General features: G+C 50.4%; 1 protein-coding gene across 4 annotated transcripts; it reads left to right on the top strand.

Annotated features, from left to right (window-relative positions):
* The first annotated feature begins 27,333 nt into the window (after nt 1–27,333).
* On the top strand, nt 27,334–63,759 carry LOC138447789 (nuclear factor interleukin-3-regulated protein-like). 4 transcript variants are annotated; one of them, XM_069604140.1, is made up of 2 exons: nt 27,334–27,447; nt 58,927–63,759. In XM_069604140.1, the coding sequence occupies exon 2, from the start codon at nt 58,976–58,978 to the stop codon at nt 60,248–60,250; it is 1,275 nt and encodes a 424-aa protein (XP_069460241.1). In that variant the 5' UTR covers nt 27,334–27,447; nt 58,927–58,975; the 3' UTR covers nt 60,251–63,759. The 4 variants fall into 4 exon arrangements, with proteins under 4 accessions (XP_069460241.1, XP_069460240.1, XP_069460239.1 ...); XM_069604139.1 differs by lacking the exon at nt 27,334–27,447 and adding an exon at nt 27,495–27,838; XM_069604138.1 differs by lacking the exon at nt 27,334–27,447 and adding an exon at nt 27,495–28,076.
* Nucleotides 63,760–71,607: the final 7,848 nt, after the last annotated feature.

Raw genomic sequence — 71,607 nt, 5'->3', positions numbered from 1 at the left:
GTTCATGGTTCTTCCTGTTGAACTCCCAAAATGTATGTTTTTTTGCCTTGTGTTTGCTTTCCTCCTTGTTTGTAATTCTTTTTAGCAAAAGGGAGGGTGGGGGTTAGGGATCAGAGATGGTGTGGCCGTCTGATTGTGATACATGCGTTTTTTGCTTTGTTTCTGCATTGGAACTCAATAAAAACAGGTGTTTTTTAAAAAATAACAGAGAGGAGAGGAGGACAGGAAGAAATTGCATCCCTTCTTTGACAGTTGGGACAGATCGGTCGCTAATGGTGGCGTGCAAGGGGACATTCTGCCCAAATGTACTTGGACGAACGCCCTCAACTTCTCCTGTATTGACTATCTAGTGTTGTCTGAGTGTTTGATAAGTGTGTAGAGAAGGAGTTAAGTACCACCAGCTCAACCACCCTGCCTATATGTTGGGTAGCAGAGTGTGAAACTCAAGCAGTACCAGGGGAAGTGCCTATACCCAAGAGAATCATGGAAGCAAGGTTCCCGTTGAGAAAACCATACCTGCATCCAAGACAGTATGATGGCTATTTGAATGAAAACCCATAAGGAAAAGGACAATGCACAAAAAATCAGATTGGTGATGTCATGCGAGAGTCGAGCTGGCGTACATAGAAGAGATGCAGTGACGAGGGAATGCGGGTATTCTATAAGGCATCAAGAACGTATCAAAGATAAGCAGCATCTTGGGTTCACGATGAAGAGGCTTATGTTGAAGAAACTATGAAATTATTAAAGTCAATTCACACGTGTACAGATGCAAAGTTACGCAAGCAGACGAAGTTTCCATTTCCATGAGGCTAGCTTTATAGTAAAATAGATTGCAGCAAGCGCCAATATATATATATATATATATATATATATATATATATATATGTATAAAGTATGTGTAAGGAATGGAGTCTTTCACCACGCATTATAGCAGAGCCGGACCAAAAGAAGGAAGAACGTTCTTTTCCAAGTGTGCCGCAGTAAGAAAATAAGTGAATTACAGGCGAATTTCAGAAAGGCGAGGTTGAACGAGCCAAGAAGCCAAGGTCGTTTTCGGCTGGAAGGAACAGAAATGAGTTGCAATCTGTGAAGGAATGAACCACCTGTTCTGAAGGCCTGGATAAGAACAAAGAAGACGTCAGAGGCTCATTGGAAAGTAGTGTTTTAAAATACGCCTTAGCTCGATTTTGTGGTCTTCAGTCACGTGGAGGGAGAAAGTTGGACGAGCATGATGGTCACACCTACGCACGAGAAATTAGTGTATCTCTACTTCCCTGTATTATGCAGGAACAGAGAACATTTTCAAGGGCAAGTTCAAAAGGCCTCATTGACAGCAGACCACTGAGGTGATGATGGAACATGTTCTAATTGGTGAGAAGCTATGGTTATGACCAGCTCGCCAAGCACCTGGCAGTCTGGCCTGCGTGCTGCTAGCGTGGGGGTGGAAGAAGGATGACAGAGGTTAGAAATCAGCCAATGCTAGAGGGCTGCATGATTAGGAGCCCTATAGTTAAGTAGCCAATGGGACGTTGTGTATTTAGTGACGTTCATAGTGACCTGTTTTGAGGGAAGGGCTTAGCTGCCCCACCTGGTGTTAAGAAACCTATCACCTCTTTTATGCCCATTAGACTAGTATGGAACATATACTAAGATATTCCCTTAGATCCAATCATACTTGCTAGTAGGTTTTGTAGTTTGCCACGTAGGATGATGTTAGTAATCCGCAGGTTGTACGTCACCTATGACGAGATTTTAGTATAAATGAGTGCTTTTTTGTGAAGTTCATTGATACCTTGCTAAGATACGTCCGATGACGTTCGTTGTACTCCCTGATTTAGATAGTTGACATTAAAACATTTATCTTTTTGCCTACTTTCTGAGTCGGTTTGATGATTTATGTTTTAAGTAATCTCTGCATCCCCATTCATCTCAGAGTATTGCTAGCTCGTCTTAAAGGGCTGGAAGTTCTCCAGTTCAAGTGCGTGCATAGAATTACAAATCCCTACAACTTCCTTAAGCGACCATAATCCCTTAAGAGCCACATTTGATGTCAGGGACAAGCACAATGTACAGTCTAATTTTTCAAATCTGATCCTGGAAAATAGGTGCAATCGGATAGGGAATAAGATTGTGACGGGGCAGAAATGTATCAAAATACCTGAAACTCTTGACAAACACGACCACAATCGCCGAGAAATCAGAAGTCTTAAATGTGGGGTTTGAGGTCTTCATTGGATAAATTGGCGTAGGCTTCAAAATTAAGGCTAAAAGGGAAGATGGTTGGTACTCATCCGTTCGATAAAACAGTGCAAGATAGGAAAAAAGTACAGCGCAAAGAAATTTGTAAAGTTTTTCAAGAATCCTTGAATGTGGAAGCCTGCAGTGAACAGGTCCAGAAGCTGAAACAATTCTCTAAAAATGTGCACAGAGCCCATAGATATCAGCGGCAGTGGGAGGGGGAAAGTGTAAGGACTCTCGTAATCTCTGGGTACTTATTAATAACCTCGTGCACCACCTGGATGATGAGCACGATATCCCTGGGGCAAGCATGTTAACCATCTATATAGAGGCCCAGTCATACCTGTGTTAGTGTCAAGTACTAACTGTCTGTAGGTTTTTCATTTTAGAACCGAGCATCGGGAAGGTCGCAAGTTCACGGGCGGTGGGCCTATTGGTATATCAAAGGTACTCCTCAAGACCGGTCCTACTGTATGGGCCATTGTCCTGGTTTTTTATATTTACATCTTCTTTGGCAACTAAGTCCACTAATTGCTCCTGGAAACGTTTGGTGGTGATCCCAATCCTTAAGAAATGGGATTGGAGCAAATCCCCTTAATTATCACCTTACGTCCCTTCTGGATCGTGAAAGCAAAATATTTGCTGCCTTGGTTTTCCTGGAGCTTGAAGGTTGGCCTGACCAAGTTTCAAACAGGTTTCAGAAAGGGTCTGTCTACAAATGTAAAGGGTCTTATTGTGTCATGTATCCAGGAGCAGGCTGGGGTAAGGGGAATCAGGGCCGATCTTTGTAATGGCGATAGGTTTCTCTCAGGCTTTCGATTCTGCAAAGCACTCGCGCCTCTGGGCTAAGCTTCGGGGTTGGGATATCCCCAAGTCATTATTGGCAATCTTGATCGAAACACACCGAGATACGGTATTGCAGGTTAGACTGAACAGGCTGGAGACCTTGTCACAAGAGTTTAGCACACACAGGGAGTGTAGGCAAGGTTGTGTGCTGGCCCGCTGACTGTTCAATCTGTATTTGTCTGATCTGGGTGAATGCTTGAGAGCCGTGAGCTTTGTCCCTCCAAGGGTAGTAGACCTGCTGGTTTGGTATTTGACTTACGCGGATGATGTAGTCCCACCAGATAGGTCACAGGTGGGGTTGCAGAGGCTGGCTAGTGCTTTTGAGGGCTATGCTGACTCAAATGGGTTGCCAGACATTTGGTCGAAAAAAATTGGTCGACCAGACAAATGGTCGAACCAATTTGGTCGAAAACCAAATGGTCGAAATTTTTTTTTTTTTTATTTTAACCCTTTTTTTTTATTTTTTTGGGGGGTCCCCCCCAACCCCCTTTTTTTCTCTAAAAACCCCTTTTTTAACTAAACGAAAACCCGAAAAATAAATATATAAATAAAAAAAAATTGCGTCGACCAAATTGCAGTCGACCAGTTTTTTTTCGACGAATTGACTGGACACCCTCAAATGAAGTCATTCTTAACTCTACAAAAACAAATGTGATAAGATTTTTTACAAATGTTAGAAAGTCAATGGGCTTAACATGGTCACTCTGCAACCAACCCTCAGTTGCAACCCTGAGTTTCGCGTATTTGGGATTCGTTATGGATTCATGGCCAATTCGAGGGAATGTGACAACCAGGTTAAAAAGGAAGGCAGTGCAATTAGCAGTTCAGATGGAGAGGATATATTGCCGATTCTCACTTGTACCGGTTCCACTAATGAATGGAAAATGGTAATCCAGTGTAGATTGCTCCCAAGCCCACCTCAGGGTGCCCTATATAGTCATCTGGGAATGATGATCCCCCTCTGATTCATTTTAAGAAAGCAATAGATCTTATTCTGAGTGAGTGTAGGCTGCGGAATGACCGTCTGGAAGGTAATCTTGTGTGGGTCAAGGTTCCGGGAGTGGGACTACAGACTGTATAAGAGCTTGTCGCTTATGGACAAACCTTTGGGTTACTTACCACTATGTCGGAGGAAATTCCCAATGTCCTTTGGGCAGGGTCAATTCCTCAGACTAAGATTGAATGTGCTATCGACTGGGGAGATCCGTCAAGGCAATGCAAAGAGAGAAACAGCTGTTTTGGGTAGCTCTCCAGATGTGGTGCAAACTCTGGACCATGTTGTGATTGAACGTAGCCCATTGCAGGTAGCTCGGTTGGCACTGCTTCATAGATGTGCATACAATTCAAATTCTATATGGTTAAATGTCTTTGTACCAAAGTAATTTATAATGTATGCACATATATCGAATATTTTATATTGAAAAATCTTATAGTGAATGCACTTATTCATTATTATTTTTTGGGGAGGGTTCCTCTCACCCAAACCCCCGTTTCCCACCCCTAAAAATCCATCCCGACTGTTTCCAAAAATGATTTAACCCTTTACCCCACCCTAAATGCATTCACTATAAAATTTTTCAATATAAAATATTTGATATATGTCAGTCTATATAAAAGATTCAATATAAACACTGTATACCATTCCATACATTCTATGGCCATGTTCAGTAGGTTGACTACCGGAGCAGTGGAGTAACTTTACTGAAAATGTTGGGGGGACATGACAACTGAAGGAAAGGGGCGGGCTGGAGGAAGGGTGGATGGTGGCTCTGAGGGATAACGTTAAACTACGACACCACAAGAGTCCCTTGCCGATTCGATGCTCTGTCATAACTTGCATAAGACTGGTGGCGTATCTAATTCTAAAGACACGCCAGTCTTCTGACAGTTATAACATCACATTGTGTCTTTAGAATTCACTGCACTGACAACAGTAAAAAATGCCAGTCTAGCCAATTAATAACACATACCATGCTTGCTTTATCAAGATGCCCAGAATAAAGTCAAGTCACAGTAAGAAAGGGCTAGACTGGCTGCCCCAAAATGCCAGTCTGAGTCTAGCCATGTAATATTTCATATTTGCCTTCTCGATGCCCATAAACAAATGCTGCACTTGCCAAGTGCCTCGCGTGCACACATATGCCTACATGCGTACACACACACACACACTCAAAATTCATACCCGTTCAATATGGACGGCATCAGGGCCTTTCAACCTTTTCAAATAGACGAGGCCTCGAACCTCAGGGGTGGCCCCTAGCACCTGCCCCCATGTTGCCAGTCAGCACTCAGAAGTTTTGTAACACAGCAATATATTAATTTCTCTCTATTTTAGTTCTGGGGTTTAAAATGTGCACTTTGCATCGATCGCATTACAAAGTGCATTTTCTCTTCCCACAGGATATACCAAAGTGTTATCACCTCATTGCCTTCTAACACTGGTTCCTCCACATCAGCCACTTGTTGACAAAGAAGGGTTTGGAGCTCTTCAGTGGGAATTTAGTGTTTAAGCTCCCTGCTGGCTGGCCGCCTTGAGATAATTGCCGGCTATTAACCTTATCTCTGTCACCGTTGTAATTATTATTTATTTATTTTCTTATTGATTTATAGGGTGCCGAAGCCCAGAGGCATCAGGGCGCACAAACAAAAACACAATGGACAAACATAAAGACACAGTGCAAAAGCACAGGAAGAACCAGCGCTCCAGGGAAACAACATTAGTTCAAGGTAGAAATACGGATGCCTCAGACTGTTTTCGCTCTAGGCAGGGGGCCCCCCAACCATCATGTTGAAAATGGGCCCACACACATATTAATTTCTGCCTGTCAGCCATCTACCCAGTGACACAACAACACTGGGTGGGGGGTGGAGAGCACTTTTAACGAGGGCCTGGCAATTAGTAATAATTTGATGCATTTCATAGTAGGCACCTGAGTTTATATGCATACATTTGTAGGCAATTGAAATCATGATGGGTGATTTTGTGCTTGCATGCCAGGGGAGTGAGCAGGGCATGGGAGACAGAAGGCAGCTCATTCTCACAGTTCTTAATTTATTTTATTTTTAAATGTTTTTATTGGCATTTAAAACTTACAGCAAGCATGGTCAAATTGTAAATGCTTATTGAGGTTGTGGAATGGGAAGGGGTAATGGGGGGAGAGGGGATGGGAAAGGAAGGAAGGGAAAAATGCCAACAAACCATGGAACTTATACACAAACAACTGAGGTCGTAGGAGTCCGGGTTTGCCTCTGGAGCTTCTCTGGCAGCAGAGCGGAGTAGGTACATAGTCTGTCTCTCGGGGTGGGCTGCGTTTACTGGGTGAGGTAGATCTGGTAATCTTATGTATTATTTCCATTTATATGTCCAGTTGTTCTGGCCAGCATGGTATTATTCATGGGGGTTTGTGATCCGACGGATGGAACATGTCCCATAGCAGTGATTTCCAGGTTTTATATGTCATGACTGGAACTTCTCCGGTTTTGATTATTCCTTCTCCCCATAGCCTGGTTTCCGCTTCGGACCAGTGTTCTAGTCCCTTGTGCCACTTAGTGTAACGAGGGCCTGTTGGGGATGTCCATGTCATGGCAATTGCCCTTTTAGCTAGTATGCAAGCCATGTCTATGAGTTTAACGATGTGTCTAATGTTGCTTAACCGGCGGTAGGTTCCTAGCAAACATTCCTTAGGTGTCCACTCGTATCGGGTCAGACCCGCTTTCCTGCACGCCTGTTCAACTTTGGTCCAGAAATTCTGTATCTTTGTGCAGCTCCAGAACATAAGCACCATTCCCGCATCTTCTAAATTGCATCTGGGGCATAGTGGAGCCGGGGGTTTGCTAAATTTCGCGATTCTGCTGGGAGTCATGTAAGTTCTGTGAAGCATGTTCAGCTGGATTAATCTGAATCTCGCATTCATTGACACTTCCCTGGGAAACTATAGGGTTCTTTCCCATTCCTGTTCAGTGATGCTTGTTCCCAGGTCTGCTTCCCATAAGTTCTTTAGAGTTTCGCTCTTGGGATTAGGGCTGTCAGTGAGCTGTGCATATATCCTGGAGGTTGTTTTCCAGCCATCACCTAGGTTGTGCATTAGGGTGAGGGTCGGGTCCGGTTCTGGTTCCTCTGGCCATTCATTCCATTTTTGTTTAGCCACCTCCCTGATTCTCCGGTAACGAAGGTGCTGGCCCTTGGGGAGTCTGTCCTCAGTTTCTAGGGAGTCAAGTTCTCAAAAGGAGTTTCCTTTGTGCATGTCTCCCCAGGTGTAGACGCCATGTCTTTCCCATAGTCTCACCAGTGGCAGTTCATCTCTGTTGGAGCAGATGTCGGCAATGAGTAGTGTCTCTGGGGAGTATGGGTTTTTTATCCTCTGCAGTTTCAGAACTCTGTCCCATACTTTGCAGCCTAGCTGGACGAGCAAGGGAACATTCGCTGTGTATTTCCAGTGGACCTAGAGGATTTCCTTCAGTCGCACCGGTGCAATCAGGTGGCTCAGGAGAGCCGTCTCCGAGGTGGGGTCATCAGCAAGCCACTTGGCCACGAAGGTGTGTTGGGCAGCCAGTAAGTATCTTTCTAGATCCGGGAGTTGAATTCCGCCTGCTTTATATGGAAGTGTTAATGTGCCAAAGGAGAGCATGTGTCTGGAGCTCCCCCACATCAAGTCCTTCAGCAGCGTGTCTAGCTGCCGAAAAAAGGTGGCCGTATGTAATAGTGGATGTTTTGGAAAAAGTACAAGAAATGTGGTAGTACTATCATTTTTGCGATGGCCACTCGTCCCATCATTGATAGTGAAAGCCTGGTCCAGAATCTATTGATTTTTTGAGCCTCTGTATTGCCGCCAGGGTATTGCCCCCATGTGTCTGTTCGGGGGTATGCCAAATATTGATGCCCAGGTACCTAAATGTATGCCGTTCCCAACTTATCCCAACTTCTGGGAGTGCCGAAGCGTGAATCCCTGCCAGACCTGCCAGTGGGAATATGTGGGATTTTTCTGGGTTGAATGCTATCCCTGATACTCTAGCAAATGGCCTCATTACAACCTTGGTGCTAAGTGCACCAACTTTACCACCATGGTGTAAACTCCGTTTACACCATGGTGGATGGCGGATTTACCGCCCCATTCCAAGGTGAGTGGGGCGGTAAATCCCCATTTCCCATTTTCCCTTCCCCATTCCCATTTTTGCCCCATAGGGCATAATGGGAGTGGGGAAGGCGCTAATTACGCCGCCGTAAATTACGGCGGCGTAATTAGCACCATGGCAGGTTAGCGCCATGGATTTTAACGCCTGCTAAAAGCAGGCGTTAAAATCAGAATCAGGCGTTAAGGGTTAACGGTGGCGTTAACCCTTAACGCCTGAGTTGTAATGAGGCCCAAAATGTCTTAGTACCTCCAGGATTGTGGGCAGATTGAGTTGTGGGTTCTTTAAGTAAAGTAAGACGTCATCGGCGTACAGTGAGAACACGTGGTATCGGCCCTCGATGTTTATGCCAGTGTCAAAAAATTGCTTCCTACGAAATATTGCCAACGGTTTCCAACCCAAGTGTATATAACATTGGGGAGAGGGGACATCCCTGCCTGGTGCCTCTCAGCAAATCCCATGGTGCAGACCCCGTACTTCCGTTTTTTACCCTCGCCCTCAGTGTTTTGTATAAAATCTCGACCCAGTGGATGAAGTAGCCACCCAAGCCGAATTGTTTCAGGGTGGCTCGGAGCCACTGCCAGTATATGGAGTTGAACGCATTAATGGCGTCTAGGGAGATTACTGCGTAGGTTCCTTGCGTGCTTGTTGTGTGTGCTATGATATGTTGTAGCCTGCATAAGTTTGCTGTTGTGCTACGGCCCGGGACAAACCCATTTTGATCTTCATGTACTAGGGCCCCAATAACCTTGAACAATCTGTTGGCGAGTATGGTATTGAGGATTTTTACGTCGTAATTAAGGATGGCTATAGGCCTATACGAGCCACACTCGGTGGTTGGTTTCCCGGGTTTGGGTATGGGAATCACTAGGGTCTCGTTCATACTATCTGGTAACACCCCAAATTCGAAGGCTACCTTGTAGACTTTGTGTAAAATTGGGGTTAGCTCAGCTGCAAACATTTTGTAGAACTCCGGGGGTAACCCGTCGCTCCCAGGGGTTTTACAGCGGATAGCATTGTAATTGCCTCCTGTATGTCTTCGATTGCAAGCTCCTGATTCAGTGTTTCCCTTTGGGTATCCTCTAGTGTGGGAAGACCTATTTTGTCCAGCGTGTCGTAGATGACGCCATGGGGAATAATGGTATTGTGGCTGTATAGGTGTGAGTAGAAGCCTTTGAATGCCCCGTTAATCCCCGTCTGTGTAGTGTGTGAAGTACCTATCTGGTCTTGGATTTCGAGGATTGGGGTTTTCGGATTCTCTTTTTGCACAGCCACGAGAGTAGCCTGCCTGCTTTGTCTCCTTCCAAGTGGGTCTGAGCAGTTTTTGTGGCATAGTCAAATTTAGCTAGTCTGGCCGAGGCTTCTTGGCAGTTTTTCCTTATCGTGGCCATTTCTCTTTCAAGTTCTGTGGATTTAACAGGCGAGGGTCCCAGTCATTTGATCTTCTCCTCCCCGCCTTCTGGTTCTTCCTCGAACGTCCTCCTGATCCCGCTGGCACTGGCTATGACTTCCCCCACTTACTCCATCTGTTCACGCTTCCTAAGTTGTTGTCCATGTATTCCTCTATTATGTCGCGGAGCTCCTCTTTAAACGCCCCATCCGTTAAGGCGTCCATTGGCATCCGCCACATCGGTATGGGGGGTCTAGGGCCTTTCGGTTTCCATACCATAAGAAGCGGGGAGTGGTCGGATATGGTTCTGCCTAAGTAGGAGGCAGATTCTATTTGAGGGAGGTGTGCTCTATCTATCAGCAGGTAGTCTATACAAGTGTAGACCTTGTGCGGGGACCAGGGCTGGACTGGGCACTCAAAGAGGCCCTGGAATTTTTTTTTCCAAAGTGGCCCCATATTTCGCTGAAGAAGTGCGCACAGCGCGCAAGCCCAACCCTTCTATGAGGGGATTGAGATTATCCCCAAGAAGATGTGGAATCAAATTAGTCCATTTAAACCATGTTTTAATCATATATGGATTTTACAGTGGCTCACAGCGGAGTGTGCCTCATTGTACCCATAGAACATACAGTGCCAAACTCCACAGAAAGGGCCCCTTAGCAGCTGCCTCAGCAGACAGAGACCTTTCAGTAAAGTGGGTGAGTGACCCTGTGATCCAAAGAACAATGAGGAAGGATTACACAAATAATAACAAAATGCTCTTTTATATTGTGCGTCACTGCCCCATCTCATATACAGTACATATTCAGACTACTCAGCATTACGGAGGACTCGTCTCCCGTAAGAGAGCTGATCAGCACAGCACACATGCAGGGCCTCTTAGCACACGCATGACACCTCCACACATACCAGGTACTTTACAGTGGCTCACAGCAGAGTGTGCCCCTTTGTACCCCTACCCCATAGCTTAGAGGGGAACTTCTTCACACACTCATGTTCGAGTTTTGGGGTTTCAACTGGGGGTTTAATGTGTAGACAAACTCCCCCCACCACCCCCCATCACATTTCTGTAACTATTTCAGAGTCTTGGTTTTCCAAATTGGCGATTCATTGTTTTTTAGTTTTTAAACTGATGACTGGGATAATTTTCTTCTGTCATTGCGGTGTCCTGTCTAGCAAGGAGTCCGTGTGAAAGGGCAGACTGAGCCCAGCTGGGGGATGAAGGGATTCCCAAATGCTGCTGCCTCTGAGAAGCCAGTTGGTTTGGGGTCAGGGCCAGATACATTGTAGGGTTCTGATATGTCAGACCTACCCCACGGGCCTTAAAGTATTTGACTGTCAGAAAACCAGAGGCAACAACTGGCCGTTAAAAATGTTGCATCCGGTCCTCAAATTTGTGTCCACACTATTTAGCCTACCCACTTTTGCTTAGTTGACAAATAGGCAACACCCTACTTTCATGAAGTTTTTGGACTACCACCCGCTCAGAGAGCCGTCCAAGGGGAAATTGATCTCACAGCAGCAAAATGTGACCAGTATGTTGTATGTTCGGGAGTAACATAACGAAACCATCACAGAGTATCACATGACCGATTTTCACTCAATCACAAGCATTATGTGTGTGGCATCAATCGTAAATGCATCATAAAAAATGAAGTAAGGAAACGAGGGAAAACACATGAACTAGAGTAGAGCGCTGGAGGACACGAGCTGAGTATATTTCCTTCACAGAAGGTGTCTGTGTGTCAGGGTAGGATGGCAAGAGAAAAGCATTACCAGTGGCGCAGTGCTTGCCCTTTGCTGCCTGACGGGCTGGAGTCTGGACACAAACTTACCTTGCAATGTCAAACTAATTATCTCCCCAAGCAAGGCCGTAGTGTTAAAAATCACACTTTGCTTTACTTTAGTTTCGATTTGCGACAATTGACCGAATTTAAACGGTCAATTAGGATATATATGCGGGGGGGAAACACCCCGCAGCCCCCCACCCAATCCAACCCCCACCCCAACATCCCTCCCAATCCCCTTATATTATTATTACACCAACCCAACACATAATATATATTAAAATGACCATACGGTCAATTGTGCAGAAGGTCAATTAAGACCCCTATTATTCGAAAAATTGTGTCATTCGAACAACTGTAAACGAACAATTCGGGTAATACCTAACTAAAGTAGGCTCCTCATCTGACCAGCACTATGATGAGACCACCACCAACCACCAAAAAAACACCAGTTGCTTCCAAGGAAGCTAAGGTGAGGGTTGTTTCGTTTGTGCAAACAATGTAAACTCTCTGCTGGAAGCTAGCCCTGTGCTGTCACATTTCAGTGATTGAAGTCCCGAGTCATCTACTCAGTCAGCACTGAGAAACAAAGTGCGTTTCATACTTATCAACGCTGGCAAATTCCCTCGCTATGGTGAGTGAGGACTTACACACGAAGGCGAGTATTATCGTTAGTCTTCTTTATCTACTCAGCAGCATCAAAGGAAAAATACACTTAACAAGAAAATGTAAGCACATTTAAACAGATTTCAGAGAGCATGAAATACAGTGACTCAATGACCCGTAATGTCTGTACTCCTTATCCATTGCCCCACAACATGACCCATGACCTTGGCAGTCCCCCTACTTTCAGAGAGTGCGTGACTATGGGAATTTAACGGAGGGGCAGGCCAGCCGGGGGAGTTATTTCCGGAGCATGGCACGGTGGCCTGTGCACCCCCAGCTATGAGGCACGCAGGCACAGCATGCCCCTGGGAGGCTTGACATGATAGAGATTTTGCAATTCACCCTCCTGCGGCTTTCAGAGCACGGGTCTAATGGGTTTCACTGGCAGCTGAGAGGGGAGTACAATTGCCAAGCTGTCAGCCCGCAGACACCACATCACACACTCAGATCCTTAGACCAGAGGCCACTGACCCTCCCGTCCTGTAGAGATTACACAGAAAACAATGGTTTTATCTCAGTTTATAGTCAGCAGCAGAGCGTCAAAGTAATGCTAATAAATAAATAAATAAATAAAAAAACTTGCATCATGGCTAGGCCTGTCTGACACACACAGGCACAGGGGTGTATCCCATTTTGTGCACTTGCAGCACTTGACTTTTCTATAGTATTAATGCACAGAGCTTGTAGGCTCTGCACACTTGGGGCGCAAACAGCGCAGTGTAGGATCGTGTCTCTGCACATAGAGACGGTCACTCATTTATGGGGTCCCGCTCTGATGGGCACACGCAAGTGCAGAGAGGAGCCCTCTGCCAGGGGTGGCCTTGGCCTGGCTTCCCCACAGCAGAGCTTCAGCCAGTGGCCAGGTGTGCAGTGCAGCTCGGCCTTAGCACACAAACAATAAAGGGGCGCTACTGCCCTGTGCCCACCCCACCATCCGCTTCCCTTCCTAGAGGGGGCTCCCTCTCATCCCTGCTGGCAGGTGGCCTGCAAAGCCCAGCTCTACTCCCACGGTCTCTGGACAGCCCCCCTGTCTAAGAGCGTGGAAGGAGCTGAACTGCCTGGCACAGTCTGTGTTGCAACTGTGCCAGCAGGTCGCAGTGTTCCACCTCGGATGTGCCCCGAGGGCAGGCCTCCGTCAACCAGCCAGCAAGACTATGCACCGAACTAGCGGAATGCCACCCGCACCCACCTTAGCAAAGCAAAGGAAAGGACTACACAGCAGGGGCATTGCATGTGTGGGTCAATGGCACAGGGATTGGTGTAAATGTGAAAACAGCACACAGACACAGGTCTCACCCCCCAAACAGCTGTGCAGTTCATACATCCAAAAAACAAACGTGTATCAACGCTTTCCAAGCACTTCACAAAGCCATCTATCCCCTTCCATGAGGACTCGAACATTACATGTGGTGTAGCGCTGCACATTGCATGTGCTTCCAGGGATAGATTCGAGAAAGGCAAAAGCAAGAAAGAACATTAGACATGTGCTATAAAAACACAAAGCCACTCATATTTACTCAAGGAACAAGATCCTCGAGCAAAAGATCACACGATCTCCAGATAAGCATTTTGCAGCTTACCTTATCGGCATCGATGATCAATCTTCCTGACTTGCGGCTTGCAAGTTGCCATTAGGCCTCATGAAGCCCGGGCCAGCTCCCTGCAGCCTGACCTGCTGACTGCCTGCACTGCCAGCGCAAATGGATGCCCAGGAGGCCCTCATGCGCAGGCGTGGGGCAGGCCCAGCCCAGCTGTTGGTAGGAAAAGAAATTGCAGCGCCTGCCTCGGTCACACTGGCGGCAGCCAATTCACGGCAAACCACCCAGGCGGAGCCAAGGCAAAATCGATGCGATCTGTGCTTAATGAGGTGTATCCTTCCGCTCAAAAAGAGGCCCGACAGGCGTGAGGCCTACCGGGGGATGTCCCGGTGTCCCGGTGGGGCAGTCCAGCCCTGGCCGGGACGAGTACTATGAGAATTCCCTACCTTCAGGATGCAGGTCCCTCCACACCTCTGACAGGTCCAGTTCTTGTATGGTTTTCCATAGGGTGGAGGAGTGTTGGTTGGATGGTAGCGTCAGAGGAGCAGATCTGTCGAGAGCGGGGTCCCTGACGCAGTTGAAGTCGCCTCCCCATATGAAGAAGCAGTCTCTGTAGGGGGCTACTTTGATTGAAGTTTGGTGAGGTACGCTGCAGTTCCACAGTTGGGTAGGTATGTGTTGACCAAGTACACTTCTTTCTGTTCGATACATCCATGGAGTATGAGGTACCTGCCCTCAGGGTCCGCCTCTTTCGACCAGAGTTTGAAAGGCACCTTGCCGCTTATCCATGTGTGGACTCCTCTGGCGTGTGTGAGTACGTCGTTCCAAAGCCCTGGCCACCCCACCAGTCCGGGATACGAGAGTCGACCTCCGCAGTGAGGTGTGTTTCCTGAAGCATTGCGATGGACACATACTTCCTTCTCAAAAAGGATTTTATTCTGTTTCTGCGCATGTAGGACCCTATTCCCCTGACGTTCCATGTCAATATCTTGATGTCGGCAGGTATTTGACAGGTATTTCTCCGGGTGAAACAGTGGAAGTGAAGACTCGGGGTCAAGGGAGGCTCGTCCATCGCTCCTGCAGAGACATAGGTGAGTGTGACAGCCGGTATATGGTGTGTTGATGGGCGCGGGCAGCAGTGTGGAGCGAGAGAAAGTGCTGGTGGCACTGGAGCAGCGGAAGAACAGCTGTTACAAGGGCACACGGGCCAAGTATCGGGTGAATGAGGCAGTAACCAAGATATGCTTGTGGGGGCTAGGTTTATTGTGGACTGCCCATGGTCCCAGAAGCGAGGGGCCTCATCGTTGGGCTGTTTGGTGAGTGGGTCAGTGTGCGTGGGGAGGGGAGGCGGCCGGCGATGCCGTCGGGGCGTTCCGGTGGATGTGGAGCATGACCCCGACAGTGTGTATGGGTCTTCTAGGGGTGCCAATGCGCTACCCCGCTTGATGCATACAGCCGATGCCAAGAGCCAACGTCGGGCCGGGGCTCCAGCCCCTCCTCCTCCAACACGCTGGGCGCCGGCGGCAAGCTCTGGGTGAATTATGCCCGTGGGGGCCCTGCAGGGCAAGGAAGTGCCGGTACTGAGATTCCAGGGTCGAGACGCGGACCCCGCCGGGGGCCTCCTGTTCTGGGTCGCAGGGTACTGCTGCTCTCCCCTTGCGGCCCCTCCTCCCTCCGGGGCTCAAAGCTGGATCGCTGCGGCCATCTTTGGACTCGGAGAGGCCGCACTTCAGAAGCCGCGTTCTTGCGAAGCCGGCTCCGGTTTTCTCCCAGAGTTGCAGTCGGGAGTGCAGGATCAGTTGCTCCGGGTGGGCATATAAGTATAACTGCTGTAGAATTGAGTTAGCCGTATTTGTGAGGATCACTGTCAGGATCTAGGCAGGAGCTCAGAAAGGACTCGTCCTTAATCCATGGACCCAAGCCTCTCACAGTTCTTAAGTGTGTGTTTCCGACACAGAGAGTCAACAGCTTTTAACATTGAAGCTGTACTAGAATAGTCTCATTAGAATATGCAGATGCACCCCCAAAGTTTGCCGCTCTCCCGGAGACCCCTGCAGTCTCTAAATGTTAGCCCCTAACTACAGTGTTAGCCCGCAGTCAGGTCCGGCCCTAGGATTTGTGGGGCCCCGGGCGGCAAAAGATGTGTGGGGCTCGTCGCAGAAAATAATGTCTAAAAATGTTTCATTAATATCTGTAGGGATCAAATAAACTGACCTTCAATATCTGAATTTTAACTGTTAATATTACGGTTGTAGCAATATCAGGAGTGAGGCTTATTTTGGAGTAGCCGACCGAGTGAGCTGCGTCATTTGTAGAGATGGGGGCCTCAATAGATAATACTGTGATGAGGAAGAGCAGGGCAAAGGGAAATGAAGCTCGCCGGTAAGTAATCCAAACAACGTGACTGCACGTTCCAAGGATGTAAGGGCAGGGATTGGCCCGGGGCCAGACAGGGCAAAGTGCTTGTGCTGAAGGATAGTACAATCGTGACAAAGCCTATTTACCCGGAAAGGCACTGAGGCAGTCAGAGTAAGCAATTCTGCAGGTCTTCAAATGTCATCAATAGGGTTCAGGTCCAGAAAAAAGTGTGGGGATCATTAACATACGCACAGGGGCTGACCGTATCCTAAAGTGGAATGCACGCGTTTAATTCAAATGGCCTTTCCTAATAGAAGAAAATTCAAAACCGAAATGAGCCTTACCTTTCACAAAATGAATCATCAATACCCGGAGAGAAAAAGAGCTGGAGGAGATTCTCCTAGAACACTGCTCGCAAAGTATAAAAGGTGTGCACCTTTTAACCCAAAGATCTATATTCAAATGTTCTATGGAAAGCAACAACACAAGACGTGTGCTTTGAAGACACTTTCATGTGGTTTTGTGGGTTCAAATCCTGGTGGGCGAAAACTTGAGCAAACAATTTTTTTTTGCATGCTGGCCTCAAAAACACCCAAGGGGGATGGAGTGGGCATGTGAAAAAAGCCAACCCACACGTAATCTCAACTTGCACCCTGAAAATCACACAGGACCAGGGAGATCTTCAAACATGCATGGATCTGATAAATCATCACAACAAATGTGCCCTCTGATTCTTTCCCCGCCTCACCACTACGTTTGGCTTTCAACAATACTCTGTTTTATAAATCGGACCTGAAAAGTACACACATCATACATAATTAAAGTACTCCAGCAATATAGGAATCCTTTTTGCAATATGTCAAACAATAAGAGTACAAATGTTACATTATTTTCACTGCATCTCGAAGACTACAAATACCAGAATGCAATTCCACAAAATTACAAAGAATGGCTCGTAGGCTGTCTTTGAATCATAACAAAAGGTAAGGCGATATGGTAATCTTTTGCATCGTTTGACAAAGGCATGCTTTATATGATGTGAGTGAAATGTGACATTCTCCCCCCCCCCCAAAATTATTTTTTTATTAAACACACTAAATGTGAACATGGATGAATACTATGAATACCACCGAGTCCAGCACCCTGGCGCTGGCTGCTGACTTTGAGTCAGGCCACCAGCCAGGGTGAAGGACTCAGGGCAGTTTCTAGTCCATTTGGTGCCCAGGGCGAAACACTAAATTGCGCCCGTCCCCCCCGCACGCTCGGCATGCGCGCCGCTCCTAAACTATACCCTGCGGTTAAGTAACTCCTACCCAACGTCAATAAATCACTGTTATACACATGAAACAGGTTTTATTACATTGTGATTCAAGAACTTTTTATTAAAATAGCATTTTATTTTTCCAACAATTAGTATCTATTTTAATTTCTTGTATGTGTGACTTATAAAAGCACATCATTTGCTTTTTGGACCCTTGGCTTCTCTGGTCCATCGTGCAACTGGTCCTTGATTCGTCACTCTCCTCCGGTCCTTGGCTCCCTTGCATGCCTGCCAGGTATTTCCATGTCCTTCGTGACACTGAGCCAGCCCAGGCATTTCCTGTTAATTGCTAGGACTGGTATTTGTGTTCTTCCAATTATAAGTATGGGCCTAGAAGGACCTCCATGCAAAGTGAAAATTCAGGACAGACTCATGGCGTCACGCATGGCATGGGCCCCCCACTTGGCAGCAAGGCCCTTGTGAGTTGCTCTGCTTTTCTGTCACCCCTCTGGTCCTTGACTCCCTTGTGAGTCACTCTTTTCTGCTCAGTCGCCCTTCTGGTCTTGGGGAACCTGGTTGATCGCTCTCCTCTGGTCCTTGGTTCCCTCATGAGTGGCTCTTCTGGTCCATCACTCCTCGGGTCCCTGGTTCATATGGCCCATCAGCCCTCTGGTCATTGGTTCCCTCATGAGTTGCTCTTCTGGTCCATCACTCCTCTGGTCCTTGGTTCATATGCCCATCACCCCTCTGGTTATTGGCTCCCTCATGAGTTGCACCTCTAGTTAATCACTACTCACATTTTGATGTAATCAAAATACCTGGGTGGTTACCGAGGATAATTTTTGGCAAAATAAGGGAAGAATAGTGGATTTACAATGCATCCGCTTGTACTCCCCCAAGTGAACAAGCCAAGTACCAGATGCTATGGCAGTATTGGAGAAAGGACTCAGTCATCTGGTTCATGCTAGAGTTGTCCTGTCAATGTACTGAGCATGAAGGAAACTCTATCAGCTCTCATTAATCAAGCCTTAACATCAAACGTTGCATTCAAAGTGCATGCCAGTGTTTTTTCAAAGCAGTCTTCTGAGAGTTAATGACTTAATTTGAGCTGGAACCACTACTGGTGTAGTAAAAATGTCTTAACCAGGTCTGCTTTCAGCCAATCGATGTATAAGCACTGTGAGTGTCCATCAGCGAAGTCCTGTTAAGAAAAACATTACCAAAGTCAACAGTTTTTGGCTTGTGTATACGTTTTAGGCATTGGGTGTTCAAGCTTTCTTTGCACACTTTACTAGGGGATTATCAATTCTATGACAAGACAGGAGGCTCATATTATGCATTCTAATCTTTACTCTGAAACCACAGCAGCAAAGAAAAAACTTTACAAACAAAAAAGTTTAAAACAGAACTAAACAGAGTTCAATGTCAATGCAAGGGGGAACTCCCCAATCCATCATGGAGGACAGGTCATGCCCTGCAGGAGGCCAATGAGCAGGGACCCTTCCTTATATAAGTCCCTTACTCTAAACCCAACCCCTCTTTCTTTGCTGCTGAAATCCACAGCTAAGTTACTCCTCCTAGTTCTTACCTTTGTGTGGAATTTATGGAGTTTAGAATGTTATTTTCTGTTACTTTATGTATTGAAATTGATTTATAGCGCTGGTAATTACAGTCGCTTCGCCTGCTCATAAAACTCAGGCGGCGACACGTGGAATTTTTTCCCCTCAGGGGAAGTTTGTTTATCTTGAGGCGGCTGCCTCCAGTCCCCGGAGCCAGCGCGCATTGCCCACGTGTCCCTAGAAATGCTTAACGTTCTTTCCCTCAAGGAAGGTTTGTTTATTTTGGGGCGGCCTGGAGTCGCCGCGCATTGCCCACGTGTTCTTTGAAATTCTTCCCCTCTGGGGAAGGCTGGTTTTCCGTGTGCGGCTGCCTCCAGTCCCTGGAGGCAGCGCGCTTTGCACACATGCTTGGTTTGTGGCACGCGTGGTCTGTTTTAGAAGCTCAGCTTCTTACCGACGCGTGTCACGTCACGAATGCGGCTCCTAATACTTTTATTTCTCACTTCACGGGGATGGTAATGTGGCGCAGCGAGTAGAGCGCTCGCTTTGACATGGGTGCAGAGCCTGCTGACACAGGTTCGAAACCCGGAAGGGCCAAACTCTTCCTTTCCTCCTTCCAGCCTTGATAAATGAGCACCACACTCCGTGGGTAATTCGTAGCGATATATAAATGTCAAATTAAAACGCATCGCGTGTGTGTTTTTCTTTTAGACGCTGCTCGCATTTGGATTCAGATGCATGCATGCTGGGACCCGGCTGGGAGGCAGTTCCCTAGGCCCTCATTTCGTTGGTGGAGCTCTTTCATGAGCATTTCCACTACGTGCTGCTGTCCCCTCTCTTACATTGAAACGCCATGTTTTCTTGATTTTGAGCTATTCTTCTTTAATATATATATATATATTATGTGTTTATGGTTCAGAAAGGCTTCTGTTGCAGTGCACAGGTGACATTGCTCAATGGGAAGGTTAAAGGTTTTTTCCATGCAGTGGGACCTGGGTTCGCTGCCGCCATTGGCAGTGTACACATATGGATGTGCTTTTATACCTTTATTTATTTATAGTGACATGTGTCTTTATATATTTAAAAATAGATATTTGATGTGGTGTTTTATTGATACTTTCAGCCCATATTTGCACCAGTTCGCCTATTGAAGAGCCTCATACGCTGCCTTTCTGCTGCTTTTTATTTATTTATTTCAGTGCTACTCAGGGCATGGGTGATTGGCCTTCACTGTAGGGTCGATACACTATTTCGGTTTCAGATTCTGCCTGAGTTCTATTGCGAGGTTAACCCCTCGTCTACTGCTGGTTTCCACACCCTGCTGGGGTGAGCGGTTTCAGGTATATTGGCTCGTGGTATTCCTCCCTTAAACTTGGCAGTTTGTTGTTTACTTGCGGCTGGGGGCAGATGTCATTCTTCTCCCTGGAGGGGTACCGTCACCTGCTCGGTGGCAGTTCTTACCTGTGTTTTTTGCTGCGAGGTGGCCCCTCGTATACTGCTGGTTCCACACCCTGCTGTGGTGGTCAGTTTGAGGTACACGTGCTCAGTGTATTCCTCGCTTAAAGTCGGCAACTTTGTTGCGTGGCCTGAGTGCTAATGCGAGGTTACCCCCTCGTGTATTGCTGGTTATCACGACCTGCTCGGGCGAGCAGTTGGAGGTGCACTTGCTCAGTGTTTTTCCTCCCTTAGATTGGCAACTTTGTTTAAGTGCTGCATATGGCAGAGGTCATTGTCTTTCTGTAAGCACGCCATAACCTGCTTGGTTTTCAGGCTTTGCCTGGTTTCTACTGCGAGGAACTCCCTCGTGTACTGCTGGTTGCCACACCCTGCTAGGGTGAGCAGTTGAGACGCACTTACTCAGTGTACTTTGGATAACCAGTAGGTTTAAGTGTTGACTGGAACACATTTGCATTTTCAGAATGCTCAGTAGCCCGCATAGCTCGGTAAGTATCGGCTTCTATAAGGGCTGGGGGTCCAGACCTCTGTGAGGGCGTACCCCTCTTCTTGGATATATTTATATATTTATTTATGTATTAAGTACTTTAAAGAAAAGAGTGTGTGGAGGTTGTTGTATACAGACCCATGTGGGAGGTTGTAACTTCCTCTCTAGCCGCTGGTGTTCACCTTCGCCTTTTTAGTTAAAATTCGGTTGCCCTTTACCTTGGTTAGTTTCAGGACAACTCAGTCCTTTCCTTAGGTTTTGTTTTTCCCGATATCAATTGCTCCACCCAATACCTGTGCTTATTAAGCTGCAGTATTTTCTCCTAACATGAGGAAGAAAACAGGTTGCGTTATGCCTCTATTGAGGTCTGCAGGACTTGAAGCTCTCTTTATGGGGATGTGTTTCCCTTACTATTTGTCCCTTTGGACATTCATTATTCTATTGGAACTATTGGTGGAGACAGGGTCAGCTCGAGAGGAGCTGCTCAGTTGTGTGGCATGGCAAGTTCAGCAACCAGGTTCTACTTGGAGGAAGTGTTTGGAAACACTTGATGCTATCTAACAGACGAGTTGCCAAATAATGATTTTATGGCGCCTGCCCAGGGATTTCCTCCCAAGGCTTGGCCTGTGGTTCAGCTAACCGTCTAACAGGGGTTGCAATTTCTCCTCTGCTCGAGGTGTTCAAGCAGGCTTCGGTACCCTCAAGAGCGTTGATTAACCTCTTTCATTGGGTATATATATATTTATAGACATATTTTATTTTCTACAGTGCAGAGGATAGAATGGAGTTTTCACATCCGTGCTGACCGTAGGGATACAGGTCCCTTATTGGGAAGGGTCTGAATCAGTCTTTTATCCTGCTGAGATCGATAAGTGTACACCTCACACCACACTCTGTTCGTTGTAGTGATAAGCACCACTCGTATACCTGAGGGTCGTAGTACTATATAATTGCTGTTTTGCTATGCTCTATGTGCTTGATTTTCCTTCCCCTGATTCCCTTAGTGGCCAGTCAGCCTCTCACGGATTCAGAGACTCGGACCTCAGGGTTTGAGGGGTCTGTGGTCCCAGGTTTATTGCACAACCTTTCATTTACGGGGCATTAATAATTTTCCCAGAGTTCTTTCCCCCCTCATTCCTTTTTTTGCCATCCCTGGGCGAGATTGCATCATGATACTCGCGCTGAGCATTTCCCTCCTGTCAGTTACTTTCCTTTGCGCTAATCCCTGGTATGTCAATAAACTAAGGGGGACCCGTCCACGGTCAAGGGTTTGGTTAAAGTACAAGCGTGTATTTAGTTTTCTCTTAGCGGTGTACAGCAGGGCTTTAATATGGTCCTCAGGGTAGCCTTCTTCTGGGATTGCAAGGTTTTTTCCCTTGGATATGTGGGGAGGGTCCTCCTCCTTTGGGAAATCTCAATATCCCTCGGTGGGATAGTGAGGTCTGGGAGTGATACTAATCTCCCATCAGATTATTATGACCCTCTATCACGATGCGTTCCAGCGTCTCTACATTAACTATCAGAAGGTGTCTGTCAGTGTGATTGCCAGTGGCCTGGGATATATATCTTTAGTTACTGACTTGTTTCTCCTGGTCACCTGCAGGGCAGGTGGACCTTTGGGTTTTCACAAGAGTTTGTTTTTGCAATACGGTGCCAGCTCAGGGTGCTGTGAGCTTCAGGGATCTTCAAATTAGATGAAATAGAGGTTAGACCTCTTCTGGTGTGCAACTCCAGTTTAACTGCTTAGCGATCGGTTCTTTGCAGTTACAGTCTTGCTAAGACTTTGTAATTTAGGAGTTCTCCTTCGGTTAGTTTTTGATCCTCTACGGGTTTTATCACCCGGAGAGGAGAGAACAAGGTTCAAGCACCGGGCATATATACAAAGGAGTTTACATATCAATATAATGGGAACGTTTGGTTGTAAAATACATTTTTCTCCTTGCAATGTTTGGCCTCTTAGGGGTCAGGTGGGTAAATATCTGCCTTTTGTCATGGTAGCAGAGTCCTTTTTCGCGAACGCGGGAGGTCTGTGGGTCTCCGTGTTAACGGTTTGACAGGTTCAGCTTCTCTGGTATGGCCCCTCTCTCTTCATTCTGCTTCTGTCTCCAGAAGTCATCCTTCCTTAGTATACACATATGTTTTAAGACAATTGGGGGTTAGTCTATTGTTTTCTGCTCCGCTCAGGATGGGTCGTCCTCTTACAAATTATTAAAATTACTTTTACTCCCACTTGGTTTTCCCAGTGTAGTTATGGGACATGCTCTGTTGCTACTACAATATCTTCCTTTAACGCAGGGGAGGGAGCCCTACAAAACTTTCACCCCTATCGGGTTCTTTCTTTATCTCCAGGAGAGCTGGGTGCTTCTTTTCTTTGGTTTACTATCCAGGTTCCCAAAGAGGGCGTGAGCTTTACTGTTTTAGGGTTTGCTTGGACAACAGATGCGTTTTATTTCTTTTAACCAGTTGGTTTTGGTGGCTGGTAGGGTCGCTGGAATTAGCACATCTTCCTGTTTTCTTACAGTGGATTTGGCTATGCCTTTTAAGTCAGTTATTGGGGCAGCCTAGTCTTGGGCAATTCTCTTGCAGTCAGCTGATTGATTTAATGAAAGCATTTAAAACATTTCTTTCCTATTATTTTATTACATTGTCTATTGTATTGATTATGTTGTACTAATGGGATGCAAGGGCTTTAAACTTGCATAATATGAGCCTCCTGTCTTGTCATAGAATAGCTAATCCCCCACACTAGCGTGAGATGGGGGTTTAGATTCTATTAAAGACAAGGAGGCGATTATTATCCCACCCACCCACCCTGGGTATGATATGATATGACAGTTATGACACGCATGTACACAGATGTTTTAAGAAAGAACAGTCTTTGGTTTGTTGGTCTTCCCATCCACCCACCCTTCTTGCTTGTTTTACAGCTACGAGTTGAGATTTTGAGCAGGAGGGTGGCTCGCAGCTTCAAGTTATGGAGTGCGTGGTACGAGAGCTTCGCTGGATTTGCCTTCATCGTTTATCATCTGATCTGTGCAGTGGACGTCTGGTTCAAGACAGCTACAGAAAGAGGGGTTGGGTTTAGAGTAATGGACTTATATAAGGAAGGGTCCCTGCTCATTGGCCTCCTGCAGGGCATGACCTGTCCTCCATGATGGATTGGGGAGTTCCCCCTTGCATTGACATTGAACTCTGTTTAGTTCTGTTTTAAACTTTTTTGTTTGTAAAGTTTTTTCTTTGCTGCTGTGGTTTCAGAGTAAAGATTAGAATGCATAATAATCGCCTCCTTGTCTTTAATAGAATCTAAACCCCCATCTCACGTTAGTGTGGGGGATTAGCTATTGGGCTGCTTGTAGCACAAAGTGAACTTGAATTCAGGTGCAGCCTGATGCTATGTGTGTGGGGGCACCATCAGTCATCCCAGGTCGCGCATTGGCTTTCAACACTGTTGACTATGGGGCATTACTAAAGGTTATATTCATCAACATGGAAAACTAGGGGCTACTTTTTAAAGCGGGGTTCATCTCCCTAAAATGGGTGCTCAATTTGCGCAGATGCACCCTCTCAAGCTCGGGCCGCAATACTGTGGAGTAGATCATGGTGTGTCCCAGGGGCCAATAACTACCATGCTATTCAACATGCATATTTTAAGTGAAATCATTCAAAGACTGAATTTTAGTGGATATGTTCACCTTCTTTTACTTATTCAAAATGTAACAGTTTTTTTTCTTTGCCATGCTCACGGAGGTAATCTGCATTTATTTATTTTTTTCCGTTCACTTTTAGATTCTGCTTGAAATGGATGCACCCTTGTCTCGGGGGAACAAAATGCACCCAGTACGGTCCTTTCAAACTGTACAATCTGAAACTGACAAAAAGCCAACATCTTGTGAGTTTCATACAGTATTTCAGGCCCTGGGGCTTTAGATTTTTACCAGCGAAATTAGCTTTCCGCCTTCTATTTTGCCTCCACTACAAATCATTGTACATGCTACAACAGGCCACAAAAAGCGCACTAAACATCTTCATGCTAGCGAGAACCGTCTCTGGGCACTTAAGAAATCGTGTCCTGTAAACACGAGGGCAATGGAGGGGGAAGGGAGTCTTTATGCCTGGGTACAGGGCACTTTCTAGTCCATAGGCTGTGGTACCAAGCCCATGAAACTTTGAAGCAGCGATCAGCGCTGCCGATAAGCCACGGGCAAGTTCACTCCTAACATCATTGAAAAAGGAGTTAACTTCCCCGTGGCTTATTGTTTCTTCACTTCACCCGCTGTGGCGCCGAGTCTCATAGTGACCCCTGCTGCTAATGACATTTAGCAGCAGGGGTGTGATGTGCCCACGTTAGGGGCCGGGGCAGGCACCTAAGGTGAGCACATCAGAGGCAGCGCCAGCACCTGCTGCCTCTACTCGAGCAATCGCGCACAGCCCAAGGCAGGGGAGTTGCTAGATCTGGAAAAGACCCGGGGCTAAGCTGATGTTGGAACTGTTGGGACTGGGGGCTAGCTAGACTTTTGGCTCTAGCTCCTGAGATTCTATCCGGGGCTACAACCAAAAGATCAGGGGCTATAGTCCCCTTAGCCCCCCCCCCCTAGCAACGCCCCTGGCCCAAGGCAATTGAGCTCACCACATGGCGAATGCGCCCCCAGGGCAAGCCGAGCCGTCACCAGTGTGGGCTATTGCACCCCCGGGGCGATTGCGCCCCGGGCGGTCGCCCGCTCGCCTCGCCCGGGCCAAGAAACGGGCCTTCAAGGACTGAGCCGTGCGGGGTATCCCTGCCGCCCGCTTGAATGTAATGGACAGCGCGAGCCTGGCTGGCCGCCCCAGCCAGACTCGCACTGTCCAATTACTTAATTGATGCAGCAGCTGCAATGTGCTCCGCCCCCCGCCTCCCCCAGCCAAAAGATGGGGGGGACAATTTAGCAGGCCACAAAAGTTTGGGGGGACTTGTCCCCCGTATCATCCCCCCCTATAATTACACCCATCTACTGGAGGGAACGATGGTAAAATTAAAATGATCTGGCCGTTGTGATTGGCATTCCCTAGAGGCAATGAGAACGTGCCCTGGGAAGCCGCCTATAGATGTATTTACAATCTCGGCTCCTAGGAGCAGGGAGATCTGCTCTGCGCACCAGAGCCGTGGAAAGAGCCAGCTCTTGGAATGATTAGTGCGGGAGGGCGTGGGCTAATCAGCATTCCAAGGGTCGCTGTGAGCAGTGCGCATGTGCGGGAAACCGCCTGGCACAAGCAGGAATGTCATGGCCACTACCTTTGTGCTGGGAAGCGAATGCATTTATTTATTTATTTGAATTCTTATATATCGCGCCACTCGCCCGAGTAATGAAGTTGCCCATTTGCACATTGTTTGTCTGCACAGATAAGAAGATTTGAAGTTGCTGATTGGCACAATCTTTGATTATTTGCACAGAAAGGAGGGCCAGTTTCTCTTTTGTTCAAACGTGTGTTCGGAGCATGTTCTGAATGATCGTTGTTATGATGAGCACCTATGTCTTGGAAATAGCCACATGGAGTTGCTCCTTTGCACGGAAAGGATGAGCGTTTTCATATAAAGCTGTCTGTTTGCACACCGCCTGCTGGTTTGTACAGACAGGGGGGCTACGCCTCAGTGTGCGTAGGGAGGGAGGGAGATGCTTCACAGTATTCATTTGGAAAGAGAGACATGTTATGTGAAGTTGCTTCGGACAGAGAAGATGAGCATTTTTATATATTTGTATGTGGGACAGGTGTCCGTGGAGTTCATGGTATCGATGCGTTGGGAATTGCCTTAAGAATAACCATATTTCTTCATTATAGGTTGATATATGAATAATGTATTTCCTATATAGCGCTCAAAGCACTGAAATAACAGAAGACATTATTATCCCACAGAGTGGTACTCATTTTATCGACCTCGGAAGGATGAAAGGCTGAGTTGACGCTGCCGGGATTCGGACCTGCCACAGCAGCTTGCGCACAGAGATATCAGGGGCGAGTGCTTAGCTCAGTGTGCTATCTGACCAGCTACGAGGGTCACTTATAACATATTTGTGTATGAATTGTGGACTGATAATGTGTGTTTTGTAGAGTACGTCTTAGTTTGAATGGTCTTAATGAGTAGAATAGCTTGTTTACATGTATTCATTTGATTGTATGGATGCTGTGTAAGGCGGACTGGTTTGAGCCAGAATCGCAATGTAAGGTTTTTTTGTTTTTAATAAACAATATATTGCTGTGTTACTAGACTGCTGACTGGCCATATAGGGGGACTGTTGGGGTCCCCCGGGGGTTCGAGATCCCTTTCATTTGAAAAGGTGGAATGGCCTAACGCTGTCTTTGGATACACCTGGACTGAAAGTGCAAGCATGCAAATTACAAAAAAGCACCAAAGTAGAATTTTAAAAAACTGCCCTTTTCCAAGAAAGGATAGTGCTGTTGAAAAACGACAAAGCGTGCGCCTGGAGTGTGAACAGGAGCGAGGATTGGCTGGTGGCTTGGGGTTATGCAAATAGCAGCTCCCCGGGCTGCTCTGTGTCTGTGTGCACTGCTGGCCCACACACACCCTGTGCATGGAAAGCAGCAGCAGGAGGCGGGGCTCGGAGGGCTAGAGGCCCCGCCCCTCCCTAGAGGCCCGGCGCACAGGGGCGGGGCGTCGGCGGAGGGCAGCAGGCGATTGGCCGCACCAGCCACCCGCCCCTGGATGATCGGCACCGCGGCCCGGGGTTATGTTAGGTAAGTGAGGATCCTGAGCTGAACCCGGCCCGGGGTGAGGGGCAGATTCTAGGAGGATGGGGGGAGGGGATCCGTAGAGCAGGAGGTAGGGAGTTCTGAGAATCCCCGGGAGAGCAGGCTGGAGGGGCGAGGAGCACAGTCACAATTTACACAGGGACAAGGCGACGCCGGCCCAGTCGCATTCTGAACCGGGAGAGGCACGGGCCTAGCTGCTGGGAGCCGCATTCAGCGACCGGAGACAGAAGCACAGGTGGTCTGGGATCCGGGATCAGGCCAGTGCCCGGTTGGGCTGCCCCCACAAACACAGGACGACAGGGAGCAGAGCCGTGATCGAAGTGGGACTGGACGAGCCGGAACCGGGCACGCAGCACTGTCCCCGCTCCAGGAACAGGTGAGGCGGGCACCTGTGGTGACCTGCGAGTTGCGTGCAGTCCAGATTCTCTTGATCCAAGACCAGGAATACGCGGATAGCACCTGTCGCTGAAAGCCCCTGGCAGCACGGGCCGTAGCCCCCTGACAGATCTGGGAGTGGGTGGCAGACGCACAGCCTAGCCAGGCCCAGAACGGGCACCGTCAACCCGCCGAGTCGCCATCGAGATCCCGACGGTCCGCGGCAGCAGGAGCCTGCGGTAAGAAGTGCTTTGGGTGCAGCGGCGGGCTTGGCTAGTCTCCACCCGTGCACAGAAGGGTGGGCTTGCCCAGTCTCCACCCGTGCACAGGAGGGTGGCATTGCCCAGTCTCCCCTGGGACTCAGGAGGGTGGCCTGTCCAGTCCCCACTGGGGCTCAGCAGGATGGGATTGTCTAGTCCCCTCTGGGGCTCAGCAGGGTGGACTTATCTAGTCTCCACTGGGGCTCAGGAGGGTGGGCCTGTCCAGTCTCCCCTGGGGCTCAGGAGGGTGGGCCTGTCCAGTCTCCCCTGGGGCTCAGGAGGGTGGGCTTGTCTAGTCTTCAGTGGGGCTCAGGGTGGGCTTGTCTAGTCTCCCCTGGGGCTCAGGAGGGTGGGCTTGTCTAGTCTTCACTGGGACTCGGGGCGGGCTTGTCTAGTCTCCCCTGGGGCTCAGGAGGGTGGGCTTGTCTAGTCTTCACTGGGACTCAGGGCGGGATTGTCTAGTCTCCACTGGGGCTCAGGAGGGTGGGCTTGTCTAGTCTTCACTGGGGCTCAGGGTGGGCTTGTCAAGTCTCCCCTGGGGCTCAGGAGGGTGGGCTTGTCTAGTCTTAACTGGGACTCAGGGTGGGCTTGTCTAGTCTCCCCTGGGGCTCAGGAGGGTGGGCTTGTCTAGTCTTCACTGGGGCTCAGGAGGGTGGGCTTGTCTAGTCTCCACTGGGGCTCAGGAGGGTGGGCTTGTCATGTCTGCTCTTGTCTGGGTACAGGAGTGCACGCTGGTTCGTTCGCACTGTGTGTTCTGGTACGATAGATCAGTGGGTCTATGCACCTGCTTCACAGATGTGTGCGTGACTGCAGTGCACGTGTTCGTGTCCTAATGAAAAATAGCTCTGTGGGCTAACGCCCCTGCTGCGGTGATCCCTTTCTAGCGCTAAAGACATAATTTAGAAACCACTGGTCAACCAGCAGGGGTGCGTTTGTGTACGTGTGCACGCTACATGCAGCCCAACGGACGGTTTCTCTTTGAATGGCAATTATACATGTGTGTGGCAGGTGTGGTGTGGGGGCGGGGCTCATCGAACCCTCCTGAAATGTCAGTTTCCTCAATGTTGACCAGTCCAGGGGGCTCCTGGGACACTGATCACATGTGTTGTTGGCACACTGATTGATCCTGAGAAAAGGAGTCTCACCAAAAAACAGGAGACTCGGGATCAGTCAGAGAGAGCCCCCCTGGCATGCATGCTTACTTGCCATAAGAGCCAAAAGAGAGGACAAAACACCCAGAGCATCTGCAAGAGCCAAAAGAGAGCAAACCACCTACATGCAACTACATGAGCCACAAGAGGACAAATCACCTAGAGGCAACTACAGGAGCCCAAAGAGGACAAACCACCCAGAGACACCCGCAGGAGCCAAAAGAGGACAAACCACCCAGAGCCACCTGCAGGAGCCAAAAGAGAGCAAACCACCTATATGCAACTACAGGAGCCACAAGAGGACAAACCACCCAGAGGCACCCGCAGGAGCCAAAAGAGAGCCCATGACAACCAAAGGCACCTGCAGGAGCCAAACGAGAGGACAAAACACTCAGGGGCACCTGCAGGAGCCAAAATAGAGCAAGCCACCTACATGCAACTACAGGAGCCACAAGAGGACAAATCACCTAGAGGCAACTACAGGAGCCCAAAGAGGACAAACCACCCAGAGGCGCCCGCAGGAGCCAAAAGAGGACAAACCACCAAGAGGCACCTGCAGGAGCCCAAAGAGGACAAACCACCCAGAGGCACCCGCAGGAGCCAAAAGAGGACAAACCACCAAGAGGCACCTGCAGGAGCCAAAAGAGGACAAAACACCCAGAGCCACCTGCAGGAGCCAAAAGAGAGCAAACCACCTATATGCAACTACAGGAGCCACAAGAGGACAAACCACCCAGAGGCACCCGCAGGAGCCAAAAGAGAGCCCATGACAACCAAAGGCACCTGCAGGAGCCAAATGAGAGGACAAAACACTCAGGGGCACCTGCAGGAGCCAATAGAGAGGACAAAACATCCAAATCCTCCTGTAGGAGCCAAAATAGGACAACCCACCTAGAACACCGGCAGGAGCCAAAATAGGACAACCCACCTAGAGACACCTGCAGGAGCCAAAATAGGACAAACCACAGAGAGACACCTGCAGGAGCCAAAATAGCCAAACCACCTAGAGGCAACTACAGGAGTCACAAGAGGACAAACCACCTAGGAGGCAACTACAGGAGCCAAAAGAGGACAAAACACCCAAGGCACTTGCAGGAGCCAAACGAGAGGGCAAAACATCCAGAGGCACCGGCAGGAGCCAAAAGAGAGTGCAAAACACCCAAAGGCACCTGCAGGAGCTAAACGAGAGGAGAAACCACCCAGAGGCACCCGTAGGAGACAAACGAAAGGAAAACACACAGAGGCAGCTGCATGCGCCAAAAAAAGAGAGGACAAAACACCCAGAGGCATCTGCAGGAGTCAAAATAGGACAAACCACCGAGAGGCAACTACAGGAGCCGCAAGAGGACAAACCACCTAGAGGCACCTGAAAAAGCCAAAAGAGAGGTCAAGACACCCAGAGGCATCTGCAGGAACCAAAAGAGAGGACAAGACACACAGAGACACCTGTGTGAGCCAAAAGAGAGGACAAGACACATAGAGACCCCTGCAGGAGCCAAAAGAAAGAGAGGACTGCCTCTAGGTGGTTTGTCCTTTTGGCCCATGCAGGTGCCTCTAGGTGGTTTGTCTCCTCTTTTGGTTCCTGCAGATGCCTCTGGGTGCCTTGACCTCTCTTTTGGCTTTTCAGGTGCCTTTATGTGGTTTGTCCTCTTGCGGCTCCTATAGTTGCCGCTCGGTGGTTTGTCCTCTTGTTTAGCTCCTGCAGGTGCCTCTGGGTGGCTTGTCCTCTCTTTTGGCTCCTACAGGTGCCTCTGGGTGGTTTCTCCTCTCGTTTGGCTCCTGCAGGTGCCTCTGGATGTTTTGCCCTCTCGTTTGGCTCTTGCAGGTGCCTCTGGGTGTCTTGTCCTCTCTTTTGGCTTCTGTGGTTGCCTCCTAGGTGGTTTGTCCTCTTGTGGCTCCTGTAGTTGCCTTTAGGTGGTTTGTCTTATTTTGGCTCCTGCCGGTGTCTCTAGGTGGTTTGTCCCATTTTGGCTCCTGCAGGTGTCTCTAGGTGGGTTGTCCTCTGGAGGCTTTGGATGTTGTGTCCTCTCGTTTGGCTCCTGCAGGTGCATTCGGGGTGTCATGGCCGCTCTTTTGGCTCCTGCAGGTGCCTCTGGGTGTTTTGTCCTCTTGTGGCTCCTGTAGTTGCCTGTAGGTGGTCTGTCTTCTTTTGGCTCCTGCAGGTGCCCCTGGGTGGTCTGTCCTCTGTTTTGGCTCCTGCAGGTGCCCCTGGGGGTTTTGTCCTGTTTTTGCTCCTGCAGAGGCCTCTGGGTGTCTTGTCCTCTCTTTTGGTTCCTGCAGGTGCCTCTGGGTGTCTTGCCCTCTCTTTTGGCTCCTGCAGGTGCCACTGGGTGTCTTGTCCTCTCTTTTGGCTCCTGCAGGTGCCTCTGGGTGTCTTGTCCTCTCTTTTGGCTCTTGCAGGTGCCTCTGGGTGGTCTGTCCTCTCTTTTGGCTCCTGCAGGTGCCTTTGGGTTTTTTTTTCCTCTTTTGGCTCCTGCAGGTGCCTCTGGGTGTCTTGTCCTCTCTTTTGGCTCCTGTAGTTGCCACTATGTGGTCTGTCCTCTTTTGGCTCCTGCAGGTGCCCCTGGGTGTCTTGTCCTCTCTTTTGGCTCCTGCAGTTGGCTCTAGGTGCTATGTCCTGTTTTGGCTCCTGCAGGTGCCCCTGGGTGTCTTGTCCTCTCTTTTGGCTCCTGCAGTTAGCTCTAGGTGCTATGTCCTCTTTTGGCTCCTGTATGTGTCTCTAGGTGGTTGCCCCTCTTTTGCTTCCTGCAGTTGCCTTTGTTTGTCTTGTCCTCTCTTTTGGCTCCTGCAGGTGCCTCTAGGTGGTTGGCCCTCTCTTTTGGCTCCTGCAGGTGCCTCTGGCTGTTTTGTCCTCTCTTTTGGCTCCTGTAGTTGCCTCTAGGTGATCTGTCCTCTTTTGGCTCCTGTAGTTACCTCTGGGTGGTCCGTCCTCTCCTTTGGCTCCTGCAAGTGTCTCCCAGGGTTCTGTTCCTGCAGGCGTGCCTAGGTGGTGGCTACTCTTGGTAGGTACTTCCTGCATGTGTCTCACGCGATTATTGCTCTCACATGTTGGCCTCGGGTGGCTATTTCTCGTGCGGGTGCTTCTGGCTGGTCAATGCTCTCACTCTTTTTTTTTCCTCGTGTAGGTAGGTGTCTCTAGCTCTCCCCTCTATCTCCCCCTCCCCACTTTTCTCCCTCGAGTGCTCCGCCAAGTTATCGACTCCCTCTGTTGGTTCCTGCGGGTGTGTTTGGGTGGGTCTTGTTCGGCTCTTGGCAGTTGCCCCTGGATGATTCATGGATTCGTGTATTCGTGTATATCGTGGGTTTTCGGGCCTTTCTTTGTTCTTCCTGCAGGTGCCTCAGATTGATGTCGCCGATTCGTTCGGGTGTCTTTTGGGGGTTCCGTGTAGCGGTCCCATTTTGCTTCCTGCGGACCTCTCCTTGTGATCCCCGCGGGCGTCTCCACGTGGCTTCCACGGGTCTCTCTCTACTGGTAGTTCTTGCACGTATTGCCCCCCCCCCCCCCCCCCCCGGCGGAATAGTTCACACAGAGGCACCCAGGACCCCAGATGGAGTCTCTTCCCTCCACCCTGGGTCGTCTTTCCCCCATTGCAATGTGTAATAGGCTCTCGCCACACAGAACCCCAGTGTCCCCCTCTGTTTCTCTTGCTGCTTCAAATAGCTGCGAGTTTTGTCACCCTCACAAAGGTCTGTGTACATCCCTCACAGCAGGAGCGCGTTCAGTTTATGGTGCGTGGGGGAGGGAGGGTGGTCGGGTGGATAAGAGACCGCCAGTGGGGGGCGCCCCCTCTCCGCCACTGCCTCACGGAGCTTTCCCGTGCCTTTACCCCCTCACAGAGATCCCTTCCTCTCCTCAGATCCCTGTTGCCCCTCCCCCTCCCCACGGAGCACCGGGGGCCTCAAAGGCCTTTCTTTCAATCGCTCATGAACTTTTACCTCATTTACCCTCAGACATCTGCCTCCCGCATGGAGCGCACCCTTCCTTCTTCGCATAACTCCGCCTCATTTCTCGTCGCGGAGGACTTTTTGTGACCCCCCCCCCTCTCCAGCCCGCCATATAATGAACTGTTTCACCCGCCAAGCCCTTCACGCAAATAGAAGTCAAAGGGCTTTCACCCGCTAAAACGTCACTTTCACCGGGAGAACCATGTCTCTTCCCCCTCACAGACCTCTGCCTCTCTACCCTCATGGAACCCCGAGCACCTCCCCTTTCCTTCTCACAGGGGCGTCTCTTCCCCCTCACAGAACCATGTTTCTTGCCACTCACAGAGCTCTGACTCTCTACCCTCATGGAACCCCGAGCACCTCCCCTTTCCTTCTCACGGGGCCGTCTCTATCCACCCTCACAGAACACTGCCTCTTCCCCCTCGCAGACCCCACCCACCCTCACAGAACCCTGTGTCTTGCCCCTCACAGAGCTCTGACTCTCTACCCTCATGGAATCCTGGGCACCTCTCCTTTCCTTCTCACAGGGCAATCTCTTTACACCCTCACAGAACCCTGCCTCTTCCACTTCGCAGACCGACCCCACCCACCCTCACAGAACCCTGTGTTTTGCCCCTCACAGAGCTCCTACTCTCTACCCCATGGAGTTCCGAGCACTGTCCTTTCCTTCTCGTCCTCCCCTAGAGACCCATGGCTGTCTCGTGCCCTGCTCCGAGGACATTATGTAACAGGGCCATGTAACTCTTGGCAGCTGTTCTGATTGCGTCATCGGCCGACCCCCGTCTCCGCAGGGAGGCGATAGGCAGAACATGTGCCATGCTGGCTGCAGCGTGACCCAGATACGCCAGGACGCGGGTGTGTGTTGTTTCCCGGGCCTGGGTGGGCACAGGGCGCGGCCGCCCTCCTCTGGCATAACGTCAGGACGGCTCACCTCCTGAGGTGCCCTCCGCAGTGAACGCCGACAAAGAATGGGCATCATTGGGAGGCCTTCTGAAGACTTTGCCACCTGACCTGGCCATGAACGCTGGCACTCACGGGCGCAGAGAACCGGCGGCACCTTTCCTGGAACCGGCGCGTGGGCCTCATTCTTGGAAAACGCGCAGGACGCTGAAGTGCAAAGGTGGAGCCTGGGGCGTGTGGGGCGGGGCGGGGCTAGAGTTATACCGGGGCTGACGGCCAAGATGGAGGTGCAATGGAAGAGCCTGGGAGGAACGTGGTGCAATGGCAGACCCTTGCCTGTGTCCAAGCCCCGGGGTAGCGCAGGGCACTGAAGGTCAGGATTGAGGTGTAAGGGTAGAGCCATGTGTGGGTCCCAGCCCTGGGATAGCACAGGGTGCTGAAGGTCAGGATTGAGGTCTAAGCGTAGTGCCATGTGTTGGTCCCAGCCCTGGGGTAGCACGGGGCGATGAAGGTCAGGATTGAGGTGTAAGGGGAGAGCCATGTGTGGGTCCCAGCCCTGGGATAGCACAGGGTGCTGAAGGTCAGGATTGAGGTCTAAGGGTAGTGCCATGTGTTGGTCCCAGCCCTGGGGTAGCACAGGGCGATGAAGGTCAGGATTGAGGTGTAAGGGGAGAGCCATGTGTGGGTCCCAGCCCTGGGATAGCACAGGGTGCTGAAGGTCAGGATTGAGGTCTAAGGGTAGAGCCATGTGTTGGTCCCAGCCCTGGGGTAGCACAGGGCGATGAAGGTCAGGATTGAGGTGTAAGGGTAGAGCCATGTGTGGGTCCCAGCCCTGGGATAGCACAGGGCGATGAAGGTCAGGATTGAGGTGTAAGGGTAGAGCCATGTGTGGGTCCCAGCTCTGGGGGATAGCACAGGGCGCTGAAGGTCAGGATTGAGGTGTAAGGGGAGAGCCATGTGTGGGTCCCAGCCCTGGGGTAGCACAGAGTGCTGAAGGTCAGGATTGACGTGTAAGGGTAGAGCCATGTGTGGGTCCCAGCCCTGGGGTAGCACAGGGCACTGAAGGTCAGGATTGAGATGTAAGGGTAGAGCCATGTGTGGGTCCTAGCCGTAGGGGATAGCACAGAGCGATGAATGTCAGGATTTAGGTGTAAGGGTAGAGCCATGTGTGGGTCCCAGCCTGGGGGTAGCACAGGGCGCTGAAGGTCAGGATTGAGCTCTAAGGGTAGAGCCATGTATGGGTCCCAGCCCTGGGGTAGCACAGGGCGCTGAAGGTCAGGATTGAGGTCTAAGGGTAGAGCCATGTGTGGGTCCCAGCCCTGGGGTAGCACAGGGTGATGAAAGTCAGGATTGAGGTGTAAGGGTAGAGCCATGTGTGGGTCCCAGCCCTGGGGGATGGCACAGGGGGCTGAAGGTCAGGATTGAGGTGTAAGGGTAGAGCCATATATGGGTCCCAGCCCTGGGGGATAGCACAGGCCACTGAAGGTCAGGATTGAGATGTAAGGGTAGAGCCATGTGTGGGTCCTAGCCGTAGGGGATAGCACAGGGCGATGAATGTCAGGATTGAGGCGTAAGGGTAGAGCCATGTGTGGGTCCCGGCCCTGGGGGATAGCAAAGGGTGCTGAAGGTCAGGATTGAGGTATAAGGGTAGAGCCATGTGTGGGTCCCAGCCTGGGGGTAGCACAGGGCGCTGAAGGTCAGGATTGAGCTCTAAGGGTAGAGCCATGTATGGGTCCCAGCCCTGGGGTAGCACAGGGCGCTGAAGGTCAGGATTGAGGTCTAAGGGTAGAGCCATGTGTGGGTCCCAGCCCTGGGGTAGCACAGGGTGATGAAAGTCAGGATTGAGGTGTAAGGGTAGAGCCATGTGTGGGTCCCAGCCCTGGGGGATGGCACAGGGGGCTGAAGGTCAGGATTGAGGTGTAAGGGTAGAGCCATATATGGGTCCCAGCCCTGGGGGATAGCACAGGGGGCTGAAGGTCAGGATTGAGGTGTAAGGGTAGAGCCATGTGTGGATCCCAGTCCTGGGATAGCACAGGACGCTGAAGGTCAGGATTGAGGTTTAAGGGTAGAGCCATGTGTGGTTCCCAGCCCTGGGGGATAGCACAGGGCTATGAAGGTCAGGATTGAGGTGTAAGGGTAGAACCATGTGTGGGTCCAAGCCCTGGGGGATAGCACAGGGCGATGAATGTCAGGATTGAGGTTTAAGGGTAGAGCCATGTGTGGGTCCCAGCCCTGGGCGATAGCACAGGGTGCTGAAGGTCAGGATTGAGGTGTAAGGGTAGAGCCATGTGTGAGTCCCAGTCCTGGGATAGCACAGGGTGCTGAAGGTCAGGATTAGGTCTATGGGTAGAGCCATGTGTGGGTTCCAGCCCTGGGGGATAGTACAGGGTGATGAAGGGCAGGATTGAGGTGTAAGGGTAGAGCCATGTGTGGGTGTCAGCCCTGGGGGATAGCACAGGGCGATGAAGGGCAGTATTGAGGTGTTAGGGTAGAGCCATGTGTGGGTCCCAGCCCTGGGATAAGCACAGGGTGCTGAAGGTCAGGATTGAGGTGTAAGGGTAGAGCCATGTGTGGGTCCCAGCCCTAGGGTAGCACAGGGTGCTGAAGGTCAGGATTGAGGTTTAAGGGTAGAGCCATGTGTGGGTCCCAGCCTTGGGGTAGAACAGGGCGCTGAAGGTCAGGATTGAGCTCTAAGGATAGAGCCATGTGTGGGTCCCAGCCGTAGGGGATAGCACAGGGCGATGAATGTCAGGATTGAGGTGTAAGGGTAGAGCCATGTGTGGGTCCCAGCCCGGGGGATAGCACAGGGCGCTGAAGGTCAGGATTGAGTTCTAAGGGTAGAGCCATGTGTGGGTCCCAGCCCGGGGGATAGCACAGGGCGCTGAAGGTCAGGATTGAGTTCTAAGGGTAGAGCCATATGTGGGTCCCAGCCCTGGGATAGCACAGAGCGATGAAGGTCAGGATTGAGGTGTAAGGGTAGAGCCATATATGGGTCCCAGCCCTGGGGGATGGCACAGGGGGCTGAAGGTCAGGATTGAGGTTTAAGGGTAGAGCCATGTGTGGTTCCCAGCCCTGGGGGATAGCACAGGGCTATGAAGGTCAGGATTGAGGTGTAAGGGTAGAGCCATGTGTGGGTCGTAGCCCTTTGGGATAGCACAGGGCGATGAAGGTCAGGAATGTGGTGTAAGGGTAGAGCCATGTGTGGGTCCCAGCCCTGGGGTAGCACAGGGGGATGAAGGTCAGGATTGAGGTGTAAGGGTAGAGCCATGTGTGAGTCCCAGCCCTGGGATAGCATAGGGCGCTGATGGTCAGGATTGAGGTGTAAGGGTAGAGCAATGTGTGAATCTCAGCCCTGGGATAGCACGGGGCGCTGAAGGGCAGGACTGAGGTGTAAGGGTAGAGTCATGTGTGAGTCCCAGCCCTGGGAGATAGCACATGGCGATGAAGGTCAGGATTGAGGTGTAAGAGTAGAGCCATGTGTGAGTCCCAGCCCTGGAGTAGCACAGGGTGCTGAATGTCAGGATTGAGCTCTAAGGGTAGAGCCATGTGTGGGTCCCATTCCTGGGGTAGCACAGGGCGATGAAGGTCAGGATTTAGGTCTAAGGGTAGAGCCATGTGTGGGTCCCAGCCCTGGGATAGCACAGGGCACTGAAGGTCAGGATTAGGTGTATGGGTAGAGCCATGTGTGGGTCCCAGCCCTGGGGGATGGCACAGGGCGATGAAGGGCAGGATTGAGGTGTAAGGGTAGAGCCATGTGTGGGTCGTAGCCCTTTGGGATAGCACAGGGCGATGAAGGTCAGGAATGTGGTGTAAGGGTAGAGCCATGTGTGGGTCCCAGCCCTGGGGTAGCACAGGGGGATGAAGGTCAGGATTGAGGTGTAAGGGTAGAGCCATGTGTGAGTCCCAGCCCTGGGATAGCATAGGGCGCTGATGGTCAGGATTGAGGTGTAAGGGTAGAGCAATGTGTGAATCTCAGCCCTGGGATAGCACGGGGCGCTGAAGGGCAGGACTGAGGTGTAAGGGTAGAGTCATGTGTGAGTCCCAGCCCTGGGAGATAGCACATGGCGATGAAGGTCAGGATTGAGGTGTAAGAGTAGAGCCATGTGTGAGTCCCAGCCCTGGAGTAGCACAGGGTGCTGAATGTCAGGATTGAGCTCTAAGGGTAGAGCCATGTGTGGGTCCCATTCCTGGGGTAGCACAGGGCGATGAAGGTCAGGATTTAGGTCTAAGGGTAGAGCCATGTGTGGGTCCCAGCCCTGGGATAGCACAGGGCACTGAAGGTCAGGATTAGGTGTATGGGTAGAGCCATGTGTGGGTCCCAGCCCTGGGGGATGGCACAGGGCGATGAAGGGCAGGATTGAGGTGTAAGGGTAGAGCCATGTGTGAGTCCCAGCCCTGGGGTAGCACAGGGCGATGAAGGTCAGGATTGAGGTGTAAGGGTAGAGCCATGTGTGAGTCCGAGCCCTGGGATAGCACAGGGCGCTGAAGGTCAGGATTAGGTCTATGGGTAGAGCCATGTGTGGGTCCCAGCCCGGGGGGATAGCACAGGGCGATGAAGGGCAGGATTGAGGTGTGAGGGTAGCGCCATGTGTGGGTCCCAGCCCTGAAGGATAGCACAGGGCGATGAAGGGAAGGATTGAGGTGTCAGGGTAGAGCCATGTGTGGGTCCCAGGCCTGGGATATCACAGGGTGCTGAAGGTCGTGTTTGGGGTGCAATTAATGGCAGAGCTTTGCACAAGACGAACCCTAAAATATTAGTGGTGGCTGCCGAACAGGGTTGAGGTGCATTGGCAGAGCTCTGTGCAATAGCATCTTGAAGCGTTTATTAGGCACAGAATGGAATTACCATACTAAATGACCCCAGGCTCAAATAACCGGACAGACCCAAACAATATGGCAAAGTACTACTTAATTGTAAGTTCAAAATAAAGTGGGGCGGTCTGGCGAGCAGCAAGCAGTGATCCGCACACGATTTTAAATACACCAAGGCTTTATACCTTAATATGTGTCAGCTATGACGCCATCCTACTTGGCACACGTAAAACCTATTGAAGGGAGGAATTGGTTAGGGGAACATATGTACCTATAGTATGCATAAGTGTTAATAACGCCATTGGCTGCCCCTTATCGAGTAGGCACGCCTTGAGTTACCTCTAAATGCTTTTACTACCGATTATAACAGAATACAGTAGCGGGTTGGCCTGTGCAACTTTGTATAGCAGGTTGGTACTACCTGGACCCATGAGACTGGTTGGGATTCCCTCCCAATCTCGGACCTTCGGCTCATTAGCAGCATGTAAACAAAACGAGACCTAGGTGCAGGGAATGACTGCGGGCTACTACCCTCTTGCTCCAATTAGTATATGATGTCTCATTGGTCAGGCCCTTAGCCAATGTTTCTCCTTTGTAGATGACCTTGCAGCCTGTTCTTTGCTCTGGGATCTTTGAGGGAGTGTGGGTGCAGCATTATCTTCCTCCGGAGCTTGTTTTCACCCTCTGAGTCACGTGTGAGGAGACCATGAATTTGTCAATTTCGATCTCTTATTTGCTGCTATTTGATTGCATTGTACGAGGTGCTATTACTCCTCTTGGCCTCAGGAGACTTGATCACTCCATCTCACATATGCTTTCTGCATTTCTAATGATCCAGTACTTGGCACTTGTGGATGTTTCCTTTTTAGCTTAATCTAAGAGAGATATGTGTCATGTCCTTGGCGTATCCTCTTGACTCCCTTTGTTCCTTGCAATGATTCCTTGAGCGACATCCCTGATCCCAAGCCAATTGGCTCCTCTCCATCCTTCACACAAAGCTGTTTTTCCGGCGTCTCCCGTCCCGGCAGCCGTGGTCTGTTTCCGAGGTAGCTCCATTAGATTCAATACGAGTCCGACGTCCATCTTTTTCCCCATGGCCGCTTTAATCACATTACAGGTTATATCGCAGCAAGCTTCCTTATGTTACCTCTACCTTGCATTTCCACGCATATACATTTACTGCGCCTCTTCTCACCTGTTTCTTTGATACTCATGAGTTCTTCAGACTTGATTACATGTTTCTCTTGTTGCTTGAGTTACATCTTTTATTCTTTTGAATATTCATGGATCGTTTCAGCTCGTCCATGTGTCTTTATTTACTTCATGACGTCACTCTGCAGCTGTTCGATTTTATTTATAGATTTTCAATGTTTATTGCGGTGTGTCGACATCCGTCTACTGTCTTAGCTCCAATGCTGGAGCTGGTGCGACCCCGGTGCTTGTTTATCAGGAGTACTGCAGGCTAGGGTGGACGTGCATTGATGGAGCTGGTGTGGACCCCGGTGCTTGTTCATCATGGGTAGTGCAGGCCAGGGTGGACGTGCATTGCTGGAGCTGGTGTGGACCCCGGTGCTTGTTCATCAGCGGTACTGCAGGCCAGGGTGGACGTGCATTGCTGGAGCTGGAGTGGACCCCGGTGCTTGTTCATCAGGGGTACTGCAGGCTAGGGTGGACGTGCATTGATGGAGCTGGTGTGAACCCCGGTGCTTGTTCATCAGGGGTACTGCAGGCTAGGGTGGACGTGCATTTATGGAGCTGGTGTGGACCCCGGTGCTTGTTCATCAGGGGTACTGCAGGCTAGGGTGGACGTGCATTGATGGAGCTGGAGTGGATCCCGGTGCTTGTTCATCAGGGGTACTGCAGGCTAGGGTGGACGTGCATTGATGGAGCTGGAGTGGACCCCGGTGCTTGTTCATCAGGGGTACTGCAGGCTAGGGTGGACGTGCATTGATGGAGCTGGAGTGGACCCCGGTGCTTGTTCATCAGGGGTACTGCAGGCTAGGGTGGACGTGCATTGCTGGAGCTGCAGTGGACCCTGGTGCTTGTTCATCAGGGGTACTGCAGGCTAGGGTGGGCGTGCATTGATGGAGTGGACCCCGGTGCTTGTTCATCATGGGTACTGCAGGCTAGGGTGGACGTGCATTGATGGAGCTGGTGTGGACCCCGGTGCTTGTTCATCAGGGGTACTGCAGGCTAGGGTGGACGTGCATTGATGGAGCTGGTGTGGACCCCGGTGCTTGTTCATCAGGGGTACTGCAGGCTAGGGTGGACGTGCATTGATGGAGCTGGTGTGGACCCCGGTGCTTGTTCATCAGGGGTACTGCAGGCTAGGGTGGACGTGCATTGATGGAGCTGGAGTGGACCCCAGTGCTTGTTCATCAGGGGTACTGCAGGCCAGGGTGGACGTGCATTGATGGAGCTGAAGTGGACCCCGGTGCTTGTTCATCAGGGGTACTGCAGGCCAGGGTTGACGTGCATTGCTGGAGCTGGTGCGACCCCGGTGCTTGTTCATCAGGGGTACTGCAGGCTAGGGTGGACGTGCATTGATGGAGCTGGTGTGGACCCCGGTGCTTGTTCATCAGGGGTACTGCAGGCCAGGGTGGACTTGTATTGATGGAGCTGGTGTGGACCCCGGTGCTTATCAGGGGTACTGCAGGCTAGGGTGGACGTGCATTGATGGAGCTGGTGTGGACCCCGGTGCTTGTTCATCAGGAGTACTGCAGGCTAGGGTGGACGTGCATTGATGGAGCTGGTGTGGACCCCGGTGCTTGTTCATCAGGGGTACTGCAGGCCAGGGTGGACGTGCATTGATGGAGCTGGTGCGGACCCCGGTGCTTGTTCATCAGGGCTACTGTAGGCCAGGGTGGACGTGCATTGATGGAGCTGGATTGGACCCCGGTGCTTGTTTATCAGGGGTACTGCAGGCTAGGGTGGATGTGCATTGATGGAGCTGGTGTGGACCCCGGTGCTTGCTCATAAAGGGTACTGTAGGCTAGGGTGGACGTGCATTGATGGAGCTGCTGCGGACCCCGGTGCTTGTTCATCAGGGCTACTGTAGGCCAGGGTGGACGTGCATTGATGGAGCTGGTGCGGACCCCGGTGCTTGTTTATTAGGGGTACTGTAGGCTAGTGTGGACGTGCATTGATGGAGCTGGTGTTGACCCCGGTGCTTGTTCATCAGGGGTACTGCAGGCCAGGGTGGACGTGCATTGATGGAGCTGGAGTGGACCCCGGTGCTTGTTCATCAGGGGTACTGCAGGCCAGGGTGGACGTGCATTGCTGGAGCTGGTGCGAACCTGGCGCTTGTTTATCGGGGATACTGAAGGCTAGGGTGGACGAGCATTGATGGAGCTGGTGTGGACCCCGGTGCTTGTTCATCGGGGGTACTGCAGGCTAGGGTGGGCGTGCATTGATGGAGCTGGAGTGGACCCCGGTGCTTGTTCATCGGGGGTACTGCAGGCTAGGGTGGACGTGCACTGATGGAGCTGGTGCGGACCCCGGTGCTTGCTCATCAAGGGTACTGTAGGCTAGGGTGGACGTGCATTGATGGAGCTGCTGCGGACCCCGGTGCTTGTCCATCAGGGCTACTGTAGGCCAGGGTGGACGTGCATTGATGGAGCTGCTGCGGACCCCGGTGCTCGTTTATCAGGGGTACTGTAGGCTAGTGTGGACGTGCATTGATGGAGCTGGTGTGGACCCCGTTGCTTGTTTATCAGTGGTACTGCAGGCCAGGGTGGACGTGCATTGCTGGAGCTGGTGCGAGCCCGGTGCTTGTTCATCAGGTGTACTGCAGGCTAGGGTGGACGTGCATTGCTGGTGTGGACTCCGGTGCTTGTTCATCATGGGTAGTGCAGGCCAGGGTGGACGTGCATTGCTGGAGCTGGTGCGACCCCGGTGCTTGTTTATCAGGGGTACTGCAGGCTAGGGTGGACGTGCATTGCTGGAGCTGGTGTGGACCCCGGTGCTTGTCATCATGGGTAGTGCAGGCCAGGGTGGACGTGCATTGCTGGAGCTGGTGCGACCCCGGTGCTTGTTTATCAGGGGTACTGCAGGCTAGGGTGGACGTGCATTGATGGAGCTGGTGTGGACCCCGGTGCTTGTTCATCAGGGGTACTGCAGGCTAGGGTGGACGTGCATTGATGGAGCTGGTGTGGACTCCGGTGCTTGTTCATCAGGGGTACTGCAGGCCAGGGTGGACGTGCATTGCTGGAGCTGGTGCGACCACGGTGCTTGTTCATCAGAGGTACTGCAGGCCAGGGTGGACGTGCATTGCTGGAGCTGGTGGGAACCCGGTGCGTGTTTATCAGGGGTACTGCAGGCCAGGGTGGACGTCCATTGATGGAGCTGGTGCGGACCCCGGTGCTTGTTCATCAGGGCTACTGTAGGCCAGGGTGGACGTGCATTGATGGAGCTGGATTGGACCCCGGTGCTTGTTTATCAGGGGTACTGCAGGCGAGGGTGGACGTGCATTGATGGAGCTGGTGTGGACCCCGGTGCTTGCTCATCAGGGCTACTGTAGGCCAGGGTGGACGTGCATTGAGGGAGCTGGTGCGGACCCCGGTGCTTGTTTATCAGGGGTACTGTAGGCTAGTGTGGACGTGCATTGATGGAGCTGGTGTTGACCCCGGTGCTTGTTCATCAGGGGTACTGCAGGCCAGGGTGGACGTGCATTGATGGAGCTGGAGTGGACCCCGGTGCTTGTTCATCAGGGGTACTGCAGGCTAGGGTGGACGAGCATTGATGGAGCTGGTGTGGACCCCGGTGCTTGTTCATCGGGGGTACTGCAGGCTAGGGTGGGCGTGCATTGATGGAGCTGGTGCGGACCCCGGTGCTTGCTTATCAAGGGTACTCTAGGCTAGGGTGGACGTGCATTGATGGAGCTGCTGCGGACCCCGGTGCTTGTCCATCAGGGCTACTGTAGGCCAGGGTGGACGTGCATTGATGGAGCTGCTGCGGACCCCGGTGCTTGTTTATCAGGGGTACTGTAGGCTAGTGTGGACGTGCATTGATGGAGCTGGTGTGGACCCCGGTGCTTGTTTATCAGTGGTACTGCAGGCCAGGGTGGACGTGCATTGCTGGAGCTGGTGCGAGCCCAGTGCTTGTTCATCAGGTGTACTGCAGGCTAGGGTGGACGTGCATTGCTGGAGCTGGTGTGGACCCCGGTGCTTGTTCATCATGGGTAGTGCAGGCCAGGGTGGACGTGCATTGCTGGAGCTGGTGCGACCCCGGTGCTTGTTTATCAGGGGTACTGCAGGCTAGGGTGGACGTGCATTGATGGAGCTGGTGTGGACCCCGGTGCTTGTTCATCAGGGGTACTGCAGGCTTGGGTGGACGTGCATTGATGGAGCTGGTGTGGACCCCGGTGCTTGTTCATCAGGGGTACTGCAGGCCAGGGTGGACGTGCATTGCTGGAGCTGGTGGGAACCCGGTGCGTGTTTATCAGGGGCACTGCAGGGCAGGAATAGATGGAGTCCGAGTTAGGAGTGAGAGCTGCTTTGATCGAGCTCCCCAGTGGCCCCTGTACTGGAATAGCAGAGGGGGATGGAGCCAGTCACGATTGATGTGCATTGGAAGAGCTGTACCTGGGGGATTGCAATGCTTGATACACCTGCTGTTGGTAGTAACGCAGCTGTGTGAAGCCCAGGCACCGGCCTGGATTTTCAGGTGTACTGTCAGTGGGAGTGGCGATGACTGACATATCGCCCCCCCCACCCCCTCCTCTACGCCCAGTACAGAGTCTCGCGCAGTGGCGCTATTTACTTCGAGAATCTGCTATTAACAGATTCCTAGAAAGCTGGCGGTTCCTGGAAGCAGTAACGGCAGTGCGTCACAGACGACAGCACACCAGCCCCCACCCACCCCTCACAGAAACATCTCCCTCCAGGCAAAGCCCTCCGCCCCCGCCCATCGCGCACCAGCCTGCCGCCCCCGCCCATCGCGCACCAGCCTGCCGCCCCCGCCCATCGCGCACCAGCCTGTCCCCCACAGGCCTTCTACTTCACATGTAATACCAGGCCTACCCCCAGCCTGTCCCTCACAGGCCTTCTACTCCACATGTAATACCAGGCCTACCACCAGCCTGTCCTTCACATGCCTTCTACTCCACATGTAATACCAGGCCTACCACCAGCCTGTCCTTCACATGCCTTCTACTTCACATGTAATACCAGGCCTTCCACCAGCCTGTCCTTCACAGGCCTTCTACTTCACATGTAATACCAGGCCTACCCCAGCCTGTCCTTCACAGGCCTTCTACTTCACATGTAATACCAGGCCTACCCCAGCCTGTCCTTCACCGGCCTTCTACTTCACATGTAATACCAGGCCTACCCCAGCCTGTCCTTCACAGGCCTTCTACTCCACATGTAATACCAGGCCTACAGCCAGCCTGTCCCCCACAGGCCTTCTACTCCACATGTAATACCAGGCCTACCACTAGTCTGTCCCTCACAGGCCTTCTCCCTCATATTACATACCAGGCTCATGCCAGCCTGTCCGTCACAGGCCTTCTACTTCACATGAAATACCAGGCTCATGCCATCCTGTCTGTCACGGGCCTTCTACTTCACATTAAGTACCAGGCTCATGCCAGCCTGTCCATTAAGGGCCATCTACCTCAACTGAAATGTCAGGCACATGCCAACCTTTCCCTCACCACCCTTCTACTTCACATGGAGTAAAATGGCCATGACAGCCTGTCCCTCAGAGACCTTCAACCACATCAAAATACAAGGCTCATGCTAGCCTGCTCTTCGCAGCACTTCTACCTCTCATGAAATACCAGGCCCATGCCAGTATGACCTCACAGGCCTAGCACAGGTGAAATACAACGCCCACACTAGCCTGTTCGTTGCAGGCTTTCTTCCTCACATGGAATACATGTCATGCCAGCCTGCCCCTCAATGGCCCTTTACCACATATTAAATACTAGGCTCATGCCGTGACCCCCACAGGCCTAGCACACATGAAACACAATAGCCACACTTGCCCAATAAACATGGCAGCCGGCCTCTCAATGCCCCTCAATGGCCTTTTATCATATATTAAATACTAGGCCCATGCTAGTCTGACCCTCACATGCCTAGCACACATGAGCCCGATATTCATGCCAGCCTGCCCCTCAATGGCCTTTTATCATATATTAAATACTAGGCCATGCCAGTCTGACCCTCACAGGCCTAGCAAACATGAAACACAATAGCCACACTTGCCCAATAGTCATGGCAACCTGCCCCTCGATGGCCTTCGACCACATATATGTTACAAGGCTCATACCAGTTTGCCCCTCCTTGGTAGAGAATGCATGCCCTATATCAGTCTATCCCTCCCAGACACGTGCCAAATACAGGCCCCGTGCTCTACACCAGCATATCTGTCAACGGCTTGCTACAAAAATATCAGGGAATGCAGACCCAATACCAGCGTATCCGTCACAGTCATGCTACGGAGGTTGGAGGGAATACAGGCCCCTGCCATTGTATCTATCCCAGCTATTCTATACATACCCCAAAGCAGCATATCCACCCCAGGCAGCCTACAGATATATGGGATACATAACAGCCTACGCATCACAGCCTATGCATCACATAAGTTGTAATCAGGCCCCATATCCGCATATCCATCACAGGTATGCAACAGAGAATGGTGGGAAGATGGGCTCCATACTAGTATATCTTAACCAGACATTCTATAGATACAGAAAATACAGGCCACATAGCTTATCCATCACAGGTATGCAACAGAGTTGTAAGGGACTACAAGCTCCATGCCAGCATATCCTTCACAGGCATGATACAGACATGCCAATGAATCTGGCATATCATAACGGTAGTGCTACAGAGATACTGGGGACCCTCCCAGCCCATCACTCACAGACCTCTTACCACACATGTAGTACATACATGCCATACCCCCCCCGCACCCCAAGGCACTTTACCCTATAAAAATAGGCAATACGGGGCCCAAGGTGCCTGCCCGCCAGACATCTTTATGGTAGGGGGAGGGATGGTCTAAGACTCTAAGGCATAAAGAGCCTGTCCCTTATAGGAATACCTGGCATCCTGCATTTTATCCTAGGATTTAGGGGATATTGTGACCAGTCGGCCTGTCCTTCCCAGACATCCCTCTATACAGATACTGGGAATACAGGGCCCATACCGGCCTGTCCTTCCCAGATATCCCTCTCTGCAGATACTAGGAATGCAGGACCCATATCGGCCTGTCCTTCCCAGATATCCCTCTATTCAGATACTGGGAATACAGGACCCGTACCAGTCTGTGCTTCCCAGACATCCCTCTATACAGATATTCGAAATACAGGACCTATACCAGCCTGTCTGTTCCAGGTATCCCTCTCTCAAGATACTGGAAATACAGGACCTATACTGGCCTGTCGTTCCAAGTGATCCCTCTCTACGGAGACTGGGAATACAGGACCCATACCGGCCTGTCCTTGCCAGATATCCCTCTCTGCAGATACTGTGAATACAGGACCCATACCGGCCTGTCCGTTCCAGGAATCCCTCTCTACAGATACTGGGAATGCAGGACCCATACCGGCCTGTCATTCCTAAGCTCCCTCACCTGTGCATGCGACCAAAGAGATACCGCAATCTATTGGCATCCCCTACATTCGGATTTAAGGACCTTTATTGGCAGGTTGGGAACAATTTGGTGACGTATTTATCTTGGAAGCAAGACAACGCAGCGCAACACAGGTTCGAATCCCGATTGCGCGATTAGAAACCAATCTCTGGTATTAAGCGCGTTATAAAAGAACAATTATCATGTTTATCTTCTCAATTATCAATATTCAGTGCATTGATGATGATTGATGGCTAATCCTCTAAAAACAAATATCCGTTGTTATAATAGTAGGAGAACTAAATCTGGGAGTTTTAAATGGACAATGGGTAAGAGTGTTCTGAGGTGTCTTAAGTCTCTCGAAGATTATGATATCACTTTGGAAATGCTTGTCCGTGATCCCAATTTAGCTAAAAAGAAATTGCTCGATCTAGAATGGATCAATACATGTGAAGGGGCGAAGAAGGGATCAATCTACTCGGATTTATCTCTAGGAAATAAAAAGAGGTAGATTACCGAGTTACATCAGGCATTGTCCAGGAGGAAGATTCCTGACACCTTTATACGAATACGAAGTAATCTCATCGATACTCGCGAAATCCTGCTGATTGTCGATTCTAAAGCCGTACACCAAAACTCTAAAACATTTAATGATCGCCTGCCCTAGTTTGCAAGAAAACAAGAAAATGTTTAGTGCATATGTTTATAATGTCTCCTCTTTAAATTTAAATACCTTTTTGGTTTTATATTTTAAGAGAAGCCATCCTCATTGTTCATTAAGGTAGTAACCTTTTTAAAGTTTGTGAAATTGAACGATGTGTTTTAACTTTGTATACATTTTAAATTGAATTTTAGATTGTATTTAACTAGTAAGAATTTGCAGATGTGTTTTAGATTTTGTTTCTTTTTCTTGTATACAGTGTTTGTATAAGGTTTGTAATAATCTGATGTACAATAAAAATAGATACAGGTAGTGGTGGGCCCAAGCTCCCTGTCCCTCCTGTTATGCTACCTCACAGATACTAGCAGTGCAGGATCCAAGCACCCCGTCCCTCCTGTTATGCTACCTCACAGATGCTAGCAGTGCAGGATCCAAGCACCCCGTCCCTCCTGTTATGCTACCTCACAGATGCTAGCAGTGCAGGATCCAAGCACCCCGTCCCTCCTGTTATGCTACCTCACAGATGCTAGCAGTGCAGGATCCAAGCACCCGTCCCTCCTGTTATGCTACCTCACAGATGCTAGCAGTGCAGGATCCAAGCACCCGTCCCTCCTGTTATGCTACCTCACAGATGCTAGCAGTGCAGGATCCAAGCACCCCGTCCCTCCTGTTATGCTACCTCACAGATGCTAGCAGTGCAGGATCCAAGCACCCCGTCCCTCCTGTTATGCTACCTCACAGATGCTAGCAGTGCAGGATCCAAGCACCCCGTCCCTCCTGTTATGCTACCTCACAGATGCTAGCAGTGCAGGATCCAAGCACCCGTCCCTCCTGTTATGCTACCTCACAGATGCTAGCAGTGCAGGATCCAAGCACCCCGTCCCTCCTGTTATGCTACCTCACAGATGCTAGCAGTGCAGGATCCAAGCTCCCCGTCCCTCCTGTTATGCTACCTCACAGATACTAGCAGTGCAGGATCCAAGCACCCCGTCCCTCCTATTATGCTACCTCACAGATACTAACAGTGCAGGATCCAAGCTCCATGTCCCTCCTGTTATGCTACCGCACAGATACTAGCAGTGCAGGATCCAAGCACCTTGTCCCTCCTGTTATGCTACCTCACAGATACTAGCAGTGCAGGATCCAAGCTCTACCTCACAGATACTAGCAGTGCAGGATACAAGCTCGCCGTCCCTCCTGTTATGCTACCTCACAGATACTAGCAGTGCAGGATCCAAGCACCCCGTCCCTCCTGTTATGCTACCTCACAGATACTAGCAGTGCAGGATCCAAGCTCCATGTCCCTCCTGTTATGCTACCGCACAGATACTAGCAGTGCAGGATCCAAGCTCCCCGTCCCTCCTGTTATGCTACCTCACAGATACTAGCAGTGTAGGATCCAAGCTCCCTGTCCCTCCTGTTATGCTACCTCACAGATACTAGCAGTGCAGGATCCAAGCACCTTGTCCCTCCTGTTCCTGCTACCAATGAGACACTGCGAGTGCAGGATTCAAGCACCCTGTCCCTCCTGTGCATGCTACCAACGGGACACTGCAAGTGCAGGATCCAAGCACCGGTATGCAGTCTTTCCATCGAATCATTATCCATCAAAATGTATTAATTGAAATGCTTTTCGGTCGAAAAGCATATTCATAGAATTTTTTTTCATTGAATTTCCAACTCAAAAATACTTTTAAAATATATGTATGGGAGACCGCCAGGGGGCGCGGAACATGACGGACCTGTGAGCTTGCGCTCCGTCAGCACTGCGGGGCCTAGTGTGCTTCGAGGATCCACGGCCGGGATTTTAAAGCAGCCCCAGAGGAGACCTCTGTCCCCGGATTAAGGGGGAAGCCCCACTCGCCCAGCAGCCCGAGACGCCAGCCTCCCTAGGCGCAACCACGGAGAGAGTCACTGGGAGCGGGAAAGACACAGCCCGCCGAACGCAAGCGGCGCCTACAGCGCGGGAGACACCTCCGAGCTTCCGCCGAGCGGGCCCCTTGGAGGCACACGGGAACCGCCAGCGGCGTGGGAACTACCCCCCCTACAATCACCACAATATCAGGGAAGCCGGGGTGCTGGGGGAGGCACCCCCTCGTCCACAGCCCGGAGAGAGACACCAGGGGCCAGATACCAGAACGCTGGGGGGAGAAAGACGAGGCCGCTCCGGAACCCGTCCCTGGCCAGAGAGGACGGGACTGCCCCGCGCCGATCCAGGCGCTCCCCGGCTGCGCCCCGTGTGAAAGCCTGGGCACCTGGACCACAGAGGACCCGGAGAAAGTCGGGCCGCAAACGTGAGGGACCGTGCTCCCGCTGCTCTCGGGCCCCACGGAGGGGCCCGGCCCGAAATCAACCGCCGATACAAGGTGAGGAGCCGAAGGGGGGGAAAGCAGGTTGGTGTTGGCATTGTGGCCGTGGCATTCTACAACAAGAAGGGGCCGTGATCCCCGACCTGAGCTCCTAGAACATTCCAGGGGGACCCGGCATAGCGGCGCCACCTCCCGGGTGCCCGCCCTACCCCCGATCCTGGAGCAGACCCCACTCTCCGGCGCTATTAGTTCTCTCCAGCGGTTTCGCCGCCAGTCCCCAACCCAGCCCGAGGGCCCCAGAGTCATCATGCCGGCTGTGGGGGACCCCCCCCCCGACAGCACTGACCAGGGATGACCTCAAGGATATCCTCCAGGAGATCAGAGCGCTCTGCACAGACATACAAGCCTCCATTGTAGACCTCAAGGGGAGAGTGGACACCCTGGAAGACAAAATGGAGGGGATGGAAAACAACCATCTACAGGCGGACCTCCTCCACATGAAATATGAGGCCAGGTTAACAGACTCGGAAATGAGAGAAGAGGACATGATCCTTAAGATGGACGATCTAGAGAACAGGGAACGTCGAAACAACCTGCGCATTATGGGGGTGTCTTAGGAGAGCGGGGAGATGCCCGCGGATGTGGGGAGAAAAGTCCAGGGCCTAATCAATCAACTCTTCGCACTGGAGGGGGGCAAAGAGGTCCAGCTGGAAAGGGCGCACCGAGGTGGAGGCGGTGCGGAGGGAGGCCCAAGATCCATCGTGGTGAGGTTTCTCCACTACAGGGAGAAAATGGAAGTACTGGAGAAGGCAAAGAGGCTGGGGAGCTTCATCTTTGAAGGGGACATCATTAAGATTTATCAGGACCTTTCGACCCTCACGCTCACCCGCAGGAGGGAGTTCCGTCCACTCACACAATGGCTGACAAGCCAGGACATGAGATACAGATGGTCCTTCCCATTCGCCCTATCCTTCGAACGGGCGGGGGTTGACTACAGGGTGATCAGTGGTAAGGAGGCAACGCAAGTTTTACAGGCACTCAAGGGAGACCCTCCGGAGGAGAGAGAAGGAGCGGGAACCCAGCCCAGACCGGAAATGGAGAGGGGACCGTTGGGTCCCTGGTCGGAAAAGAAGAAAACAAAGGGCAGGAGGAAATTTAAAAAACCCAACACCCCACCGTCGGAGGCTGGAGGAGACTAACGAAACAACTATAAACTCCTGGGATACATCAGGTCCATAGTGGCACAACCCCGGCCGGGGACAGGATTTTCTTTTGACCAAGAGAACTGCGATGCACAATCATGTTTTGGCTTTGGCGGCTTGCCCGTTGGCAGGCGTCACAAACAGGGGAGGGAAGGGGGAGGAGGGAGGGGGGGATGGGGCAGGGGGGGAAAACGGGCTAGGGGAGGAAGGAACTCGGGATCTCCTTGGATCCAGCCATAACGGGGGACAGGGCAGCTCCCGCCGAATCGGGAAGCCGATGAACATCATGCTTGGGAATAATGGCAGACCATGAGCGAAAGGGCCGGGTGCAGATGATCAGAATTGGCTCACTTAACGTCAAAGGGCTTAACTCCCCAACTAAGCGCTCTCTTCTAGGGCAAGAAATGAAGAACTCGGGGACAGACATCCTCTTTGTGCAGGAGGCCAGATTGGTGAAGGGTGAGGAGAGGGCAATCCCTGGATCGCATGTGGGCCAGGTATTTTGGGCGTCCAGCGCCACTAAAAAGGCGGGGGTTGGGATCCTGATCCACAGGCACCAAAAACGAACAAAGGTTTCCCATTGGGAGAGGGAGGATGGGAGGGTCCTGATGGTATCCGGTAATCTCCACAACTCAAGAGTCTCCTTGGTATCCATTTACTGCCCCAATGTAGGCCAGAAGGAATTCATCCACGAGGCCATGGGAGAGGTGATGCGCAGGGCGGAAGGTCTCCTGGTACTGGGTGGGGACCTCAACATGTGGGCGGACCGGGATTTGGACCATAGCGGAGGGGCCACCCAACCAGGCGGCGTGGGGGGAGGCCCGGAATGGGGGCTCAGAGACCTGATGTGGGAAAGGGGACTTGTGGACATTTGGAGGGAACGTCACCCAAGAGCAAAGGGGTACACCTTTTACTCAGCAGCCCATGGGACAAGGACAAGAATAGATTATCTGTTCACAGGTCACCAGTTCATGAGTAGAATAGACGCGTGTGATATTCGCCCTGTCAGTTGGAGGTCGGACCTAAGCATCTCGGGCTTAAAGGCCAGGGAATCTTTGTGGAAATGCAACGACTTCCTGCTCAGAGACGCAGTCTTTAGAGAAGAAATGTCCTCGGCTATCAGAGAATATTTCGAGCTAAATGACACGGGCGAAGTGGATCGGGATATCGTATGGGAGGCGGCAAAGGCAACTTGGAGGGGTAGGCTGATAAGTGAAGGAGCCTCCAAGAAAAGAGAAAGGACCCTTCTAGCTCACAGATTGAGGTCGGATATACTCTCCCTAGAAAGATCTGAGGGGAAGGGGGAAGGAGAAAAAGAGAGGGACCTAGGCCTGGTGAGGGAAAAGAGACAGGAACTCAGGGATCTAGAATTAGGCAAAATAGTAGCGGGACTCCAACACCTGCGTCAGAGGTACTACGAGAAGGGGGACAAGGCCGATGCTATGCTGGCGGCCAAACTCAGAGGTCAGAGAGCGGACAGGTGGGTCCAACAAATCGGGGATGATGTAGAGGGGAAATGTACAGATCAGGAAGACATAGCAGAGAAATTCGCTAGTTTTTACGAGAACCTATACGGAAGAGAGGGGGTTGTGGAGAGGGAAGCACTGGAGGCATACCTCAATGGGGTCTCACTCCCGACCCTTGGAATGTTGGAATCCGCGGCCCTAGATGCCCCAATAACAGAGGAGGAGGTGCTGAAAGCAATATCAGGGCTGAAGCTGGGTAGGGCCCCGGGGGAGGATGGATTCACTGCAGGCTTCTACAAGGCTTTCTCGGGTTTACTGGCGGGTTTCCTAGCGGGTCTATTTTCAAACATAATGCAAACAGGGAAGGCACCACCATCATTTGGCAAGGCACTAATCACGGTGATCCCAAAGGAGGGGAAGGACCCTACGGACTGCCGCTCCTATAGACCTATCTCCCTCCTTAACGTGGACGCGAAGCTGTTCACGAGAATTGTTGCCACGAGGCTGGACGGCCATATGCCGAACCTAATCCACTCAGACCAGGTGGGGTTTATACAGGGAAGACAGGGAGCCGATACCCTGCGCAAAACTCTGCATCTCATGCGGGTCGCGGCTCCAATGGGTGAGAACCCAGTCCTTGTGTCCATAGATGCCGAGAAAGCATTTGATCGGGTCGACTGGGGGTTCCTACATGGTGTCCTAGAAAAGCTGGGCTTTGGAGTGGGGATCAGACGGGCCGTCAAAGCCCTATACATGTCACCTTCGGCCAGAGTGACTGTCAATGGTCGCCTGTCTCCCATTTTTGGCCTCCAGAGGGGGACGAAGCAGGGCTGTCCCCTTTCCCCACTTCTCTTTGCCATGACCATGGAGATTTTCGCAGAATACCTCAGAGGTTCTTCCATGGTGCGGGTCATAGTGGTGGGAGACCGTACCTTTAAACTCGGCCTGTACGCAGACGATATCCTGCTCCACCTGAGGGAACCCACGCGTTCAGTTCCGGCGGCCCTTCAGATCATCGACCAGTTTGGCAGGTTCTCAGGCTTTGAAGTTAATGTCAGCAAGTCCGTGATCTTCCCATTTGTCCCGGGTGCTGATAGGTGCTTACCTGAATTGCCCCCTTTGGGCCTTCAGGTCTGCGTCGATGGGATAAAATACCTGGGGATCAACATCGTAAGACCCAATGAGGACCTGAGCCTGGCAAACTACCCCCCCTCTGTTTGAGAAATTGTTCAGGAAGATGGAGGGTTGGGGGAAGGGACAAATCTCATGGATGGGTAGAATAAATGCGATAAAAATGAACCTGCTCCCCAGAGTGCTCTACCTCTTCCAGATGCTCCCATTGGAGGCCCCGGTGGCATACCTCGGAGAGGCCAAGAGGCGAATACTGAAGTTTATTTGGCAAGGCCAGAAGCCCAGAATAGGGTATGAGACCCTCACCCTTCCCAAAGAAAGGGGAGGTGTGGCCCTCCCAGATCTCGACACGTACCACAGGGCCGCCCAGCTCAGGGTTTTGGCCCCCCACCTTAGAGAAGACCCCAACAAACAGTGGGTCTACATTGAAAACTCCTTCCTAATCCCAGTTACGGTGGGTGAATGGTTGTGGGTCCCACTTAAGAAACTTCCGAGAAGAATTAAAGACCACCCCATTAGGGGAACTATGTGGAAGGCACTAGCAGGGAAGGGACATAAGGATGGAGTCACCACATGGCCCTCCCCACTCAGTCACATATGGTCCACACCAGTACTGGAAGAGATTCCGGGACACGAAAATTACCAGTCCTGGTTCGAAGCGGGGCTTTGTAGGGTTGGCCAACTGGTGAGGGTTAACTCTTTCATACCGATCCAGGAACTAGAGGAGGCGCTGGGTATCGGCAGACTTTCACCACTACTATACCTTAGACTCAAGGGCATTCTAATGAACCCAAAACTGAAGGAATGATTACAGAGGGGGCTCACCCCAGTGGAGAAAATACTGGACTCCCATACGGAAATGAAGGGCCTCGTCTCACTCCTGTACACGGCCCTCCTGGCTCCCTGAGAGGGAACCACTGGGAGCCTCAGAAGAAAATGGGAAAGGGGTCTAGGCTGCACCATAGGGGATGGTCATTGGGGGAAGCTCTGCACTAGGGCCTTCAAGACGTCGATTTCATGCCAATATAAGTCCCACGCTGTCAAGCTACTCCACAGGTGGCAGTACGACCCGATTACTCTTTCCAGGATGTTCCCAGACGTACCCCCAGTGTGCTGGCATGGGTGTGGGGAAAAAGCCAATTACTGGCATATATGGTGGACCTGTCACAAAGTCCAGACTTATTGGTCCGAGGTGCTTAGTTGGATCAGGGATGCGGGGGAGGGGGACTACCCGTTGGGCCCCATACTGGTGATTTTTGGCCTGCAATATAGAGATGAGCACTGGGAAAAGGTACCGGCCTTGACACACACCCTACTGCTGGCTGCTAGAGCGGCTCGGGCCAGGACCTGGAAAAGACAAACACTCCCAACGAAGAGGGAATGGGTGACAGTGGCCAAGGACATTTACTTCATGGACAAACTAACGGCCGCAATACATGGCTCTAGTGTACAGATTGAAACCGACTGGCTGCGTTTCATGGAGGTGTTTGTCAACTCGGAGGACAAGTCTCCGGGGTAATAGGACACCTCCACCCGGCCCATAACTACCTTGTGCATGGATCCCTATGCATGGGAATCTGAAGAGTCGATTATACATAGTTGGCCCCGGGCCCGGCTGGTGCTGCCCAGAGAGAAGAACCACAAATTGCGGACTCTGAGTTCCTAGGGGAGGGACAGGGGGGGTGAAAAGTGTTAAAGCCTTGTGTTTCTATCAAGTTTTGAAGTCATTATGGGCATGTGCCCAATGTATACTACATGCATAAGTTTGCTTTTTCTCGTTCTTGAAAAACCAATAAAAATTGAATTTAAAATATGTATGGATGTTTGGGTTGGAAATTCAATGGGTTGAGGAAAGAGTTACATTTTGAAAATGGGAGGTTCGGGGGGGACCCGATCCGCCCCAATAAACACCACAAGTTAGAGGGAGCTGTTCAGTGCTGAAATACATTATAGATTTCAGCACTGGACAGCTCCCCCTGACTTGTGTAGTGTGCGCTTTAATTTTATTTTCTAGGACTGGGGACCTTTATCTTACTTTATTGGCGGGTTGAGGGGGAACCCCCAATAAAAAATAAAATAAAAGTGCACACTACACAAGTTAGAGGGAGCTGTCCAGCGCTGAAATACATTGTAACTGAATTGAATAGATTTCAGCGCTGGACAGCTCCCTTTAACGTTATAACATTATGCATGTTTCATCGACTTTCCATGCAAAAAATGTAAAGTGTTTATATAACGAAACCCTTTTCAATGAAAGGGTTTCAATGCATAAAGACTTTGCACTTTATGTATGGCAATTCGATGAAACGTCTTTCAATGAAAAAGATTTGATGGAATAAACCCTCGATGGAAAATATTCAATGGAAAGACATGTAACCCCAACCCAAGCACCTGTCCCTCCTGTGCATGCTACCAACAAGACACTGCAAGTGCAGGACCCAAGCACCCTGTCCCTCCTGTGCATGCTACCAACAAGACACTGCAAGTGCAGGACCCAAGCACCTGTCCCTCCTGTGCATGCTACCAATGAGACACTGCAAGTACAAAGTCCAAGCACCCTGTCCCTCCTGTGCATGCTACCAACGAGACACTGCAAGTGCAGGATCCAAGCACCCCGTCCCTCCTGTGCATGCTACCAATGAGACACTGCAAGTGCAGGACCCAAGCACCCTGTCCCTCCTGTGCATGCTACCAACAAGACACTGCAAGTGCAGGACCCAAGCACCCCGTCCCTCCTGTGCATGCTACCAATGAGACACTGCAAGTACAAAGTCCAAGCACCCTGTCCCTCCTGTGCATGCTACCAACGAGACACTGCAAGTGCAGGATCCAAGCACCCTGTCCCCCCTGTGCATGCTACCAACGAGACACTGCAAGTGCAGGATCCAAGCACCATGTCCCTCTTGTGCATGCTACCAACGAGACACTGCAAGTACAAAGTCCAAGCACCCTGTCCCTCCTGTGCATGCTACCAACAAGACACTGCAAGTGCAGGATCCAAGCACCCTGTCCCTCCTGTGCATGCTACCAACGAGACACTGTAAGTACAAAGTCCAAGCACCCTGTCCCTCCTGTGCATGCTACCAACGAGACACTGCAAGTGCAGGATCCAAGCACCCTGTCCCTCCTGTGCATGCTACCAACGAGACACTGCAAGCGCAGGATCCAAGCACCCTGTCCCTCCTGTGCATGCTACCAACGAGACACTGCAAGTACAAAGTCCAAGCACCCTGTCCCTTCTGTGCATGCTACCAACGAGACACTGCAAGTGCAGGATCCAAACACCCTGTCCATGCTGTGCATGCTACCAACGAGACACTGCAAGTGCAGGATCCAAGCACCCTGTCCCTCCTGTGCATGCTACCAACGAGACACTGCAAGTGCAGGATCCAAGCACCCTGTCCCTCCTGTGCATGCTACCAACGAGACACTGCAAGTACAAAGTCCAAGCACCCTGTCCCTCCTGTGCATGCTACCAACGAGACACTGCAAGTACAAAGTCCAAGCACCCTGTCCCTCCTGTGCATGCTACCAACAAGACACTGCAAGTGCAGGATCCAAGCACCCTGTCCCTCCTGAGCATGCTACCAACGAGACACTGCAAGTACAAAGTCCAAGCACCCCGTCCCTCCTGTGCATGCTACCAACGAGACACTGCAAGTGCAGGATCCAAGCACCCTGTCCCTCCTGTGCATGCTACCAACGAGACACTGCAAGTGCAGGATCCAAGCACCCTGTCCCTCCTGTGCATGCTACCAATGAGACACTGCAAGTGCAGGATCCAAGCACCCTGTCCCTCCTGTGCATGCTACCAACGAGACACTGCAAGTACAAAGTCCAAGCACCCTGTCCCTCCTGTGCATGCTACCAACGAGACACTGCAAGTACAAAGTCCAAGCACCCTGTCCCTCCTGTGCATGCTACCAACAAGACACTGCAAGTGCAGGATCCAAGCACCCTGTCCCTCCTGAGCATGCTACCAACGAGACACTGCAAGTACAAAGTCCAAGCACCCCGTCCCTCCTGTGCATGCTACCAACGAGACACTGCAAGTGCAGGATCCAAGCACCCTGTCCCTCCTGTGCATGCTACCAATGAGACACTGCAACTACAGGATCCAAGCACCCAGTCCCTCTCCTGCATGCTTCCAACAAGACACTGCAAGTACAGTACCCAAGCACCCCGTCCCTCCGGTGCATGCCACCCAATAGATCCAGTGAGTCCATGATCCGGGCTACCTTTCTTTCCTGTGCTTGTTACCCTACAGATATAGGGAATTCCAATATCCAAGCTCCCTGCCCCTACTCTGCATGCTGCCCAACATACACAGGACGTCTGTGGTCTTAGCATGCTGTCATTGGTGTTATGTTGTATGCGTGTGTATATATTACTTGCTTTCATGTAACTGTAACCAGTCTCAGTCCCTGGTTGAGGCCTCCTCGGGAAACGCCCCCCCCTACCTCTGTCGCCTCTTATGCACGTCATTTCTGTGAGAGTTGAGATCCTGAATGTTTAATACAATATATCAATTTTCGCTCTTGGTGTCGTAAAGTAGGGCGGTCCTATTTGGAAATATGCGTAAGGGCTTTGGCCTGGGACTGGGAGAACTGCTGTTGCATGTCAAATTGTCACAATTGGCCAATTGAACCTTGTGTCCTCTCTCTTTCAGCCCTGGATAAGCGAGAACGATATTGGTTGAGAAGAACAGCACGCACAACATGAACACCCCTCCGACGGACACCTTCCAGGAGATGTTGGAGATGCAGGAGGATGTCGTTCCGCCACCGCCCGCGGTTCACACTCTGGAGATGTGTTCCCCAACAGAGAACTTTGTTGATGAGGCGGCATCCCTAATGAGCGCCAATAGCATGCTAGCACACTCCCTGCTAGGCCGCAGCTCAGCGAAGCGCAAGGAGGCGGCCATCTTGCGTCGCAAGCGGGAGTTCACCCCTGATGAGAAGAAGGACGACGGCTACTGGGACAAACGGAAGAAGAACAACGAGGCTGCCAAGCGGTCACGCGAGAAGAGACGGGTCAACGATGTGGTTTTGGAGAACCGGGTCATCGCCTTGCTGGAGGAAAATGCCAGACTGAAGGCAGAACTCTTAGCACTCAAGTTCCGCTTTGGCTTAGTCAAAGACCCTGCAGAGCCACCATCCCCTGCTCCACGGTTTTCCAGTGCCGTGCCATCAGGGTACCACACCAGGATGGATGCCAGCTTTGCTGGCCCCATCTGTGATGGCCGTGAGGTTGCCATGAGTCGCCCAGCATTTGGGCGTCTTGCACCACCCCAAGAGCCACCTGGCTACTCCGAGGACTCCGGCTTCTCCACGCCAGGGAGTTCCAGCATTGGCAGCCCAGTGTTCTTTGATGAGCGTACCAATGACCAGGAGAAGTTTTCACCACGCCAGGAGGAGGCGGCCTGTTTCGATGGTACCCTCTGCCATGGCATTGACTCTGACCGGGAAGGTGGCAGGGCTTCCCCAAGTGACCCGGGACGCTGCCCCAGATACGAAGTGCCGGATACAGTGAAATGCTTGCCGCACAAGCTCCGATTCAAGATGTGTACGGGGGCCGAGGAAGTGGAGCTGGACTCGCGCCCTCCCAGGGACAATGTCGTCGTTATGGCTTCTCCCCCGCAAACAGACAGCGCCCCCCCCAAGACATCCTACCCTATCCTCCAAGCAGGACCCTCTTCTCACAGCAGCACCTCTAGGGGGCCCTCCTTAGCTTGGCGTCCACATGGGACCGTGGGTAGCCATGAGGACCAACGCGGACATCCTCCCTTCCTCTGTTCTGAGGAAACCCCCAAGTTTGTAGGGCAGGGTGGCCCATCATACCCCTATGCCAACCCTTTGCCCGTCCATCCGGACTCGACTGGCTACCATGAGTCAGAAAACAATGTTCTGAAAAACCAGTTGGCTTCTCTCTCTGCCGAAGTGGCCCAGCTGAAGAAACTCTTCTCTGAGCAGATCTTGATCAAAATGAACTGAACGAAGGGCGAGAAAGACTTCTCAACGAACCGTTCCAGCCAATGGGCTGCTCCATGGTGACATCTGGTGCACACCGGGAATGCCAGTCCTGACTCACTAAGCCATCCATAGGAAACCTTGAAAGCAGGGAACTTGAGGTCAGTGAACAAGGGGCGCAGATGAGACCAATGACCGACCATCTGTAAAATGGAGTCTTCCAGACAAATTGGGTCAATGGCAACCACTTTGTTGTCTCTGGAGCAGCCCTAAGATTGAAGGCGTCTACCTGGTGGTGTGCCGTCTCACGCAACAAAGTATGCTACAGGTGCAGAGGTCTGTGAGTACCTGTGGGATAGACGTGCATTCTCACATGCCCACGGACCCAGGAACAGGGCGCCACTATATTTCTGCCTGCAATGCCGAATGGCACCTGGTGCCCCTCAGCTTTCCAGAATGTTCTGCAGTTTAGGGTGGCCAACTTTCCCAAATCAATTTGCAGGGCACTTTATACACATAGGCGCTACGTGGTTCAAGCACGGCATGTGGGCCACGGCGTCGCCTCCACACTCCTATCATGGACGCTCTGGGTAAAATGATTGGTATCCTCTGCAATTGATTCATAGTATATGGGGTTTTGTTGGCCGCTGGTCACCGCTAGACCACAGGCTCTTAACTGCCAAGTCCTGGGCTGAAGTTAAACGAGTTAAACAGAAGCCGGCTGAAGAGGCGAGATGGTGGTAAGTCTTCAGCAGGGCCTGGCTGGCATTCAAAAAGAGGCAGGCAGATAATATGACTTAGGAAGAGACAGGCGATCCATTGAGGAGGTCAAAGACGTAAGGCAGGCCTGCTCCTTTGGCTCTCCTGCTGTTTGAGACTGCAACTCCCATCAGCCCTAGCCAATGTGGTCAGTTGTGAGGGATCATAGACTTTGTAAGCCAAAACCACCCGGATAGCTACCGATTGCCAACCTCTGAAGTATGTGAAGTGGGTCTGTGAGCAGCCAACATGTCCACTCCAAACGGGCCGTCACAGAGACCCCAAGTTTCCCCCTGCCATGCGTGAAAGAGGCATCCAGTCCTGTTTTTTTGAATTCTGGGAGTTGTAGTTTTGTCTTTTCTGTAAATTCAAGACTAAAGGAGGCGAGATACCTCCTCGGGCCTGTGTCACCACCCTTGCTGGAGACCTTACTTTTCCTGTTCTACAATGTTAAGAATCCTACAAACCCTGACTCACCTGTGTAGCCGGGCTTGAAACCGTCCTGGGTCTCTGTGGTGATTGGCTAAGTTAGAATTTGGTACCTTTGCCCGTCCCGCAAACATTTCATGCAGGGCCAAACCTTTAAAAATGGAACAGTCCTGCAAAATAAAGGGCTGCTGCTAACTCTACTACTAATTTTGGCTGAAATGTATATTTGATTTGATCAAAGATTCCTGAAAATAAATTGACGTTACCCGCAAATGTCTTACCCGTGACCCCCAAATCTCTTGAAATTTGACATTAACACATAATTTGCAAAAATGGAGTCAAATATGGAGAATTGTATGGTATTCCTTGCTGATCTCCCAGGAAGCAGTTTGTTAGCTTGCTCCATTTGATAAAAATCCTAAACAAGGCCCTTTTATTTTCTAAATGTTTCTGGGCTGCCTAGCTTTGCCACAGGAGTCGGGGAAGAAAGGGACCGACCGGGGGAAGAAAGGGACCGACCGGGGTCTGGAAATATGACAACAATGCATTTATTTCACTAGGGCACGGAAAATACTTTTTGGTGAGCTGTGCCAATACTACCCTAATAACAGAACACTAAACAAGGGAGAAGGTGCTGGGAGCCGGGTTGAAGGCGGGAGTGGGGAGAGCTCGGCGTCCAATGGGAGGCCAAGCAAATGAATGATGGAGCAGCTGCCAACGTCACTTCCTGCACGAAGTCTGGCCTCACAAAGCTAAGCCCAAGAGGTATACATCGTAAGAACTGTCATGAAAAGGACACAATGAGATGGAGTCTATAAATCACGATTGCTTCTAACTTAAAGCATGAAATTCTTCGGACCCGATTCGTGGAATTTATTTGCACGGTTCAAAGTGCCTTTGCACTGCAGACACTAACCCGGATTCGTGGAACTGTTCCAAGTGTATTTTTGCAGCGCACGGTCATTTTGTACTGCAAAAGTGACTTTGCACTGTAAAAATACACCTGGCACAGTTCCACGAATCAGGGTTTGTGTCGGCAGTGCAAAGTCACTTTTCAACAGTGCAGTTACTTTGAACCGTGCAAACAATTCCATGAATTGGGCCCGAAACCATGTAACAATTAAAGGCTGAGTGGAAGGTCGAACATTTTACTAGGAACACGTTTAATTTCTAACCAAAGAAATCAGGAGATAACGGTGGCGTCAAAATCAGGTGACCGATCTTTTTTGGGAGCGAGCCAAAAGATCTTGACCTACACAATCAACAGAATGGTCGAGAATTCGTTTCCTTTCAGTGACTTGCAGGAACCATTGTGAACGGAAGTGATGCCGGGGGAGGTGCGCAAAAGGCTCTGGCCACTTCCTGTCTGGACAAGTGGCACCATGTTGGCTGGAGAGTAAGGGGGGGGGGGCCCATATGCGCGTGCCTCGATGCCATGTTCTGACACCCGGAAGTCTGACTGCAGCATGGTGTGCCTAGGCCCCTGAAGGCAGGAAGTGATGTATCTGCGTGGCCGGAAGTGGCGTCAAAATCACGTTTCATCAGAGTCCTCTGCGAGATGGCAAAAGCGGGGCTGGGCGGGAGCGTGGGATGTTGTGGTGCACCTACACAAGGGGAGCCAAATGCACTTCCGGTCAGAAGTTACTGTGTGGTAACTCACTGGAAGCCTGATCCGCTCAACTACACAAAGACAGGAAGTGGCAGCACTGCTCATGCGCAAACTGCACCGACGTCACTTGCTGTCTGACAGATCCCATCGGAACCGGAAGTTAGGTTACTGCACGCACACACAGGTGGCGTTGATGTCGCTTCCTGTCTGAAGTCGCAGCAGTGACCGATGGTGATATGCATAGCTCTCAACCATTTGTGTTGCAAAAGCGGGTGAAATCACCCGATTTTGTTTTTGGCGGGTGAGACGCTCATTGGAATGAATGGGCGTGCAGGGGGCTTGGCGGGTGAGTCAGCCCTTTACAAGGCGGGTGACACCCGCCAAAAGCGTGTGAGTTGAGAGCTATGTGCTGGGCAAACAGGAAGTGATGTCTCTGCTTTTGTGCAAAGTGCTGCAACATCAGCGGATGTTTGGTGTCTGTCTAAATTGGCCTGTGCTTTTGTCAATGTAGCCAGGTTTGGTGCTGGCCGGGCAGTTCTCCCATGTAGGTCACATTAACCCTAACTTGCATTATCCATCCTTAATTCAGGGCCATTTCAGTGAATTGATACACTGTGTGTAAAGTTCTATTTGTATATGTGTGTTTGTGTGCGTGTTTATACTTTTATGGATTCTGTGGCTGTTTTTAAATTGTACTGTTTTTAAACCTCTGCAAATAAATAGATTTGTTTTTGGACCTTGTGCTGGGCAGTGATTTCTTTCCTTTGCAAACAGGGGACCCCAGAGGCAGCACGCGCACATCTCCAAAAGAGTCCAGTGGAATGTGTTGTACGGTGACTAGATGGCCATTGTTTGGGGCGGGGGCTTTGGGGGCACTGTGTTTTGTTGAAATTGTGTTTGCCTTTAGCAAGTTGGAAATGAATACATGACATAACATGAAACCATCTACTTGTGGCGTTTAGCCCACGTTATGCAGATTCGGGCATGCACTGAGCAGGACCCTGCAACGTTGGTTCCCAACCACGTAAGTGAATGGTACTGGCGTCGATGGCAGACAATGAGGCGTGCCGCCAACAGGTAAGTAGGGGGCAGGTGGTGTGGGGGAAGGCCCCTGAAATCATGCGTGATTACACTGCAGCGCGCATTTCAAATTCAGCTTTTTCGAATTTGAAATTTTGTGATGCAGTGAATCACATAGAGCGAGTATGTGGTTGTGACTTAGGTTTTTCTGGTCTACACTGATTGATTTATGTTGAATGAATTAAATAAAAGAAAAAATCCCAAGTTGAGACTGCGCTCAGTTTGTTCAACAAATGTTTTATTATATTGATGCCCTTTGCGATGACACGTGTTTCGGTCCCTCTTGGACCTTTTTCAAATCAGGGCAAGTTTTAAATATCAATAAAAAAAAAATGAGTGGTCACAAAATTATGAAGATTGGTTCCAAAATAGTATAAAAGCAAGAAAAAATGAAAGTCACAAAAATGTTCATTCACATGTTAGACCAGTTATAACAAAAAGGTTGATGAATCAGAACAAGCCATAAAAAATAGCAACAATTAATAAATCAAAGTAAACAAAAATACCAGACAAAAAATGGAATGGGGAAAAGGGAGGATTGTTGGGGGTCAAGAGATAGGCAAAACCACATTTTCGTTAGTCAATGTTACATGTAGTGTCACATCATCAATCAAGGAAAATTAAATGTAGGTTGTCTCTTTTTACCTTGTTTTCATAAATACTACCCCTTAGGGTTCAAGCAAATAGTGGTCTCTCTTCAAGTCTTGGGTTAGATCCCTTTGTAAAAAATACAAATCAAACAAATATATCACCTCCAATTGTATTTATTAGATCACCATAGATATCACCTCATACTACGAGATAGTATAAATTAATGAACTCAAATATCTGTTACTTAGAGTGCCTTATTAGTAATACTGTATGTTATCCATCTATTTTATACATAGGTTTATGAGAAAGTAATGCCCTTTCATTATCTTTCCGTTCCTTGGCTGACTTAGTATCTGGCTTCAAAAGTGTTTTGACAAACTAAAACCATGCGCGCGTAATTCGCCGCGCACGGCAGAACAATAGCAAAGTTGCTGAGCGTCTAAAACTCAGTCCTGAGGACACGGCAAGAAAATCTACCAAGTGCAGCGTGTGCTACACTCGGGATGGTCTCTTACCTGTCAGCCTGGTTCTCGCGTCTAATCGCGTGCCGTGGATTCTCCTGAGGAGAAAGCGGTCTGCGCCTAGCCCCTCATTATTGTTTTCTAGTTGTTATGGAAACGGATCCTTGCTCTGGTCCGTTTTCCTTTTTGTGTAACAGCATTTTTCCTGTGTTCACATGGCGGCCATTTTAAGCTAGTGTTTGTATCGTTACTTTGATTTATTACGTGCATGTTTCGTGTTGTATTTACCATCTCTCATGATGTATTATCAATAAATGTTGGTATTGTATTGGTTCTAAATTAAAGTCACCATATTATTTCTATACAGAACCTTTTTAGGCAACCCTTGTTGCTTACAGTTACGTAGTAGTTGTGTGTATGTTTGAGATGGGTTCTAATCTCATTTGATAAATGTAATCAAAGCAAGTAACAGCTTAGGGTTCATTGTCTACTAACATTGGTGTTAGTAATGTCACTCACTATGAGTGGCAATACGAGCATTACAATTCTCATAATAAGATAAACCGCTGCAGTGTCGTACTGATACCTATCCAGAAACAAAGATATACGTAACACATTGTACCAAAATCACGCTAATTCATTTTAATAGAGAAGGGTTAAGAAGGGTTATACAAAAGTACAGGGTCCTCTAAAGAAAGGACAGCATCTCATTATCCGTGTTTAGTCCAAGTACTGTGGAGTTCAGTTTACAAATTATTCTCGCTTCTGCTTGTCTTAATTTCTTTTCCTTGTTTCCACCTCTTCTACCTAGTGAAATCTTTTCAAGGCCAATAAATCGTAATTCAGCTTTGTTTCAGCTGGTGTTTTTCCTGCCCATGACAGGCCAATGGTAGTCTTGGGTCTAGACTGCCAATTTTGGCTAGATGTTCTCTAACTCGTATCCTAAATTCCCTCATTGTGCTGCCAATGTAGACCAAATTACATATAAAAATAATTCCATAAACAACTTAGTTTGATCTGCAGTTGATTGGTTGTAGAATCTTCAGTGTTGTATTGTTAGTGCCAGTAAATGTGTCCATGTTGTTGTGGGCAAATTTGCACATTGTGCACGTACCACACTTCCTAAAACCATTTGTAGATGACTTAAGCCAGTTCGTTGGTTCTTCGCCAGTCAGGTCTGGTAGGTTCGATGGGCTCAATTTGTTCTTTATAGTTGGTGCCCTTTTGTATATGATCTTTGGTTTATCATCCACATTATTCGCAATGTTCTCATCCAGTTTGAGAAGGTACCAGTGTTTTGGTAGTATTTTGTATAGATTTCTGTGGTCACTAGTATATTTAGTGATGAAACCTATTGTTGGTTGCTCCATCTCTTTAGTCTTAGGTGTTAAAGTATGCTCTTGGGTTAATGTTAGGCTTTTTCTAGTGCTCTTTTGACACATTGTTCTGTATAGCCTCTTTCTAGAAATCTAGATGTTAGTAAATTACATTCCTTCTCGAAATGTTCATTTGTTTGACAATTTCTTCTTGCTCTTATAAATACACCTGTTGAATGAAGAAGTAGATTTGATTCATGTTTCTTCGAATAAATAATGTAACTTTTTATTTAATGGCTCGATCATTTGAAAATTGAAAAGGCACTAGACCCAGTTTCCAAAGCGGCTGCCCCGACAATGCTGACATAGTCAGCAGTCGACAAATGGGTCGATGTGGAAGCTTCCACAGCAAGTAATTTACCACAGCTTGCACCAGTGTTCCAATAACCTCTGCTGTCCAACATCTCTTTGAGATTGAAAACAGTTGATGGTAACAGAGTCTGGCAGCGAGAGAACCATTAACCTTAATAACCACTTTGGCAGTGAAACAGTTGCCGATTTAGGGAACTTTGTGCCTCGAGTCTGTTTAGATTGCGCCACTGTATAAGTTTCCTTATGAACTGTAAGTGAGGCGACTCAATATTAACGAGAAGTCAGAAAACTTCTAGCAGATTTGTGCCTGCGTTCTCATGTGAAGAATAACATAGACATTACCTTGATACGGGCACACGCGGGACGAAACAGAGGTCGGGAATCCCACTGGGACATCTTTGCTCCAGACAACATACATAATGAATAAATGGTGCAACCCCCTACATTGGGAGTATGCAACACTTCTACCACCCTACCAACCAATTATAATCATTAAAATGCTCTCATTCTAAGGGTGGTGACAAACCTGTAACATTCTGGAAGCTAGTGTCCGGATGCGCCCAAGCTGCCTCTTGGACAGTTGGACCCTGTTCGACCCACACATGTATATCTTCTACCATGCTGGGCTAGGCCACAAAATGGAGGTTGGTGCAAGGAGATCCTGCCTCCGTGAAAGGGCACCCAGTTGTTTACTTTGTGATTGTTACTGCAGCCTGTAGAAGCTCCCGCAACATCCATTTTCACCAGGATGCATACACTGGCTAATGTATTTCCTAGTCTCCTCCCCTTCAGGACCCCTCCTCCCCCCAGAAACTGTCTCTCCACTATCACCACCTGGACGGCCACCAACTTCATAAAAATCAACCTATGGAAAATAGGTTGCCATACGACGAATCCCACCTTCCACAGTGGATCAAAGAGCGTGCCATGGACAGCCCACACATATCCTTCTCCACAGCTGTCAAATACCCAGTCTTCACCATCGACACCTACGTAGCCTTCAAACACCACAGGCACGCTGTCACCCAATAGGTACACCTCCAACGGAAGATAAGAAGCATCCTTCCCCTTGACCACTGCCATACCGCAGTCCAGGAACTAGTCAGTCAAAATTAGTTCATTCGGATTAACAAGGAATCCATACACGACATCATAGGAAACCTACATATGATATACCTGGGACATGTACATCAGTGAGGATAAAAGAACAACAATAAGAGCCTTTTGGTTAAAAACACAATGAAATATGTCAAATCAGGTAGATATTGGTAGTCTCCTTTTCCATGGATTGTGTTTGCAATCGGGCAGTTTAAAAGGGTTCCATGTCATTTCATTGCAGGATGTATTTTCGTGAGGTTTTTAAACGTGATATTTTTTTGAAAAAAATCCATCGTTTTTTTTGGTGGGGGGGGCTTAATGGGGGGTCCTCCCAACCCCCCATTTTCTAAAACATTTGATGGGTTTTTTCAAAAATAAATTCACGGTAATAAAACCCGCGAAAAAATATCCCGCGACGAAAGGATGACATACCTTTAAAAGCACTTGTAGCATCAGGGATAAAAAGTGAGTTTCCAGTGTCTTAAGCCACTGCCATTTAGAAACACATGGAGATACCATCACAGAAAAGCATGAAGTGGGCCATGGCTTCAATGGCACCACATAGCCGGTGAACTTCATTTGGAAACTTTACACCCAACCTTTTTCCCCGTTATGGCCTTTATGAGCAACACATTTAGCTTGGCACAAGTCGGGCACTAGTTCACTTCACGCTGGACTACAGTGACGCAATCTTCACACGTCTCCACACCCGCACCCTAGCCCACCCATGCAAGCCTAAGAGCACGCATCAGCAATAATCATTCTACACTTACTCAAACACACACGTCACCCCATCTCCACTGGCTCCCCATAATGCCGAGAATCGCTTCCAAAGGACTCTGATTCATATACAAGGCCATCAACCTCAAAACCCAAGCCTACCTTCACAACAAACTGAAACCCATCGTCCCAAAGCACACCAGACAAGCCAACCCAAATCTCATGAGCAATGAATACAGGGTGTCTGGATCGCTCTGCAAAGTCACTCACAGTGATCCTTCCTTTCCCCTGTTCCCTTCCCATGTAGCCTTGTGGCGCTTTGAAACACAATTCTGCTGTATAAAGTGCCTTACAAATGCTCAGTAAAATAAATAGGCAAGACCCTATCGCCTTAGCTGCCATCCAGCTCATCAGCCATCAAGCAAGCACTGCACACCGGGGCGACTAGAAATCAAAGGGAGGGAAATGGAAATTAAGGCTGTTAAAGCAGGAGCTAAAAGCAGCTCCTGGGTGTCCGGCATTAACCAGTGACGAGGAGCTACCACTGGGGAACAAGGAGCTGGTACATGGCGTTCCACAAGTCTAACTTCCACGTAAGATGAAAACGTATCATTTTGTCCATTGTTACCTTTTAATTTTTAAATGTTGTATAGATGAGTCCTAATGTTCATTTATAGATTGTCCCAAACTCACGCAGAGTTAAATTCACGTAGGTGTGTTTGTTCAGCATTTGTTGGCCCCGGGAGCCAAAAGTAGCTCTTAGCGGCTGTTGGTGCCAAGGTAACCAGGCTCTTCTAGGCTACGAGCAGGAGCTAAATAGATACCCTCAATTTTGGACCCAGAAATGCCACCATGCCAGACTGAAGTATCCCACCCTGCAACATCAAAATAATCAGCCCAGAGTGTCTTCCAGCAGACCTGAAAATTTGAAAGAAACCGAGATGACTTACACCAAGGCGGATAAACAAACCTAATTCAGAACATTTAAGTATTTCGCTCAATCTCATGCACTCTACCAATAGTTCTATGACTTGTAGCTATGTCCCGCATAACACAGTGAGCTCTATTCTGGGAGAGCTGAGGAACCCATGCTGTCGGATCCTTCCAAGGATGCCATATTCCACAATGGAATCTATGCAGAAAATCCATGGCATTCTGTCCTCAGCAGGCGTTGGTCTACCCCCGTCCAGTGGTTCTGATGCGTAGGACACACGGAGGTACCATAGCCCTACCTGGGGGCCTATGAACTGCAGCAGCTGTAGGCCAGGATGCTGGGCTCGATACTGACCTGATCTTGTCTTCACTTAAGCAGATGTTGCTCTACTCGCGCCCAGTGGTTCTGATGCGTAGGACACACTGAGGTTCTGTAGCATTGTCTGGGGGCCTATGAACGGTACGGCTGTAGGCCAGGATGCTGTGCTTGATAGTGACCTGATCTTGTCTTCACTTAAGCAGATGTTGCTCTACTCGCGCCCAGTGGTTCTGATGCGTAGGACACACTGAGGTTCCATAGCATTGCCTGGGGGCCTATGAACGGTACGGCTGTAGGCCAGGATGCTGGGCTTGATAGTGACCTGATCTTGTCTTAACCTTAGCAGATGTTGCTCTACTCGCGCCCAGTGGTTCTGACGCGTAGGACACACTGAGGTTCCATAGCATTGCCTGGGGGCCTATGAACGGTACGGCTGTAGGCCAGGATGCTGGGCTTGATAGTGACCTGATCTTGTCTTAACCTTAGCAGATGTTGCTCTACTCGCGCCCAGTGGTTCTGATTGCCTGGGGGCCTATGAACGGTACGGCTGTAGGCCAGGATGCTGGGCTTGATAGTGACCTGATCTTGTCTTAACCTTAGCAGATGTTGCTCTACTCGCGCCCAGTGGTTCTGACACGTAGGACACACTGAGGTTCTGTAGCATTGCCTGGTGGCCATTGAAAGGTAGCGGCTGTAGGCCAGGATGCTGGGCTTGATAGTGACCTGATCTTTTCTTATCCTTAGCAGAGGTTGCTCTACTCGTGCCCAGTGGTTCTGACACCCTTTGGACCTTCTCCAGCAGCATCCCTTTGCATTGCAGCACTGAATTCCCAGATTCCGGCAATTATAAGAGATACACGTTTATTAAAGGGATAGTGTGTTTTGCATGTGTCCTGGTTTGGTTTTCCTTTATGATTAGGTTTTAGCATTTATCATTTCTTATTTTCTTATTTATTTCCATTTCGAGTTTACGGAGCAGAAACCACTTAACGTTATCAATGTGCTTTCCAGGTTGGAAGTATCTACTTTTTCAGTAGAATGACAGGGTTAGGGGAGATATGAAAAGCCAATCGAGCTATGACTGTGCCATGGACTAATTTACCGCCCCCCCATGTGAGTGGCACCCAGCAAGGGGATGTGGGGCTATGAAGGAAAACAAGCATGCATTCCAGATGTAAGCTGCCCCCGCATGGACACCATGGCCTACCCTCACACAGGCCAAAGACCAAGAGGCCATGAGTCACACACCCATCGTAACAAGCAACCACATGACGATGTGCCTATATGCATCCTCCCATGACCAAACATGCCCATTTGCCCATATGTATGGGGACACACTCTGTACCATTGCAATTGTGCCTTGCATGCCAACACATGTGGGTGTACCATACCTGACAACATTTCCTATGTACCCCACAGGCACTCACACATCGCCAGAAGCATCAGAGCAGGAGGATCATGCAGCCCCATCGGGGAGCGCCGCTACCAAGCCCTCCAGGTCTGCCACCACCACCCCGCAAAGGCCCAACACCAAGGCGAATGTCCTGGTGCGTAACACTGCACCGGAGCAGGGCCAAAGCAATGCCCACACCACAGGGCACCAGGAGCGTTACACTGCACCAACACCCGCAGCCAGAGGCCCAGACACTGAGGCCACACCTGCTGCCAGGGCGACTGAGGAACTACAGGGGGGC

This window comes from Ambystoma mexicanum, chromosome 3q (assembly GCF_040938575.1).
Source record: "Ambystoma mexicanum isolate Mex_15411 chromosome 3q, UKY_AmexF1_1, whole genome shotgun sequence".
Lineage (NCBI taxonomy): Eukaryota > Metazoa > Chordata > Amphibia > Caudata > Ambystomatidae > Ambystoma > Ambystoma mexicanum.
This window is presented reverse-complemented; position numbering and strand designations above follow the sequence as displayed.

Excerpts from the sequence above, each read along its gene's own strand:
- LOC138447789 (XM_069604140.1), top strand. The coding sequence starts at position 58,976 with ATGAACACCCCTCCGACGGACACCTTCCAGGAGATGTTGGAGATGCAG.